The sequence below is a fragment of the Salvia splendens genome, chromosome 13 (assembly GCF_004379255.2).
Source record: "Salvia splendens isolate huo1 chromosome 13, SspV2, whole genome shotgun sequence".
NCBI classification, from domain to species: Eukaryota; Viridiplantae; Streptophyta; class Magnoliopsida; order Lamiales; family Lamiaceae; genus Salvia; species Salvia splendens.
Genome location: NC_056044.1, coordinates 11611857 through 11683945, shown reverse-complemented (window position 1 = coordinate 11683945; position 72089 = coordinate 11611857). Strand labels below are relative to the sequence as shown.

The 72089-nt window shown below is 39.3% G+C and overlaps 1 protein-coding gene and 2 pseudogenes across 1 annotated transcript; 1 reads left to right on the top strand and 2 right to left on the bottom strand.

Annotated features, from left to right (window-relative positions):
• Positions 1–13109: 13109 nt before the first annotated feature.
• LOC121761937 lies at positions 13110–26951 on the bottom strand (annotated as a pseudogene).
• Positions 26952–35216: 8265 nt separating this feature from the next.
• On the bottom strand, positions 35217–44819 carry LOC121760487 (alpha-soluble NSF attachment protein 2-like). Its single transcript, XM_042156146.1, has 5 exons — positions 44675–44819; positions 36957–37006; positions 36687–36806; positions 36379–36532; positions 35217–35302 (listed from the first exon to the last, which is right to left on the bottom strand). The coding sequence occupies exons 1-5, from the start codon at positions 44817–44819 to the stop codon at positions 35217–35219; spliced, it is 555 nt and encodes a 184-aa protein (XP_042012080.1).
• Positions 44820–56576: 11757 nt separating this feature from the next.
• LOC121761927 lies at positions 56577–62378 on the top strand (annotated as a pseudogene).
• The last annotated feature ends 9711 nt before the right edge of the window (positions 62379–72089 follow it).

The following is a 72089-nucleotide window of genomic DNA, read 5'->3' as shown; positions in this document are numbered from 1 at the left end:
GGACGAGGAGTACGTCCGAGCAGAGGCCAGAAATGGCTAGGATACAATTTGAAAATATGCAAGCCAAGGCGAGGCAAGAAATGGCTCGGACGAATGATCACATTCGACGACCCCCTAGTTAACGAAGGAATGTGAAGCCAAGGCGAGGCAAGAAAGTAAGGTCTGGAAGACGATTGAACCAATAGGCCTTTGAAGAGCTAGACGTAGTAGAAGAATTCACGAAGTATATCACGGGGATAGGATTCGACTAGCTTTTAGTTCCGAGCTCACCAAAGATGCCAATGAAGTTGGCCCAGGAATTCTTCACGTCATTTCATTTCACGTACTCGATTGATGTAGGGGTCGAGGCTATCAGCTTCAGGCTATTTACGAGAGAAATGAGGATGAGCATGAGGGAGTGGTCGGTAAGACTTGGCCTGTACACTGCGGACCAAGAGGTTGAATGGTTTGGAAGAGACATTGGTCCTCCAAAGGATATTCCAGAATTCAACGAGCAAGCTGAAGGGGTTTGCTGCAGAAGCATGCGTTCTAACGGATCACATAAAAACTGATCTATTTAGCATATTATTTGGATAAACTCTATTCGCGTAATTCTCACATGTATCATGCTCACAACTTGAATTTAAACATGCTTTAACACAAAAAAAATCCCTAAAACATGCTTGCTACGGAGTTAGCCAATTTACCTCGTTGATTCACTTAAGAATCGAAGATGGCTTGCGTCTTCTCCACGTGAAGATCTTGAGTACTCGACCTCAGATCTTCTGACTGTTATCCCGGACTGTAATCTGATATTTGTGTGGGCAAATCTCACCAGAATACTAGGACTTAAATAAAGAAGACAGAATCCTGCTTACGGACGGAGAGCAAAAATCGTTCCTCTCCTTGGAATAGGGGGGACGAAAATTGTAAAATAAAACAAGTGTGTTTTCTGTCTCCTTTATTCTCTTATTTATATTAAGTACATATTGGGCCCAGTCAGGGATCTAAGGAATAATTTGGATATGGCCTCCCCCAATTAGATTTTTACTAATTAAATTGAACCCACAATTTAATATGAGCTTATATTGGAATATTACAATCAGCCACTAAAGACGTAATATTGCACTGCCCATTCAAATCCGAAATTACAAGTATTCCGGGTTTCCATTTGATTGTCATTTATTTCCCGCGCTTAAGATAGAAACATCCATTAATTAATCAATGTTTACTATGGACTTAATTAATTAACATATTATAAACTCCAAGAGAGGACTTAGCAAGAAACGCTTATTTATTTTTCATAGAGTATTCAAACTCCAACTAGCTAGGTTCAGAATAATAAAACCTTGTTTCGAGCTCCTCTTGTGGATGTTATCAAACGAGACTCACTGCGCGCACGATTCAATATAAAAGCAATCCTTGCACCACTAGATATTAATCGCCACTACCCAAGATACCAGGATCGTTGGATTACGAAAAACCTGCACCTATTCGTAAAGTAGTAGATAATCAATATCGTATGCTCAATGCTAACGTACATTGATTAAGAAATTAATTATCAAGACCTCGTCTTTCAGTAGATAGCATAAAGACTCGTCTTGCCGTTTAGATCCAATTCAGTGCTATACCACACCAACGTCATCTTATTTCAATAAGGCTTAGAAATAATCAGACTGACATTGCAACCTTTCACGATAGGTAGTCTATGCCTATCCAGGTTGTGAAATTCTTAATTTTCTTTGTTCAGAACTGACCGTGTTACCTTAAAGTGGACGACGCCCACAATCGGTCTACGAAAACAAAGACTTAGACTTTGTTACGTTCGCTTATACATTTAAATATGCAATAAACATCCATTAAATGTAAAACATAACAACATTATGACAAAATTAATCTGTTGCATTCATTGGAAAAGAATATATGTTTTATAGTATTCAATCACTCGAAAGTTGATTTCTAGTATACAAAACTCTAACACAAGCCGCCTGGGAAGAAATGGTTCCAAGGGGCACTAAGGCATATCAACCAACAATATCCACAGCTGATTGTATCAGGAATCCCATCCTCCACCAAGCCCAAGTCTTTATAGGTGCAAATCTGCTAGGCCAAGCCAACACCATCGTCTCCCTCACAGAAGCTGAACTTTACTTTATGTGGTGTATGATGAAGAAGAAGAAGAAGAAGAAGGTGCACTTAGGATATTGGCTTGCCCGTACCTGTCAATCGATCTCTAGCCGAGCCGCCCGGAACCTGAATGGTTGTCATATTCTAGGAGCCATCTTCAAGAACTGTGTAGAGTTGACCATCGTAGAAAGGATACACAGGATGACCTACTGCCCAAAACCAGAGTTTTTTGGTATACAGTTCCTCACAAATGTAAGCGTCCTGGTGCAGAAGGGTGTACTTCAATTCTACGAAGTGACTAAGCCAGGTTCACAACCGGTGGGGGCTATCAAGAAGAAAAGTAAGAAGAAGCAAGTGGAGGTGGTTGTGACTGAGGCGGAGAGAGAGATAAGAGCAAGGATCGAAGCAGCCACGTCCACTCTGCAAACACAAGATGAAGCTGTTGTGCCTTCTACATCCGCCGCACCTGAGGTGTCCCCTGGGCATGCCAGCCTTGTGGAGTTGGTGGGGAACCTAGATGACTAGAGAGCCAAAATGGAGGGGTTGGTTGAGAGGATAGCCCTGAGTGCTGAGAGAATAGCCTTGAACTCCGAGGCCCAAACGTAGCTGCTAACATCCCAGGCGGAAATACAGATGAAACATAATGAGGATGTTAGGAAATCAGTCTTTGCGGTGCGAGAGATGGTGTCTCTGATGGCCAGAGAGTTAATCTCGCAGAGGCAGAAGGCTCCCCAACACACAACCCAAGGTGCAGGCAGCAGGCAACCGATTGGACGAGAAGATTCCCACCCAGATCAGCTGACTCCAGAAGGGACCAGCCAAGGAGATGAACCCCCCCATCGACCAAGTAATTTTAGTTTTTTGTTTTTAATTCTTGTATATGTGTGTTTGTCGTATCTTCCTCACACTTAGCCTGGTGCCTAGTCTAAGTGTGAGAAGTTTGTGTCTTGTTTGTATGTTTTCTGCGTTTGATGTGTTGTTTTCTCCCACTTAGCCCGATGCTCGGTCTAAGTGTAAGAATTTTTTATATGATAATAGGGTTTTTGGTTTTTAGAGTGTTTGTCGTTGCAGCACTTACTACTCTTTTCCACTTTATCAGGCTAGCTTGAAGGCAAGCTGAGATAAAGTGAGAGGGGGGAGTAGTGTGGAGTATTTGGACATAAAACATGACTTGACTTATCTATGTTTACCTTTTCTACCTGTTAAATCATCAGAGTCAACTAAACGAAGCATGTCGAATCATGACTTGATCAGTTGATAGGTCAGTTGGTAAGATAGTGAGTCATTTGAGTGAAATATGTCGCATCAGTTCTTATGTGCTTGTCCAAGTTGTCCTAGGAAACCTTGAATGATCTGGCAAAAACAGAAGGCATAAAACCCTTAGTGAGAGTGAATGAAGAAGAAAAGTGCATGTTGAATTGTGAGACCCCTCTTTCTTAAAAATAAGTCGAAGTTATCCTGGACGAAGTAAGAACGATGGAAAAGCCCAGATTTTTAGCCAACTGTGAAGGCATCTAAAAGTGAGTTATAAGCCAAAGTAGAACACTTTCTACTAAATAAAAAAATAGAGCGGCTACCACTTGATGCTGAGAGGGAAATGACATAGGCTAGTGAGGACTAAAGGCAATAGGAAATAACCAGTTGAGCCTTTTTTTCCTTTCGAACCAGAAGAACCCGCCTCATAGTGTGGGCACCCCTTAGTTACCTAAATTGAGCCTGCATTATGAATTCACCTTCTGTTGAAACCACGAGCCTACATGCCATGTGAGTAAGGGGATAGAATGGAGCAACTAACCAATTTGGGGTAGAAGGGACATGAAAGAAAGAGTTATAGTCAAGATAGAAGGAAAGAAAAAAGGGCACGAGAAAATGTAACCTGACCCTGAAAAAAAAATAAAAAAAATAGAGGAATAAGGCCAAAATGGCCAAGGGATATTATGAAATTTTGGGAAGTTTGAAGATGTAATAGGGAGGCTACTCCACTTTTGTTCCTGAGCTCACATGTCCTTAATCGTTTTCAAGATTTTTATGAACTTAGGACCCATAGGACCCTACCTATCTACATCATAACCCCTAGCTCCATTACAACCATAATAAAAGACCTTAAGGAAATAGTTTGTGCCTATGGAACTCAAACATCAGTGGTATGGAAAAATGAATGAGAGAATGGTTCTAACATCTCTGGTGAGAAATGAGTGACCAAGTGAATCCAACAATTGGCTAGAGTAGGGGCTATCTTGAGGAACTGATAGGCTGATCAGACTGAACCAAAGGGGAGGGAGGAATTTGAGGCTGCAAAATATTTGGAATGTCCTTAAGCTTGTGGGGAATATTGCTAGAAGTTGAGCCGGTTTCAAACATGGAGATGTAATTGTTTGTTTAAGTGTTGTTTTTGAGTCAGTATCTGTGAGTCTGTTTGTTTTTAGGAGTCGGTCAGGGATCCATGCATGTAACTTGCCCCTTTCTTGTTGTTCTTTCATACTTGAGGACAAGCATGGTTTAAGTGTGAGCAGTTTGATAGGGTTCATTACAAGCATGGTTTTGTAAGGTTTATTACACTAACATGGCTGATAATGTGCAAAAAGAGTGGTGAATTTGAGTGTGCAGGGGCTATAAAACGTAGAAACGACAAGTGCATGAATAACTTGATCAACTCTGGAAAGGAGTGAAAATGGCCAGAAATGAAACTAAGTTGATCAGTTGCGTACAAAGAGTGAAACCTGCCCAGCCGACAAGTTGATCAAGTGAAGTTTACCACATGAAGTGATGAGTCACAGGAGAGAGAAGAAAAGATGCCATGTCAAGGGAATAAATGTCAAAATAGGATGCACTTGCCCTAGGGATTTGGGCCCAATATTGTCCTATAAATATGGAGAGAGTGCACACAAGAGGAAGTTCGACACCATCATCACCTTCAGTCACCTCATTTTCACCTTAGTTTTAAAGTATGGAGTAGGAAGCTAGTAGCAGGAGTCGCCATTCTCACCTCTGTTTTCATCTCGTCTTACTCGCCAAGGAAGGAGGGACATGGATCTACGTAGAAGCTTTCGTAGTTTGTGTTTTTGTTGCACCCCGAGGGGTTAAAACAATTTATATTCTGTTTTTAGTTCATCGTTTCCATAGCTTAGTTGGTTTTAATGTTTATCTTCTAGTTGCTACTCTAGTTTCCTTTCAGTTGTTAATCGATCTATACATCTTGTTTTGGAATTCTGTTTTCGTTGCTTTTTAACGAAGATCGTTTATGAAATGGAGTTTTTAGTTCAAGTTGTTTTGGATCTGATGTTCTCTGTTTTGGTTGCGTTCATTCGCTTTAGTTCAGTTTTGTTTATGCTTTCTCGTAGGTAGATTTACATTATCAGTTCGTCAACATGCATGACAATAGGTTAGAAGCTTTAGATCTGCTTTCTTTACGTGGATTTCATATGGTTCTATGTCTGATTTCTGTTTTTATGTGTGTTGCTGTGTTTAGATCTGCTTTCTTTGTTTCCATGTAGGTGCTTAGCGAAGAAGAAAGTGGTAGTTTGTTAGGATCGCAGTCTCTGTCACCTTTTCGGTGTTTACAGCTTTTTAGTAGTGCGCTTGTTTTGTGTCAGTGGTCCCAAGTTATTTTTTACCTTTCCGTTCCTAGCTTAGTTGATCAAGTTACCTTTCTCTACTTATGATGTCTCTAGTCTAGCTTGGTCAGTTTAGTTTAGTTAGTTGATCAGTTTCTTTCCCTTAGTTTAAAACTTAACCCACTTAAAAGCGTGGCCTCAACCAAACCTCCCAAATGTCTCAATCCCAACTCCACTCGCCTCCATCTCTAAGGTCTTGAAAGCCCTGAGTCTCTCCGTTCATACACCCAACAACCAGTAGTTGTCAGCCAGCTTGAACCGTCCGTTGTCTGTCTTGATCAAGTTGTACATGTTCTAAATGTTTTAATTTGTATTTTAACCCTAAGCACTTCAGTTTAAAGAGGAAATCACCAGCTTTCAATCTACATCATAAAAAAATATTAGATCAAACATCTACAATTGGGTTTTCCTTGGGAAATGGATCTCACACTACTTGGATCCTTATCATCTAGTTTCTATAATCCTTCCCTAGTCACAGTAAGTCAAACTTGTTATCCTTAGTAAAGCCGATCGTGAGTAGGTTTTAATTAATTTGGTCAGATGACCAAAATTTAAATAGAATAAACGCTTTGGTTCATTAACTCATTACTATTTGAAAGTTAATACATTTAATTAATATGTTATTAAATTTAATTGGTTTCACATAAATAAAATACATGTAATTAAGATTTAGTTATAATGATTAAGTGATGAGAATATTTTAATTGGAGATAGTAAATATAACTAAATATTACATAATTATTTATTTTAGGATTAAATTGTGAGATTCAATCTTATAAATAGGATTAAATTGTGAAATTCAATCTGATTCATAATTCATATTTTATCATAAAATAGTATACTTTTTGTAAACTGCAGATCTCCTTCTAATCATAGACTGTAGACGCCAGTTAAAGTCTAAACAAGTTATATTTATATTCATGATCTCCTCCTAATCATAGGCTGTAGACTCCGCTCTTCTAAACAAGTTATATCTATATTCATTTATTTAATTAATGCTACTATTGTTTGTTTAACCGTGGTTAGATAAAACACCTGCTCATAAGAGTATCCCCAACGGTGCTCATTGGCAAGAGAAGCTGTCGTGCCGTCGGCGCGGCGAGTACCGTGCTCGCCGCTGTGCTTTTGCCGACGGTACGGATGTGCTCGTTGGCATGAGCACTGCCCTGCCGAAGAGCACACTGATGTGGCGCATCCCCATTGGCCAACGGCAATGCCGTTGGCAATTTCTATATATTTTATTTAAAATAAAAAATAATCCAAAAATTTAACATATAAAAAAAATCGGATTCCCAAAAATATAGCCGTTTTATATTGTGTTTTTCAAAAAATTTTGATTTTTTTTTAAAATTTTTCTATCCCAAAATCATCTATAAATACACACATTCATCATCCATTTTTTACATCAAATTATATCTCACTCATACTTTTCTCATATGTTTTCATACAACTCACCTACATTTTCGTCTCTCACTCAAACACTCTCTAAATTCAAAAATGGATCCGAACGAGATCATTGCGGAAGTGGGGCAGGAAGAACATGAATACTATCAATAATATTGTGCCGCCTATGAAACCTATGTCGTCGCTGCCCCCGCCCCTCCTCCTTGATGAACGAGATCAAATCGCCGCTACATCCCTCGTGACCGGGAGGGATCCCACGAAAGGCTCATGAGCAACTATTTTTCCGACGAGCCACGGTTCCGGCAGATTACTTCCAGCGCCGTTTCCGCATTTCAAAACGCTTGTTTTTGCCTATTGTCAAAACATTGTCCGCCCGTGATGAATACTTCCAATCACGTACAGGCGCAACCGGTCGGCAAAGTCTCTCGTCGTTGCAGAAGTGTACCTGTGCCATCCGATAACTTGCAACTGGAAAATCGGTTGATATATTCAACGAGTATTTGCATGTGGGGGAGTTAGCTGGAATCTTATACCTCAAAATTTTTTGTGTCGCCGTTCGTTCTGCTTTTGGTGAGGAATTACTTCGGGCACCCACCATCGAAGATTGTCAACGGTTGCTTCATCTTCATGAAGCAGTCCACGGATTTCTCGGTATGCTTGGCAGCATTGACTGTATGCATTGGAAGTGGAAGAATTGTCTGAATTCTTGGATGGGGCAACACTTAAGCGGCCACAAAGGCGGTGGCCCAACGCTCATCCTTGAAGCAGTCACCGACTACCGCCTATGGATTTGGCATGCATATCCGGATCCAACAACAACTTGAACGTGCTCTATTCTTCCCCCCTCTTCAAAGATCTTTTAGATGGTGTAGCACCGGTGATCGACTTCACCGTCAACGGCCATCCATACCACATGGAGTACTATCCCGCCGATGGTAACTACCCAAGGTGGCCGACTTTCGTGAAGATGCTCAACATGCCGCAGACCCGAAATGGGTTCTTTATGCGAAACGTCAAGTGGTTGCTCGGAAAGACGTCGAAAGAGATTTTGGGGTCCTTCAAGCCCGATTCAACGCAAAGAATATTGCCGACATCATGTACACGTGTATTATCTTGCACAACATGATTACAGACGACGAAGGACCGAGAGCGGCTAACTTTTTCGACGAGGATGAAGCCGGAAGCTCTGCCGCAAGGTCTCCCCCACACCGAGGTGTGCATACTACGGTGCGCGAGAGAAACGAAAGAAGATTGACAATATGCGATACCAAAGCCCACGTCGAACTACAAGAAGACCTAATCAAACACATTTGGGCGAAATTCGGCCATGAGTAGTGGTTTTTTTAAAATTTATGAATTTAATTATGTAAATTTTAATTTTTAGGATTTTAATTTTGAAATTTTTATTTTTTTTAGTAATTTGTAATAGTTGTTCAGTTATTTGTAATGCATTTTAATATCGTGGAAATGTTTTTAGTAATTGAAGTATTTAAATTGAATAATAGAATGGTAGGACCCTTGAATAGTGTAAGAGCATGCTCTTGCGGAAGAGCATGAATGTGAGTGTTGTACTCTTGCTGAAGAGCAGATAATTAAAAATGAATAAATGTGGGTCCGGGCGCACATCCATACACTTTGGGATGGGGATGCTCACACTCTTTGATCGCATTTTCTCTCCATTCCCTATCATTTTCAATGATAACATCATCAACAAATATTGGTATGGGTAAGGCAATATATATAGCCTACTTTCTAAGTCGTATAATCCTGTACTCCGCCTAATTGAGACGTTTTCCTTTTTTGGAACGTCTCAATCTAAGTGAGACGTTTCCGTTTTTTTTTTTGCAACAATCAACTCACTTATCTCTCCTACTTTTTCCTCTTATTTCTCCTACTTTTTCCTCACTCTTATTTTATTCTCTCTTTCGCTTTCTTACTTTTTCATCACTCTTACTTTTTTTCTTTTTTTCTCTTTCATACTTTATTCTCTCTTACTCTACTATTAATAATTTAGTTCACTAAACGCCACTACCTAAATTCCTGTGTCAAAATAGAAACGTCTCACTTAGGTCGGGACGGAGGGAATATATAATTGTGTTACTTCTATAGCTTATAAGTAATTATTAAGGTGAAGAGAATATTTGATTACATATTTTGAAGTTTAAATAAAGCCTTAGGTGTTTTGTTTGAGTGACTATAGAAAGCTAAGCTGGGACTTGAATATCCTATTTCCTCAAGTTTTCCATAATGATCTAATAAAAGTGAGAGATGGGAAAGAAGAGAAAGAGTGCGAAGGAGATAGCAAAATCTGCATCAATAGAGCCTCAGCCACAGACTCCAAGAAAAAGAGGAAGACCAAGAAAAATATTCACAGAGGAAAAAGATAACTCCAACAAGGAAAGAATTATAGGTATAGATGAACAGGAGGGAAAAGTAGAAGAAACAAGTGGTGATATTGAAGCAAGAGGAGGAAGAAATGAGAGAAGAAATAGTGAACCAAGCATGAAGAGTGTCCAAGGAGAAGCAGGAGAAAAAACAAGCCTCCTAAAAAGAGCAGCTAATTTTTTTTTTTAATGTTCTGGTGCTGCAACTCCATTTTTATCCGTGCTATGCTTCTAATTTTGGTTCTATATTCTTTGCTGTTGGTCTCACTCGTATTTCATTATTAAATTATTTGTTTATATATAAATACAGCTTGTAAAAAGAACTACAACTAACGATTATAATAAAAAAACTAAATGATTTTATATATTATTCCTATGTCCCTAAAACACATGAATATTTGGTTTAGAGCATCCACAGTGGTGCGGCCGCGGACATCCCAAAAACACCTCCTGCCACGTCATAAGGATTTCCCACTGTACTGCCACGTCATAAGGACTTCTCACTGCACAGTGGAGGACATCCCCAAGGACATCCCGACGGACTTCCCACAATAATAAAAATTCACAAATTCACCAAATTAAACAATTTACGGAATTAAAATTTCGCCACGATTACGGAATAAAAATTTTATTAAATAAAAAAAAAGAAAGGTACATTTCAACAAAAAAAAAACTAAAAAAATACACTTCAATAAATACAAATTCCAACAACGACAACCCCTCCGCTGTCATACTTCTTCAATTATATCATTTTGGAGTCGAATATGAGCCTTGTTTTTGGCGCATGTCGGCAAATGCACTGACTCGATCGACCTCATCATGGGGTATCCCCATACATTACATTGTCGGTGGCCACGCCGTGGCTTGGACCCGCAGGATCAGCATCATCATTGGCCCAATCCGTCAGTGCCGGACCTTCATCTTCGACAATCATGTTATGCATGATAATACATGCGTACATCATATCGGCGATGTTGTCAGCATACCACAGCTGTGATGGACCCTTCACTGCCGCATCTGGAGCACACCAAATGCCCACTCCACATCCTTGTACGCTGCCTCCTGACGACCCGCAAAATATACCTTATTTTCTTCTGTTGGGCATCTGATCGTCTTCACAAAGACGGGCCACATATGGTATATCCCATCAGCCAAATAATAGCTCATGTTGTGCTGGTTTCCGTTGGCAACGAAATTGACAGTCGGACCGACGCTCATGCACTGGTCGTTGAAAAGGGGCGACGACTAGAGGACATTGATGTCGTTGTTCGACCCGGCTACTCCATAATAGGCATGCCAAATCCACAGCCGGTAGTCAGCTACCGCTTAAAGGATCATCGTGGGATTCTTGCCCTTGAAACCCGTAGTGTACACCCCTTTCCAGGCAGCGGGGCAGTTCTTCCACTCCCAATGCATATAATCTATGATGCCAAGCATCCCCGGAAACCCGTGCTGAGTCCCGTGCATATCCAGCAAAGCCTGACAATCTTCGGGGGTGGGCTTCCGAAGATACCTATCCCCGAATATCTCCCTAACGCCCTAACAAAAATACTTTAGGCAATCGCGGGCAGTCGTCTCGCCGATGTGAAGGTACTCATCGAACATGTCAGTCGCGCCTCTGTATGCCAGCTGCCTGATTGCGGCAGTGCACGTCTGAATCGGAGTGTGGCCGGGTTTACCAGCCGCATCCTCCCGCACCCTGAAATACCCGTATCGACGCTCTAAAGCGCCCACGATACGCAGAAAGAGCGGACGATGCATCCTAAAACGTCGTCGGAACAGTTCTCCCCAAAGCGTGGCTCCGGAGCGAAGTAATCCTCGTACAACCGACGGTGTGCAGCGAGGTGGTTCCGGGGTACTATAGATCGACGATGGATGGGTCGAGTTACCGTCGGCGCCAAGGCCGCCTGTATCTCCCTCTCCGCTGCCTCCCGCACACGTGCATGAATTAGCCTCATTATGTCATCATACCCCCACTACTACCACCGCACCGCTATCGCCCGCATCAATGCCACTACCACTACCACTACCAGTCATTCTGGATATATATAAAAGAAACGTAGAGAGAGATACTAGTTAATACAAGTGATGCGAATGAAATGAAGTTCAACGAGCCGTATTTATAGAACTTTCGAAAAAAAATATATAAAATAATCGGGACGTCCGTATCCACGTCACCGCTGCGCAATGGCGGACGTCCGTATCCGCGTCACCGTTGCGCAATGGCGGACGTCCCGCGCGGAACTCCGGCTCGCCGGCCGGACGTCCACCGGGACGGACGCCATTGTGGATGCTCTTAATATGAATTTTAATGTATAATTGATAAAGTAAGATAGATATAAATCGTGGTGTGAGTACTATTAGTGAAGGGAGAGCTCCACATCATTATTAGTATAGTGTAATGGTATAAGTTGTAAATAAAATTATGTGTAATAATAATATATTATTTAACTATTCCAATTTAAGAAAGTTCATTCTTTTCAGAGATGGAATCATAGAAAATAGTTCATATTATTCATAGACGGAATAAGTATTACCTAGTACTCCCTCCATCCGCAAATAGGAGTTCCGGTTCATTTTTACCATAAATGGTATTATGGTCTCACTTTCCACTAACTCATTCCACTCACATTTCATTTAAAACTAATATATACAAGTGGGACCTTTACTCCACTAACTTTTTTCCACCTATTTTTCTTAACACTTCTTAAAACCCGTGTCGCTAAGAAATGAGACTCTTAATGACGGACGGATTAAGTAATGATTTATAGCTCTTGTGATCAATTATTAGGTAATTAATTAAATTTAAGTGTGAAAATATCTATATGTCCTAATCTAGAACCACAATCTAGGAGCATAGGCACAGCCGCATAGATAAAAATAGAGTTGTCCACCATTTAAAGAATATAGAACCAAAATTAGAAGATTTTTAACATTGGAAGCCCACCTTGAAACCTATGTAACCACTAAAAAAGTACATGTAGACATTTAAGATAATCTCCATTATTTTGAATGTACGAGTTTTGATTTTAAATAGTACTTCCTCTCTCAGATGTCATATTTCATTTTTGTACTTATGGGATGGAGAGAGTACTACACAGTACATGTCACTAGAATAGTTTTGATTTTGAATATTAGTGAATTACAGAATTAGCATGTAGACATTTAAGACTCCAATTCTCAATTGTTTAATATCAATAATAAAAAGAAATGCATAGGCAGCTGTCCATTTTTCTTTTCCCTTACTAAACTAGTTAGTGGGTTATTTTATATACCAAACTAGTTTAAAATGCTAAACACCAAACATATCATTATAAAACAATGCGGAGTTCATTACAACTTTATTTATAGTTCATTATAGAGAATTCAAAGATTTAAAAACAATGAGCTCCAGGTTGTCTTATAATTTAAAAATCTAGAGTTCATTATAAGTTTGTCATTAGTTCATTATAATGAACTCTAAGTTGTCTTATAATGATGTTGTTCGGCGTTTAAGGTTTAAGACTAATTTGGTATTGATCATAGTCCAGTAGTTCCTTTTACATATACAAGCAAAATCAACCTAAAAAGATTTATTCAAAATATTCACTCTTTATGACATTATCTGTGTTCACTTTGCATAGTCACAAACAATCCATCTAATTCCACAAAATATTACCACAGTAATGAGCACTTACATGAACTGCAAATAATCAGGTAATAACAACAAAGAATAAACCAAACTGCCTGCATTCATGAATGAAACAGATACACAAATCCTGCTGTACAAAATTCATCTCACCTCTCAGTAAAGTGGTCATCGCTCCGGGCTTGGTATCCAATCTCGGAAGAGGGATTCTCCGTCCGCTTAAAATCTGAACAAGAAATACAATGACGAGGAAAGACACAAAGTTCCGCCTGGCTCAAAATTGCTGGGCTCGGTGAAGCTCAAATGCTCTTCAACAAGAAAGGAACCAGTGAGGGACTCTATGATGTACAATGTGCATGATATCAGGGCCGCCACGTGGTCTTCTGGGCAGTCAGGATGCCCTCCCGGTCTTGTGCAAAAGTCATCCGGATCTCCCAGTGCAGGCCTCTTAGAATTTCTTCGAGAGGGTTGAGAATTTCTACTTTGTCACAGATGATTGCCCAACCTCCGGGCCTTAGAAGCCGGTCCATCTCAACAACAATCACCACGGCCTGCTTGCATCTGAAGATAAATAAATAGAGTGAGGCTAAAGAAGTATAGCTCTAGTTATAACCTATTAAAGGAAACTAGGAATGATGATGGTAGACCTAAACTCACATGTTTAATAGTGAAGAGAAAACTCAAAGTTGGATTATGTATGGGGCGCTTACTTTGGCAGATATATTACACCGATATACATAAGATTTGAGTGTGTGAACTTCGAAGGATTACATGATGAAACGAGCTACAAATTCCATGATCCATCAAGTATGTGGTGGATGACTTGACATTATACTTAGTATCTATCAATCTAAGCTGGTAAAGTGAAAAGACAACTAAAAGAAATTGCAACAACCAAGTCCTCCTATACCAAGACAGAAGTTGCTTGTATAATTTATTCTAGAGATAAAACGTCGAAAGATCTAGTAGTATTATTTCATGCACTATCCCTTAAGTTCACCTTTTCTAATGAAATACCCTTACATTAAATTACTAATACACTACAAATACCTATTTGAGGTTGAGGTACACTTCGGCACATCCAGATGCATGGTGCATCGGTCCTACATAAATCGTAATCGTGATTAATAAATTACAATTGGGTATTAATAAGCCCTAGGTAGCGACTGATGAACCCGGATGCACACAAGTTTTTTGCTTTTGAGGTTTGTACTTGTTGAATATTGCACCTATCATCTGATGATATCAGCCCAGAGAAGATGGAGAAAATCGGGTTTCTAGGCCAATTGGCCTTTAAAATTACGCAAATGTACCCACTCTGTTATCTATTCCAGTTATAGGAAACACGCCAACCTCATTGGCGTTTTGTTTTAGTGAAAACGCCAACTAAGATGGCGTTTTATAATGTCTCGTATTTTGCCCGTATTGTCTCCCATTACAGTTACGTTAAAACACGCCAATTGTGTTGGCGTTTACTACCTAAAAACGCAAATTGCGAAGGCGTGTTTATGAAATAAAAAACACCGACGGAAATTGCGTATTTTCTAAAAGACGCCTTCGTAGTTGGCGTCTTTAAGTACAGAAACGCCAACTACATTGGCGGGTTTACATAAAAAACGCCAACCCCAATGGCGGGTTTCTACAGACTGTTATAGCAGCCCCTCATCCTCCAAATCGCGAAAAACACACACCACACACCATTCGCGATTTTCCATAGTAGCAGCGCCTCTCGTCGGGAATTCCTCCTACTCTCCGTGATTTCGCCCTCCATTTATCAATCGGTGCTAGTTTTCCCCAAAATCTTCCAATTTATTTGGTTAGTATACTTATCTTTTACATTATTAGAGTAATTGTTGGATACTTAGCTAGGGTTTGTAATGGGTTGCAATTTGAGTTGAAATATTGTGCATATGGATTATTTGTATGACGTTAGTGTTGATTATTATGTTGGGTTGTTTGGATTTAAGTGAATTTGTGTATAAATTTGATTATAAACCAAAATCGTAGGGTTTTAAAACTTGAAAATTGGGCAAATTGATTTGGTTTATGTGGGTGTTGGTTAGTGTCTTTGTTTGTAGTTTGAATTGTTAATATTGTGTATATTGTTAGGTTGAAATTGAAATTGAAATTGTTAGGTTGGTCAAACTAAAATTGGGTAAGTTGAATTTGTGGAGAATTGATGTATATTGTGCATTTGAACGGTTACTTTTGTGTAGGTGAATTGTGTTATGATGTTGAAGTTGTGTATTGTGAATTATTTGATATAGGTGTTCCATTTTGTGATATTGTATAAAATTGTTTGTAATTATTGAATTTGTTTAGGTTTGTTTATTGTTTAATTTGGAATATGAATGTGTGTAGGTAATTTATGGCATCTTCTTCAACTTCTCGTCGTCGGCTCTTATGTGGTCCTGAGGACCCCTCCGTATTATATCTGCAGAGACAACACGTCTCTAATAACATATGGGCAGGAGTGCCATCGGAAGACGTACGGTGTAGAAGATACGAAGGAATCATATGGGATGTTCCCATAAATCCTCGTGTTTTGGCGGTTATAGATGAGATGGGGTTCGGCGGGATGTTGAGGTGTGGTCAACCGAAAGACATTGACCACCATCTTATCACCGCTTTGATCGAACGTTGGAGGCCAGAGACTCATACGTTTCATTTTCCAGTCGGTGAAGCGACTGTGAGCTTAGAAGACGTGGAGGTCTTATGGGGCCTCAAAACTGACGGTGAGCCTCTGACGGGTTACATCCCCACTAAGGATGTCGGATATTGGAAGGATGTTTGTTTGGATTTTCTTGGCTTTATTCCAGATGCAGTTGATCTAAAAGAAATGAACTGGAAGCAGACAAGCTTATCAAACCAACTGCGGATTGAGCTGAGTGATGACCACGAGCAATACATGTACAATCAACGTGCTCGTGTGTATTGTCTACTGTTACTGGGTGGTCTACTGATCCCGAACGCCACCGGTAATAAAATTCCCTTCTTCTACCTTCAGTTTTTCATGGATATAGAACAATGTGGTAGCTATAGCTAGGGAGGTGCGACTCTTGCCTGCTTGTACCACAATCTATGTGAAGCTGCACTTGGTAAGAGGACCGATGTCGGGGGACCTCTTACATTGTTACAGCTGTGGGCTTGGGAGAGAATCCCAATTATTAGACCGCAGATGCTGAACCCCGCGCCCGTAGACTACTTACCATGTGCAGTAGCGTAAGTTGTCCACTAATTACTTTTTTAAGCATAATTGTTATTGATTTTTGTGTTGTTCGCTCATAATTTAATTTTTGTAGGTGGACTGGTCGGGCCTCTTATGTAAAAGCACCCGGACATTGCATTGAAACTTTCAGAGATCAGTTCTCAACAATGCATGCCAATCAGGTAATTTACATAACCTAAATTATTGCTAGATTGCTGTTTTTGATTGAACTTGTTTTGACTAAATAAGTTTCATATTTAGTTTATTTGGAGGCCGTACGTCAATCGAAATCTGGCGGAAATTTGTGTTGCCGGTCGTCCTATATGGACGTCGATGACAACACTAATCTGCTGGAATATGGTTGAGCCACACATGCCACAGCGAGTGCTGCGACAGTTTGGGATTGTCCAACCGTATATCCCGCTTATCGACCGGTTCCACGGACCTGATTTTACGAAACAGGATCGCCGTGGCAAAGCAGGTCGGAACTGGGTTGAGTGGCACGCCAAGCATATACAAGATTGGCATAATAGGCACGACACGGTGTATGTTGATTTGGAGTACTCATTCGAGCCTGTTGCTACTGATGAGTACATGGATTGGTTTCGCCGGATAACCGTGGTGTACCTAACAAAACCCGGCGTGCATGCTCCTGAGGGCTTCCATGAAACGGCGGCCTCTCATCACTACGCGGTAAATTTCAACAACTATTCTTTATTTATATTCATATGATGAAATGTAATTAACACTGAAAATTGTAGGTGGATACCCTTCACAAAATACGCCACTTTCTTAGGGAGCAAGACATGTCAGGACGGCCAGATTTATTCACCATTTCGAGGATGGTTGAACATGGCCTCCAGATATGTGGAGAAGCTGAGACGATGGACTACCGTCCTTCCCAGCGCTCTGAGATGGACATCGAGGTGCCCGTGCGGCAAAAAGCGAAGCGGCGTGGAAAGAAGAAAGTTGGTGGACAGTCGTCATCATCAAGGATGGATACTCAATTGGTTGATGATTCTGATGACGATTTTGAGGCTCCTCCTCCACCAAGATCTGCCGTGCGGGGTCGTCACTCTGTCAGCCACACGGGTGGTACAGGAGAAGATATCGGTCTCAGCGATCAACAATCTCCACCTCGGTCTTCTGTGAGAGACGACTTTTTTGATGTTGATTTAGAGAATGCTGTCGTTGAAGATACTCCTCCGTCCAGAATCCCTAAGACCAGTATCGGGAAGGGAATCCGTAGTCTGTTTATGCGGAAAAGGCGAGACGAGTGATTTTTATTGGTGTTGGTTGAAATTTGATACATTCTATATAAATTGGTGTTTTTTTATTGATTTGACCGCTTCATATTAGTAATTTGATATATTCTATTGATATTGGTGGTTTTCATTGATTTCCCGTATTTATATTGTAAGTTGATAAATGCGCGGTTTTTATATTAGATAATTGGGCTATTTGCAAACACGCCATTCAAGATGGCGTTTTTAAGTTGGTAAATAAATTGTGCAAATTTTACACACGCCGTGGCTGAGCTACTGAACAAACACGCCAACCTGATAGGCGTTTTTTTGATAACACGCCACTTATGATGGCGTTTTTAAATAACGCCACTCACAATGGCGTTTTTATAACTAAAACACGCCAACTCCATATGCGTTTTTTAATCACGCCACTCACAATGGCGTTTTTAAGATGGGCAAATTTTTTATGGCGTTTTTCCAACGCGGAGGTTGAGCTACTGAACAAACACGCCAATACCAGTTGGCGTTTTTAAAACACGCCAACGTGATAGGCGTTTTAACATAAATACGCCACTTAGGTTGGCGTTTTATAACTAAACACGCCAATACCAGTTGGCGTTCTGAACAAACACGCCAACCGCATAGGCGTTTTTTACTAAAACACGCCAATCGCATAGGCGTTTTTACCAAACCACGCCAACTTTAATGGCGTGTTTTAGTTAAAAAAACAGCACAAGCCAAAATATAAGTATAACATTTCGTATGTTTCGATTCAAGCCAAAATGTAAGTATAACATTACAATGTTCAATTCAATAAATATCTACGATTATAAACAGAACAATGTTCAATTCAACTAAATAGTTGTTACACGTTCAATTGTCTCGCCTTCTCCGGGTAAAGAAGCTACGGATACCCTTTCCGATTCTGGCGGTGGAGAGTCTAGACGGAGGAGTATCTTGCACAACGACATTCTCTAGATCAACCCCGAAAAAATCGTCTCGCACAAAAGACCTAGGTGGAGAATGTGGGATATCACCGAGCCCGATGTCTTCGCCTGTATAACCAGTGTGGCTGACAGAATGACGACCTCGAACTGCAGATGTTGGTGGAGGTGGAGGCATAAAATCGTGAGAGGCATCATCAGTGTGGCTGATAGAATGACGACCTCGAACTGCAGATCTTGATGGAGGTGGAGGCATAAAATCGTGAGCGGCATCATCTACCAACTGAGTATCCATCCTCGAACGAGCATTCGGGCAGTTGCGTCTGTCGTGCCCTGGTTGACGGCAATGTTTACATCGGCGTTGGGTTCGTGGCTGGTCAGTTTCACGGACATCCATCTGATTACGAATCCTAGTAGTACGGTATCGACCGTGACTTTTAGGCATTAACTGAGCTCGTGAACATTGCAAAGTCCATTCAGGCACGGCCCAATAATCTTGGTGTCTGATTGGATTGAACACCGTAGAATATTGGTGTACCCAAACACTTGTGCGGTATACGTTATCAACAAGCGACAGCATGGGCTCGTTTCTAAACCGCGCAACTGCCGCTGCATGTGAACATGGAAGTCTCCACATCTGCCACTTTTGACATTTGCAGTTCGACTCCAAGTACTTTACCTTCCACTTATTACCACCCTTTCCACCAATTCGACTCTTTGTTCGAACCACATAAAGCCCTGCAATTGTGTTTGGGACTCTCACATTATGTAATTGACCTTTTACATCAGATTTACACACCTTTGCATGGGCCCACGGGGTAAGTGGTGTGGCACACTGTGTTGCTGCAAGTGACCGCTCATTAAACCATTCTATTGTCCTCCAAAATATCAGATCAATGCAAGCTTTAATTGGGAGTTGTCTTGCGCCTCTCAACACATTGTTGTAAGATTCCACCATATTAGTGGTCATCTCACCCCATCGTTTGTGTTTGTCATACGCCAAACTCCATTTTTCTAACTCCACGACATCAAGGTACTGCACGGCCTCGTCGTTGATGGTTCGAAGTAAACGACGTCTGTTCTTAAACTTGCGTTTCTTGGTAGCAATACCAATTTTCCAAACAAGTCTTTTTACCATGATGCCTTTATGATTCTGCAAAACATTCTTTCTAACATGTACCAAGCAAAATCGGTGATGCCCCACATTGGGTTCTTCTTTCCATATGGGAGAATTCATTGCATCTATGATTCCCACATGCCTATCTGATATTACACATATTTCATGCTTTGCCACGTGAAGTCTAATACGTTCCATAAACCAATTCCAACTTTGTATGGTTTCCTCATCAACAATGGCATATGCAATAGGCAAACATTTCTTATTAGCATCAAATTCAACGGCAATAAGAATTTTACCTCGAAATCGTCCACGTAGATGAGTTCCATCAACGGTTAAAACTGGTTTGCATAGTTGAAAAGCCTCCACAGCTGGACCAAAAGCCCAAAATACGTACTTGAAAACCTTGTTCATACCGTTGCTTGATCTGTCATCATGCAACCATTCGACAATTGTGCCAGAATTTTGTCTTTGCAACTCATTCAAATAAGTTGGTAAAACTTTGAAATTCCACTCCCACGAACCATACACAAGCTCAATAGCTGTCCTCCGAGCATACCATGCTTTCTTGTAACTAACTTTCACATGAAATCTATTTTCAATATCCGCCACAATTGCTTTTACCTTGTAGCAAGGATCGTTTTCTATTTGATGGCGAACACTCAACGCTATCATACCCGACGTAAGATTAGCGTGCCCATTATAATTACGATCCCCCATGCAAGTATGAGCAGTGCTAAACACTCTAATTTGCCAGTGTTCATCATGCTTCCTCAGTGTTGCTCGGCACTCCCACAAACATTTAGGTAAGGACTTATCTTTCGGATTTCCTTGTGGCCACTTACAAACTGCATGCCATCTCTTTCCTTTACTTTCAACGACTGTATATTGGCGGATTTTTTTCAAATGCCAATGAGTGACAGCTGACTTCAATTCCAATTTGGTTTTAAATTTAGTATGCAACCCGACATTGCTCGGATCTTTTTCACTCCAATAATGCACATTGAGATCATCAGACTCAAAGTTTTTTGGATCAAAACTATCATACGGACCTGGTAAGGTGCGAAAATAGTTCATACCAGGCTGTGGGAACTGTGGAACTACTCTTTCTCGTACTGCTCTTCCTCCAGTTGATGTTTCTCCAACCACTGTTTCTCCAACCGGAATGGAGTGCTTGGAGCAACAAATTGGTCCTCATCCGACGAAGCACCATCTGAATCTGTACTATCCGGGTCGACATCTTCAGAATCATAAGGTGATTGTGGATCAAGAAAGTCGGCTTTATCAGGACCAATTATGGCCTCAATCACATCACAGTTGTCACTGTCCCCTAAATGCACGCCTCCAACATCAAAATCTTGTGTTGTATCGAAGCATGGTTCTTGGCCTCTCGTAGACGTACCAACATCAAAATCTTGTGTTGCAGCGAAATATGGTTCTCGGCCTCTCGTAGACGTACCAACATCATTACTCATGAGAAGATGACTATGTTGTTGAGTAATTGACGAATACTCAACATACAATTCAATTTGACCTCCTGTAGTCATACTCTCACTAAACATTATTGGCATGTATACTTCTTCTAGTAAAATACCTATATACGTGATTGAAGATCCATGCCATATATGACGTTTCCATACTATTTGAAGTTTGTTTTCAAATATGTTTATCCCCATCCTTTCACAAATTGTTTCCACAAGCTTATCGTAGGAAATACTTTCATCCAACATAATCAATCCTTTTGCAAAAGGAGGATCATATGAAATAACTGTTCCGGGAATTATCTTTCCACCCCAATATAAATAGACACACCACGTCATACTATCTGCATTAATGTCAAACACAAATATTGGTCAAAAATATTTCTTTACAGTACACTACAATATATACTATCATAACAACCTATCAAATATGGGTAAAAAATTAGATATACTACAACATATAATACCATAACAATTGGTCAAAATATTTCTATTAATTACAATACAATTTATAATACTATAACAAACCAGCAAATAATTATATAAATTACACTACAATATATACTATCATAATAATCCAACAAATATTAGTACACTAATGTTTGGAAGAATAATGAGTACAAAATTCGATATACTAACCGATTACGAGGACTAATATTTGGAAGAATGAGCCACAATAGAAATCTACACCCTTCAATCCGACCAAGGCAAGATTTTTCGCGTTTTTCAGTTTTGGGAGGTTTTTCGCCGTTTTGGAGAGGGAATGTGACGAGGGTTTTGCGATTTTGGGGCAGATCTGGGAGATAAGGTTCAACAGAAAAACGCCTACGCAATTGGCGTTTTTTTCTAAACACGCCAACGAAATTGGCGTTTTTTAGTTAAACACGCCATCGAAATTGGCGTTTTATAACATAAAAACGCCATCATCATAGGCGTGTTCAATTAAACACGGTAACAAAGTTGGCGTGTTTAAATTTAAGTATATTGGTTGAAAATACACCCAAAATACGGTCAACATATAACACGCCAACACAGTTGGCGTTTTTGCGTAATGACGCGCCAATGTCACTGGCGTTTTTATTTATAAACACGCCACTCTTATTGGCGTTTTTCCTATAACTGGAATAGATAACAAAGTGGGTACATTTGCGTAATTTTAAAGGCCAATTGGCCTAGAAACCCGATTTTCTCGAGAAGATGAGGAAACCTTAATAACGATATATGTCATACATTCAGGAACAGACATTTCCTATAGTAGCATATTACCAACAAAGATGCCAAAGCGACTCAGAATTAGGAAGACATGGGAAAAGGATTGGCAGCGGACCTGTTTTTAAGCCTTGAGAAGAGATGATCAGCATGCAGGAGGTCATAAGATCGAGGATACGAACCAAAAGATTCACACCAGTCGTGGTACACACCAAGAAGCCCCCGCTCAAAAATGATGGGAAGTGTATCCGGTGCATGTACAGGAACCACAATCATAACCCACACATTCTGGTCCGAAAGTGCAGCTGCAAATCTGTAAAGAAGTATAGTAATAAACCACAAGTGTGTGAATCTGAGCGACTAATTATTGAGTAGCTGACCTCTAAGACAGATAGAGTTTCAGAACTATGTAATTACTCTAGCAGCTTACCCTCCACTTATGGCTTTCATGTCCAATATGTTTCTGATAGTTGACCAATCGATATCCATTCCAACCAGATACGACTTGTTCACAATAGATTTCCAGTGCTCGCTGTCAGCAGTTAACTTCTCTCTGTTGTTCATCCATTCAGGAAATGTATGAAGCCTCTTTGGCTATTCCGCGGGCCACTCAGCCCCATGTTGTTCAATGGCTTCAGGAACGGTGTTGAGGCAAGTTTTTAATGGAGCATACCTGTATTAATATCGAAAGCACACAGATTAACATCGTCTGCATTAATGTATGATGATGGAACACAGGATCTTTCAACTCAAAGCAACACTTCACGTACAGGTAACAGGTTTAAAGAATGCAATCCTTCAAACAAAAAGTACAGCATGTCAGCCATAGTTTCATCTACAAATATGGCATTTTCAGGGACTAAAAACCAATGACATGGTAAAGGAGCGAAGTTTATTTCTTATCTGCTTAGTCATACTAAACAAGCTTAGGCCAGGTTCCCATATAAACTCACACTTCCATCTAAAAAATTAGACATGGTACTTCCTAAGATGTGAGATCACTGGTCCTATTAGATTCTTTAGTACTCCCCCGTCCCAAGTTAGTTGGGGCATTTCTTTTGAGCATGAGATTTAAGAAATTGATGTGTTAAAGGTTAAAGTGGAGAGAGTAGAGTATGAGAGATGATAAAGTTTTTGCCAAAGAAGGAAACGACTCAAATACCTTAGAACAACTCAAAAAAGGAATACGACTCAACTACCTTGGGATGGAGGGAGTACTTGTTATAGAATAAGTATTCTACATCGGTTATGTGTCCCAGTTAGGCTTAACATCTTGTACTATACAACTGTGTTTTGTATAAGTAATGAAAGACATCTAATATCTACTACTTTTCTCTACTATGTCTCTATACTTTTTCCACATATCTCTATATTTTATTGTTCTACAGTACCAATATGTGTATAGAGTTATTTATATCGTTGTACGATTAGTTTTATTCATCTCTTTCCTCATTGCTTTACTATAGTCACAAGACTCATAACCAATGCCACGCCTCCCAGAGGCAGATAGAATGTCAGAAAAATGCTTTGCACGCGGCTTCATCAGTACAGAATCTTTAAAGCCCTAAAGTTGTCATCAGCAGCAATGAACAGAACTAGAACAATGTTTAGGTGGAAGTTTTATATCATGGAAAGTGAAACCATCCAACTCTGAAGCAGCAGATATAGAATTGAACACAACTTCTAGAAGCTGATATAGGATTAGCTAGCATATTTCCACTCAGTGAAGATCACAGAACAGGGAATAAACTAGATTAGACCAAGGCAATGGCCCTCTTAGTTGCGTTAGTGCCATAAAAAGTATGCGTGCCAGAATGTACATTATTTATCTTGCACATGTGCAAGGAACAAAGATAGAGGTGTAAAATCATTGCATATGTTCCTAGATTTGATATCAGTTGACTAGGGAAGATAGATAAGACAACACATGATAAGAACACACATTTTAGGTAATTATATGTTAGATAACTCAAAGATAGAGGAGTTATCTACCCTACCAAACTGCCCCTTATTTTCTTGCAGTTGCACAGTTCTTTCTTCAGTTCTTGTTCTCTTTTAATCCTCAAGTGACTTATTATCCACTAGTCTTTCTGGTTTTGTGTTTTAAATCATAAATGCTGATCTTAACACTTAACTCTTATCACATAGAAAGCGACATATGAGTTGCTCAATCAACCACTGGACAATAATGATTTCTGCTGAAACATGAATGATGCATAATCTGGGTTCTCGTTTTCCTTGCATAGAGGTGGAACTTTCTTTCGTCTCAATTCATAAATATTATTTTCTTCTGGCTTTTGATATATTTTCATGCCTATGTCACTGAGTTCATCAGTTTTATCAGCCAGGATGTTCCAACAAATTGATGACGTCAATGTGGACAAAGCTGGAAAAAGGGATGAAATTAGAAAACACCACATGCTTCGGTCAGAGAGAAGCATAGACAACTTGCAGGGATCAATAAACTAATATAAAATCATGTTAAATTGAAAAATGGAACTAATTACTCCATATACACAGGATATTCCCCAGTTATATGCATTACAAATAAAAATGAACGAATTCCCACATAAAATTGAAGGGGAGTTACAACAGTAATATTATAGAAAGTTAACGAGCATATTTAGCTAATGCAATCACAATATAAAAAAAGTCAGTTAAAATCAGAGGGCATTTCACAAATTTGACATGAAGTGATGGAGCTTGTGAGAAATGGGAACTAAGAGCAAACTTTCTTCAGCTTCGATACTGCCATGCTTAGTTGACAAAATGAAATGCCCTCCAGGCCTTAATATCCTATTCATCTCCAAGATAATCTTGGTCGCGCCTGAAATTAGATCATATGAATGTCTACCTGATTCTAGAAAACGAAAAATTTAAGATGAATTGGGAGCTGAGATTGGCAGCACAGACCATTTGAATGCCAAGAGATACTGCATTCGCCACAATGAATTGCATCAAAGACTCCACTAGGAAATGGAAGTCTTCGATTTTCAAGAGGGCTAACAACAGCGGGGAAACCACGCTCGAGAGCAACTTGTGCTAGGTCCACTAAGTCATCTTTCAAGCCAAGTGTAAGAGCCAAAACACCCTTCTTAAGTAGAGAAGCCGTAAAGCTCGAATCTTTACATCCCATATCTAGCACAATGCGAATGTTTTTCCCCAATTCAATGTCTGGCACCATCTAAATCCACCAAATTCCGGAAACCAAAGATGCAAGTATCCATGTTTATAGGACAAAGATATAGGCAGAGCCCAACTCTCATATCAAAGATACATGTAAACGTGCAGGAACTTGATTAAGACTATCCTTACACATGTATGAGAATTTATATTAGTTAAAAGTTCTTTTGCATCAATTTTCACCACTCACTGGAATAACCAAGATGAACTGTAAAACTTTTACCCTAGACACATACTATCCCGGAAAAATATAAAGCTATACAACATTTTCAGACGAAAAAAAGGTTTATCATATTACATGAAACAGTAAGAACACCTCACCTCTTCTATCGAATCTAGATAATGCTGAACTCCACCCTTGAATACAGACTGGTTCTGCGGGAAAGTGAGATAATCTCCAGATTCTACCAACCAATCCTGTGTCTTAATATATGCAGCTAATTTTGGATGTTCCACGTTTTTATACAATATCTGAGAGAAACATACAGTTAGCAAGCGTACGCTTTCTACACAAAGCAATCAGAGATTAAAAACTCTACAAGTATATACCTTCCCTTTGCTCTCCGGCCACCTCACGGGAGTCCTATCGCCATAACGAGGGAGGGGGACGAGACACATTACAGCTGATCTCGGACAACTCCTCTCACGATGCCTATAACTCTGCAACCTCCCCGTGGCACTTTCAATGTCGATACAAGGAATGTAGTTATGCTTGCTCCTCGTGTTGCATAACTTCCAAGTGTACCGTTTCTTAGGATCAAACACAGGACCTGATGCCTTCCTATTCGCCCTCCGTGAACCTCCATTTTCCTCCTCAGGGGCTTCCTGATCCAAGTCCTCTGCATTGATGAAATTAGCATCTTCCTCCACAGAATCATTGGTATTGGCATTGGCATTGGCATCACCCTCCCCATCACTATCTTCATTACCACCCTTCTCCCCAATCACCTCCTCCTCCTCCTCCTCCACCTCAGATCCTTCACCTTCTCGGGTCTTGTTTTCACCATTTTCCGGCTTTTTCCCCGGGTTCAAAGGGACGGACCCATTATTGATTTTCTTGTCTTTATCACCCAATCCAAACTTAAATCTCACCTCCCCACTTTCATTTTCCCTTTTGGGTACTATTTTATCAGAGTGAACTTGGGAATTACTTGCAGAAACCGGCTCAGCAATAGCATCAAAAGTCTCCCTTTGAGAAGTCACGGAATAATTGGAAAACAAAGACCATACAATTACAAAGCAGAGACCCAATACCACAGTTGCAGACAGCTTCACAAAGAAACCATATTACTGATAAGAGCGCTTCACTTGGGGCCCAAATCTTCCTATTGCCATTTCACTCCCTCTCTCTCCAAACCCACAAAAATTCCGGCTAAATTCCAAGAAGGGACGCCATGGCGAAATGTATCCGCCATGGTAAAGACGCGAGAAGCTCTCGCGTGTTTTAACTAAACACGCGTGAAGCTCTTGCGTGTTTTAAAAGTGTAGACGCATCAGCCTAATGCGTGTTTAAAGTAAACCACGCATATTCCTCTCGCGTGTATTAAAGAAGAGACGCGTCTTCCTCTCGCGTGTTTAAAGTAAACACGACAAGCTCTCGCGTGTCTCCCTTGCTTCACAAAATCCGTCCAGAAGGCAGAACATACCACAAAACGCGAAGAAGCAGCAGCGAAAATCGGCGAAAATTCTTCCCAACCAGCGAAATTTGAAGCCTAATCCGATATTTAGCTCTCTCATTCCAATTTGAAGTGTTGTTAGGTAACTTTCAACCCTTATTTTCGATTTTTATTGGTTGGGTTTAATAGTTAGGGTTCATGGGGTAGGAAGTATTTTGTTGAATTTGGTTGAATTTGGTGTTGAATGATTCAATTTGGTTGATTTTATCTTGAAATTGGTTGTATTTGATGTTGAATTATTCAATTTGGTTGATGTTTTGTTGAAGTGTTGAATACGGTTGAATAAGGTGTTACTTCGTTGAATTTGGTGTTATTTTGTTGCATTTGGTGTTAATTTGGTGAATGTGATTGATATTTTGTTGAATTATTGAATTTGGTTGAATTATTGTTGAATTATTGAATATGGTTGAATATGGTGTTAATTTGTTGAATTTGGTGTTGATTTGTTGAATGTGGTTGATATTATTGTTTTGAATTATTGAATTTGGTGTTAATTTGTTGATTTATAAAATTTGGTTTATAATTAAATATGTTAAATTTTGATTATATTAGGATGTCGCGATATGGACCAGAAGATCCTTCTGTTTTGCATTATCAGCACAGTTATATATCACGCAATGCGTGGGCAGGCCAGGAAACAACCTCTTTCAATATTCGGCGCTTTGAGGGACATTTCTGGGAAATCGATAATCATCACAGACGCGTGATTGATTATGTTTGTAGATTTGGTTTAGGTGGAGTTCTTTTCTGTGGTAAGGCTCTGGATGTAGATCATGCGCTGATCACACAGCTTTGGTTGAGCGTTGGAGGCCAGAGACACATACATTCCATCTTCCCGTAGGGGAAACTACCATTACATTACAAGACGTTCAAGTATTATGGGCTTTACGTGTAGATGGAGTACCCTTCACAGGAAATGGGTTTTGTGAAACTGGGTGGAGGGGTTTATGTGAAGTGCTCTTGGGCTTCTATCCCCTTCAAAGTGAGATGAAGGAAAACGGTATCTTGGCATCCGCGCTAATACATAGGATGACGATTGAACCGTTAGGAGATGGTCTCGAAGACGAAGCCTACATTCAACGGGCACGTATGATTGTGCTTGTGCTATTGGGAGGGTTGATCTTACCCGACGGCTCAGGGTGTAAGATACCTCTCATGTGGTTGACCCAACTTCGAGATGTAGAGGCTGCCTCTATGATTAGTTGGGCGAGTGCTGCACTTGCTACATTATACCATAATCTTTGTGAAGCGTCTATGGGCAAAAGGACAGACATTGGAGGTCCGACAGTGCTCCTACAGCTTTGGGTGTGGGAGAGAATGCCCACATTGAGACCGAATTTTGTAGTCGCACGTATACATACAAACAACACTCCATGTGCATTAATGTAAGTTTGTTGTTTCCTCTCTTTTGTGTATTTAATGACACCATATTAAATTGACAACTTTTGTTATTGTAGGTGGACTGGCTCCTATATGATAAACAGAGCCCACAAACATTCTGTTCGACATTACCGTGAACAGTTGTCATTACTCCAAAATAGCCAGGTAAAATGAATAATGTTTGATATATATTTGGGTAATTTTAATGTAAACTTGTTATTGTAGTTTATTTGGATGCCCTACGTGGACCGTCAATTGCCAGACTCCTGCCTCGAGATGAACAACAGTTGGAGATCTGTGACGTACATGGTTTGTTGGGCTATTGTCGAAGCACATGAGCCTGAGCGCGTGGTTAGACAATTTGGAGGCACGCCGTTCATCCCGGAATTGCGTGATTGGGGTTTCAATGAAACTCACTTCAAAACCAATCGCCGTGGAAAGGCTAAGACGAACTGGGCTGTGCAGAACAAGGCATACATCCAACATTGGGAGAGAAGGTCGGAGTTCGTTACTGATCATTACATGGAGCCTCTTGCAGACCACGTGCAGGTGATGAGAACTCGATGAGAACTCGACAATACATGGAGTGGTATTTTAAAATTACCATTACATATATCACGCAGCCGGGTAGGCTTCCAGAAGTTGGGATGAACACTGTTGCATCATCATCTACACTCCAAGTAAGTATTGTATTTTTATAGATGTAGCTTCATTTTAAAAGTATGTATGTTATTAAATATAATAAATGATTTTACACGAGGGGGATCATAAGCAACACCCAAACTTGGGAGCTGAATAATTTTCCCATCCCAATATAAACTAACAAACACCATTAAACCTGCAAAATAAGTACGACATAACATCATATACTATAAATTCAACATACTTAAATAAATATTGAACAAAATTAAAACCGAAAATCAATACCAAGTTCAATGCCATAAACCCTAAATCTATACCTAACTAACATATAGCAATGATAATTGAAATTAATAGTCAAAATTACCTAACACCACTTCAAATAGGAATTAGAGCATCAAAATATCGGATTCACTTCGATTTTTTCCGGCTAGAGACGTGAGAGTGAGAGGATGAGCGAGCTGGAACTGAAGTCGCGAGTGGAAAGTGAGGTCTCTGCCGTCTGGGATCGAATTTGTGTACAACGAAACACGCGAGAGCGTGTTGCGTGTTTATCTAAACACACGATTTCCTGATGCGTGTTACGTATACACGCGATAGCCTGATGCGTGTTTAATTAAACACGCGAGAGCTACTCGCGTCTTTACCATGGCTGGAAACTTTTTTTTTCAGGGTCTAAATGGCGGATACATTTTGCCATAACGTCCCTTCTTGGAATTTTGCCCAAAAATTCCTTCCAAGATTGATGAAGTTACTTTAAAGTTTTGGCTAATGATGGGAGAGAGGTGGAATTCTTACAATATGACTAGAGTTTTTTAAGTTTTAACTCTAAAATGAGTAGAAGTGAAGGAAGATCCAGAAACCCAAATTTTGAACAAAGTTTTAACGCTCAAAATTATGATCTTTACTGAGCATGATATGAAATTTCTTCGATTTTAAGATACTGTCCTAAAGAATCTAGTCATATGTTTTTTTTTCTTTTTTTCTTTTTTGGGAAGAGATTTTTTATTAATAAGATTATGAAAATAAGTGTTTGTAAGGTTGAGATGTAAAGTAAAGTAAAATAAATAAAATAAAATAAAATAAAATAAATCTTAAATTAGGGGCAGTGTCCGTCGGTGCCCCATCACCAGTCACCACCAGATGAATTTGAAGGTGTAGTAAATTAAGAGAGACGAACGAGAAAAAATAGTGAAAATAGTACGCCCTCCGTTCTATAGTAACGGTGGCGGTTTTTTTTCAACACACGATTTAAGAAAAATCATATTAAATGAATTAAGTTAAGGAAAAACAAAGTAAGAAATGAAACATGCAGAGATAAAAAGAGAAATAAAGTAAGAGAGAGTAAAGTAAGTGATAAGAAATGTATTGAATTTTATTAAAAATGGGATGAAGCTCCAATGGTTCATAAACATATACAATGCGTTGAATAATAACAAACCGTTTGGAGGAAAAATTGTTATTTTTTGTGGTGACTTTAGACAAATCTAAAAATTTGTCACTTGTTTTCATTCTCTATACCTAAAAATTTGTCACAATTCACTTTTACCATTTTTGGTAGTGGACCCCACATTTCACTAATTTATTCTCACTCATATTTTATTTAAAACTAATATATCTCACTAAAACTCTCTCAAAATTCGAAAATTGATCTGTATGATATGGACCGGATCATTGCGGAAGTGGAGCGCGAAGAACAAGAATACTATCAACAATACTATGCTGCCGTCACCGGCCCTCCTCCTTCGCGACTAAGATCAAATCGCCGCTACATCCCTTGTGAACGGGAGGGAGCGAAGGACTAATTTTTTGATGAGCAACAGTTCTCGATAGATTACTTCCGGCGCGTTTCCGCATATCAAAACGTTTGTTTTTGCGTATTGTCAACACATTATTCGCCCGTGATGAATACTTCCAATCACGGCCAGATGCAACCGGTCGGCAAAGTCTCTCGCCGTTGCAGAAGTGTAGTTCTGCCACCTGACAACTTGCTACCGCGCAATCGGGGGATATTTTCGACGAGTAATTGCATGTGGGGTAGTCCGCTATCCTGTGCCTCAAAAATTTCTGCACCGGCGATCGTGCTGCTTACGACGAGGAATTCCTTCGGCACCAACCACCGAAGATTGTCAACAGATGCTTCATCTTCGCGAAGCAGTCCACGGATTTCCCGGCATGCTTGGCAGCATTGACTGGATGTGTTGGAAGTTAAAGAATTGCCCAACTGCTTGGAGGGGAAACACTTAAGCGGCCACAAAGGCGGCGGCCCAACGCTCATCCTTGAAGCGGTCGCCGACTACCGCCTATAGATTTGGCATGCATATTTCGGTGCGGCCGGATCCAACAACGACTTGAACGTGCTCTACTCTTCCTCCATCTTCAAAGATCTTTTAGATGGTGTAGCACCGGCGATCGACTTCACCGTCAACATGAAGGGGTTGGCAGCGGAAGCGTGCATCAAATAAATCAGATAATGAAAGCGATCTATTTAGCAGATTATTTAGACAAATTCTATTAGCGCAATTATCACATGTATCATGCTCATAACTCAAATTAAATCATGCTTTAAGCGTAATTGAAACCTAAAACATGTTTTTCTACGGACTAGCCATTTTACCTTGATCATTCTCCAAAGAATCAAAGATAGCTTGCGTCTTCTCCACGTAAAGATCTTGAGTACTAAACCATGGATCTTCTGACTGATTCCCGGATTGTATGCTGATATCAGTGTGGGCTCTTGGACTTAAATAAAGAAGATTGAAATCTATCTCACGGAGGAGAGAAAAATCGTCCCCTATGAGGAATAGGAGGGGGACGAAAATTTTGAGGAAAATAAAAGTGTATTTTCTGTCTCATTTATTCTCCTATTTATATTAAGTCACATATTGGGTCCAGACAGAGATCTATGTAAGGTTTTGGATATCGCCTCCCCCAATTAGCTTTTTACTAATTAAATTGAACCCACAATTTAATATAAGCTTATATTGGAATATTACGATCAGTCACTACAGAAGTAATATTGCACTGCCCATCCAAATCCTAAATTATAAGTAATCTGGGTTTCCACTATTTGTCATTCATTTCCTGCGCTTAAGATAGAAACATCCATTAATTAATTAGTGTCTGCTATAGACTTAATTAATTAACATCTTATTAATTCCAAGAGTGGACTTAGCAAGAAACGCTTATTTATTATTCATAGAGTAATCAAACTCCAACTAGCTAGGTTCCGAATAATAAAGCCTTGTTTCGAGCTCCTCTCGAGGATGTTATCAAACGAGACTCACCTCGCGCACGATTCAACATAATAGCAATCCTAGCACCGTTAGATATTAATCACCATTACCCAATATACTAGGATTATTGGGTTGCGAAAAACCCGCACCATTTGGTAAGTCAAAGTAGTGCATAATCAATACCGTATGCTCAATGCTAACGTAAATTGATTAAGAAATAAATAATTATCAAGACCTCGTCTTTGAGTAGATAACATAAAGACTTGTCTCGCTGTTAGATCCAATTCAGTGCTCTACCACACCAATGTCATCTTATTTCAGTAAGGCTTAGAAATATACAGACTGACATTGCAACCTTTCACGATAGGTAGCCTAAGCTTATCTGGGTTGTGGAATTTTTATTTTTCTTTGTTCACCACTGACCGTGTTACCTTAAAGTGGACGACGCCCACAACCGATCTACTAAAACAAAGACTTAGACTTTGTTAAGTTACTTATACATTTAAACATGCAATAAACATCCATTAAATATAAAACATAATAACATTATGACAAAAATAATCTGTTTTATTCTTTGGAAAATAAAATAAGAGTTTTTACAGTATTCAATCGCGGGTGGCGGTTGTTGGGCTGTTGAAAGATGCTCTTCGTCTCTTGTTTCTATTTTTTTTCATCTGTCGTTGTGGACTACTCAAGTTAGATTGTCAAACTAATCTAGCTGACCAAATGTATGTCTTCTACCCGCGAATGCCGGAGAGTGGATCTAGTGGAAATTCAAACTGATCAACTTGACTTAATCTGACTTGAGTGCGCAAATGGAGGAACTAAGAGCATTTCAAAACCTTAACCCACAATACTATTAACTAGTATAGGGAAGTAAGGATTGATCTCATAGAGACGATGTGTTCTACATTTGTTGCGGACAGAATGGGATGGCTGCTGCCATACTTTACAGGGTGGGTTGAGTAAACTACGAACTGGAAGACTAAACTAACTAAACTGATCTACTTGTTAAACGGAATGAAAATCAACTTGATCAACTCGTACTAAAATTTCCTGAAATGGCCAAGCAGAATAAAAGTGAACTAGTGTCAGAGTTCTGCAAATTGTACGATAAAGCAAAACTTTACTAACAAACTCATCTTCCTCACTCATCTAAATCAAAGAACAAAGTAAAACAGATCTGTAGAGAATTCCATCATAACAAGCCTCGCAGGAATAAACAAACTTACAAAACTAACGCACAATTCCGAATTAAAGCAGAAAGAGACGACTGTAAACACGTAGACAAACTGATCGAGTCATGCTCATGCAGAAATCAAAACTTAACCATCTGATCTACGACTATCGAAACTAAATCAGACACGATCTCACCATTAATCAACGTAGACTTAATCAGATCTACTTTATCATCCTGTAAACACCCAGATCTAAAGCTCAGATCCAACAGATTAAATAGTAGCAAAAACACTCAGCTAAGGCATGTATCCTAAATCGGAAATCAAAAGTAAATCAGAGAATTCATGCATGGTAAACAAAACATTTCTTCGTGAACCAAAATCATAACACCAAATCTATTGCATTAGGAACATCTAGAGTTTGCTACAGCATAAACGTAAACCCGAATGAGACAAAGTAAAACTCAAAACAGAGATTGTTTCATCGCCCCTTCTCGGAACGGAATTACAGAAGCAAATTGCTAAAAGTGCAAGAACCAACACCCAACCACTGCTAAACTAAAACTAAACTAAGACCAAGTGTGTGACGGAAATCAGGAGTTTGGAGTGTTGGGAGCTCCCATTTTAACCCTAGGAGAGAGCTGAAGTCTAATGAGTGTTGCATCCTTCCTCCTTCTCTGTTTTCATTTATAGGAAGGCGTGAGGTCTTGATCCCTAGGGCAACTACCCTTCGAAAAGTCTCTCTCGCCCTTTGCCTTTGGGGATCTTTCTTTGTGTTGCGCTCCATACCCTAATCGGTGCTCCTGCCGCATGCCATATAGTCTGACTTGAACCGTTTGCGCATCAAATTAACTCCCTCTTCTTGATCCGTTCGTCCGCCCAACTGATCCATTCATTCTCTAAATATGGCGGACTTTCACACACACCTGGCTCACAATTAGACGTTAGATTACGAAATTAAGTGTAGTTTTATCACTTAACACATGCATGAAACGAGCCTCATTAGCTGTGTTCGGATCTGGCCATTTGAAATTTAGGTGATCCCTCCATGGGGCATTCTTGTTCTTCCAAGGGTTCCAGTTACTGTTCTGATTTCAGTTCCCAACCGCATTCACCTGTGCTTGAAACTCCTGCTCTCCTGGAGGTCCATAACCGGAATAACTCTCTTCCTGACTTGATGCATTCTTCACTTTCTCCGGATGAATTGTTTTTCTCCATGGCAGTCAATATCGCCTTTTCCAGCCTATCCATTCTGTCTTTAGTTGTTTCTGTAGTTGTATTTGCTGCTACTCATCTCATTATCAAGGCTCTAGGAGTGTCATAAGCCTTCTTGGCATTGACCAGCCTATCAAGGACCCTTTTCGCTTCACTCACCTTCAACTAGGAAAAATCACTGCCACTTGAGGAGTTCATCAAGTCCTTGCTCTCGGGCGTCATTCCCTCATAAAAATTGTTGTAAATTTTTGTCTCCACCATGTGGTTGTTTGGACAGGCATCCAGCATCCCCTTAAACCTACTCCAGTACTGACTCAAAGTTTCATCGCCATCCTGATGGGCTCCTTGTATTTCCTTCTTCAGGGCATTAGTCTTTGTGGAGGCGAAAAAATAGTCCAAAAACTGGAATATGAAGTCGGCCCACGTCCTGATAGAGTTGGGAGGCAGCCTTATGAACCAAGTGTTAGGGTTTTGTGTACTAGAAATCACCTTTCGAGTGATTGGATACTGTAAAACTCTAATTGTTATTTTCCAAAATGCAACAAAATATTTTTTGTCATAATGTTGTTATGTTTTACATTTAATGGTTGTTTATTACATACTTAAATGTATAAGCAAACATAACAAAGTCTAACACTACTAGAAAATTCACATATTATTGTATAAATGCAATTAGAAAACTATTATCTTGACACTTTAGGTGTAATGGCACTTATTGCATGTGTGAGGAAAAAAAGTGTGATAACAAGCAAAGTGTGAAGATAAATCCTTCTTTATTACACTCCAAAGGTGCCATGAAACATAATGTGTAATGTCACTAGAAAATGCCACAATATAATTTCTTAACCTACACTAACTTTTGGACGAAAATTTACAAAATACCCCCATAAATTTTTATTATTACAATTTACCCTACATTTTATTTTATTTATTTTTTCACCTACATATTTGTAGAATTTATATTATTGTCCTTCAAATATTCATAAATTATGTTTTAATCCTTCAATTACATTTTAGTTTCATTGTACAAAATTCATTATATTATTATTAATCATTCAACAAAATTTAATAAATAATTAATTCAAATAAAATGGCAATTTTCAATAATACCCAAAGTATCAAATGATGTTATCTAATGTGTTTAAACACAAGGATTAAACATAAGCGTTGGTCATCTTTACTTAAACTACAAACAAAATTAGTACTAAAAAAGTAAAAATTATAAAGTCTTAATCTATTCCAAAAGTGCTTGCAGGGACATTGCCTGTTTCTTTAAAATGTGAGCCTCTTATGCCTGTCAAAAGAGCAAAGTACCACTCCAACGCCATGCGACCTAAAATAATTAAGTACAAAATTCCAAGTTAATACAATAAATAATAATAATATACATGTACTTAGAGAAAATAACAAAGGTTGGAGATACTCATATATATCACACTCTTGCAGCATAATGAAATGGTTTAACTAATGATAATGGAATAAAATCATCCAACAGCCCGTTTTGTAATAACAAGAGAAAACACAGACTTACTGTTCTAACTGAGCAGCATATTGAGCTACCTTCTGCTTGCACTGATTTGCTGATGTTGATACTTCTTCACTTTGGAAGAGATCAACAGCTTTCTCAAAATACACGATAGCTAGTTCCAAGTTCTGTTCATGCTCATACAACTCAACTATTTCCTGCAAAATTAAGATCTCTCAAATAGTCAAATTGCCATCTTTCAATTAAGTTCTGGTCATGCTCATACAACTCAGCTATTTCAATGCAATAAAATTCTAAAAGAATCAAGTTTTGACCTAAACTATGAGCTATAACATAACAATGTCGAACTACTTTTGCTACGAAGGCTGACAAATTCAGCAGATGAAAGATAACCACACCTTGTGTATTGCACTTTTTGTAGCAATGAGCTGCATCAGCATACGCATTAGCAGCTTCATGCTTGCTATCTAACTGCAAAAGGGGGAACGGAAGATATACTTAAATCAAATTCATATTATTGTTTATAACAATATAAAAAAATGTGATGGAATTAGAAAGTAATACGATAATGTGCTAAGAAATAATCATTTCAATTTCTAGCACAAATCGCAATCGAATTACCTTCAAATGACAGTTAGCCAACTTTACATAAACTGCTCCCGCTCGATCCCCTGACAATGAATCAAAATAATCGATTAGACTCGTGTCATCGCCCAAATTGAATCCCTAGCTATAAAAAAAATTAAATTTTGATTCATAATTTTCAATTTCGACTTAATCCCACTGATGAATCGGCGAATTTTTGATGTAGTGAATGCTGGAAAACACAGATCACGACACGGTGAATTTACGTGGTTCGATTTACTGAGGTAAATCTACGTCCACGGGAAGAAAAGAGGGCAGAGTTGTATTGCTTGATCTGTTTTCTACAGCTTACAATACAGACTTGCTATTTTGTATTTTATCTCTAGAGATCGAGAGAATGTAACCCTATCTATCTGATCTAGGTTCTATTTATACAAAGGACCAAGATCGTGGCATGCAGCTATTTGCTAGGTAGTGGATGTCGTGGAGATCGTGGCGATCTTGCATGGGTCCACTATCCTGCATGAGTTAATGACTGCTTGACACCACTAAATAGATCGTGGGTGTAGTGGAGGTCGTGGAGGTTCTGCATGAGTCCACTATCTCCCAGTTCGGTCGAATACTGAGACCGAACTGCTGAATTATTGCCGAGCAGCTTTTGCCGATCTGAGAGTAGAGCTCGATGCCGACCTGAGAGCAGAGTTTGATTGGTTGGCTTTTACCGAGCTGTAGACTGGGGCCGAACTCTTTGGTTGTGCCGAACTGAACTCTTTAGTCATGCCGAACTGATACTCTTTCTTGGGCTTTACTGCTGTTGGGCTTGTTTAGTACGTACTCCATCACTACCCCCCCCGGAAAGCGAAGTGAATTAGTTCGGCATTCTGAATAAAGGTACGGGGTAAGTTGATGTTTGTCCTCGGTCTTATGAAGTGAACTCTTCTTTGACCGGACTCGTCTTTGGTCTGATGAAATAAACATCTTTGACCGGACTAAGCTTGTGTCCTAATTTGGCGAGTTTTATCGCTCGGATCGGACTTTCCGTTGTCCTAATTTGGGGATCGGACTTTCCCTTGTCCTAATTCGGCGAGTTTTATCGCGTGGATTGGACTTTCCCTTGTCCTAATTCAGGCAAGTTTTATCGCGAGAATCGGACTTTCGTTGCAGTTCGTTTCAGACGAAGTGCTTGATTTTTAAGCCGAATTGTGGTCTTGTATCCTCTTTAGAAGCTTTGACTTCACAATCGTTGGCTTATTGCAGTTCGTTTCAGACGAAGTGCTTGTTTAAGCTGAATTGTGGTCTTGTATCCTCTTTAGAAGCTTTGACTTCACAATCGTTGGCTTATTGCAGTTCGTTTCAGACGAAGTGCTTGTTTAAGCTGAATTGTGGTCTTGTATCTTCTGTAGAAGCTTTGACTCACAATTGTTTAGCTTGTATATGTTCTAAGAAGGGGATCAGCCTTCGAAGAACAAGATACCTCAGTAACATTTGTAAGAGACGACACGCACAGAGACAGACAAAACGCATATAGACAAAACGCACAGAGACAAATAAAGACCAAGTAAACCAAATAAAGCACATTGACTGAACAAGACTCAAGACTGACTGACCGGACTGTCTCTTACAAATGGAACTTTTTGAGGTTGGAAATGTGCCATGTTCGGGGTACCTGTTCTCCTGACATGTGAGCCAATTTGTAAGACCCTTTGCCGAGGACTTCTGACACCCGATACGGACCTTCCCATGTGGGTTCGAGCTTGCCTAGCTTTTCTGCTCGGCTTACTTCGTTGTTTCTCAAGACGAGATCTCCCACTTGAAATTGTAGCTTCTTCACCCTTTGGTTGTAATACCGGGTTACTTGCTCCTTGTACTTGGCTGCTTTTATGCATGCCAATTCTCTTCTTTCTTCGGCAAGATCTAGCTCGGCTCTCAGTCCGTCGTCATTCATTTCTGAGGAGAAATTTAGAGTTCGGGGACTGGGTACGCCGATCTCCACCGGAATCACGGCTTCAGTGCCGTACACAAGACTGTACGGAGTTTCACCGTTGGAGGTTGTGGGTGTAGTTCGGTAGGACCATAGGACTTGAGGGAGATTTTCTACCCATTGTCCTTTGGCTTGTTCTAACCGAGCTTTTAACCCTTTCACCAGGATACGATTTGTTACCTCCGTTTGTCCGTTTGCTTGTGGATGAGAGACCGAAGTGAACCGCTGTTGAATATTCAGCTCTTGGCACCAATTCTTGAACGTCTTGTCGGTGAACTGAGTCCCGTTATCCGAGATGAGGATGTGGGGTATGCCAAATCGGCACACTATGTTCTTCCAGACGAAATCCAATGCCTTCGAGCTCGTTATCGTAGCTAATGGTTCAGCTTCCACCCACTTCGTAAAGTAGTCCACGGCAACGATTAGGAATTTCATTTGCCGAGGAGCTTGAGGAAGTGGTCCCACTATGTCTATGCCCCATTGCATGAAAGGCCAAGGGCTTTGCATAGTGAATAGATCGGTCTGCGGCATCCTTGGGATATTTGCATGGATTTGGCACTTCGGGCATGTCTTGACGAGCTGCACTGCTTCTTGTACCAAGGTTGGCCAATAATATCCCCATCTTAGAACTTTTTTAGCTAAAGCTCTAGCTCCGATGTGGCTGCCGCACGATCCTTCATGAACTTCTCTGAGGATGTAGTCCGTCTCTTCTGGTCCTACGCACCGCAATAACGGCTGGAGGTAAGACTTTCTAAAGAGGACTCCTTCATGAAGTTCGTACCGAAGTGCTCGGCATGTGATCTTCCGAGCTTCTCTCTTATCCTCGGGCAATTGTCCTTGATCCAGATACTGCAAGATCGGCGTCATCCAGTTCGGCGAGCTGGATACTGAATGTACCTCGGCTTCATCAATGCTTCGATGCATTAATTCTTCCGCCTTTGAGCTCGGATCTGAGGCCAACTTACTTAAGGTATCTGCTCGGCTATTTTCCGCTCTGGGAACACGGATTATCCGAAAATAGGAGAAACTTCGGCTGAGGTTTTGCGCTTTGTCCAAATACTTCTTCATTCTCTCGTCACGGGCTTCACTTGTACCCAACATGTGATTTACTATGACTTGTGAATCACAATGGACTTTGAGAGATTTGACGAGCAGACTTTGCGCTAACTGGAGTCCGGCCAGGAGGGCTTCGTACTCGGCTTCATTATTAGTAGTGGGGAATAGGAACCGAAGTGAGTAGGTTACCTCGTGTCCGTCGGGAGCGACGAGTAAAATACCAGCTCCACTTCCCATCTTGTTTGAAGCTCCATCTACGAATCCGCTCCAGCAGTCTGGCGGCTCTACTTCGGATTCCAAGGGCTGTGCTAGTTCGGCATTGGCAGAATTTTTCTGTTCGGCAATGACAGGGATTGCTTGATCGAACTTGGCCTCTGCAAGAAAATCTGCCAAGGCTTGTCCCTTGATGGCTTTTCGAGGTAGGTACTCGATTGAGTGTTCTCCCAGCTCTATGGCCCATTTGGCGATTCTGCCTGATGCTTCTGGCTTGGTCAAAACTTGCCGAAGAGGCAGATCGGTTAAGACGCATACCTTGTGAGCATAGAAGTATGGCCGCAGTCTCCTTGCTGCATTTACTAATGCCAGAGCAATTTTTTCCAGAGGTTGATACCTTGTTTCTGGACCTCTTAATGCTCGGCTTGTAAAGTAGATGGGAAACTGCTTTAGGCCTTCTTCTCGTACAAGCACCGCGCTAATGGTTTGATCGGATGCCGCTAAGTATAAGAATATTACTTCGGCTTCGGTTGGAGCAGAGAGAATAGGAAGCTCGGCTAGATAACTTTTGAGCTCGTCAAAGGCCTTTTTCTGCTCGGCTCCCCACTCGAACTTTGGTGCCTTTTTCAACACCTTGAAGAACGGCAGTTGCTTTTCGGCTGCTTGGGAAAGGAATCGATTCAGTGCGGCTAGACATCCGGTTAGCCTTTGCACGTCATGTATGGACTTCGGCATTGCCATGTTCTGAACGACTTGAACTTTTGAGGGGTTTGCCTTGAGTCCGTCCTTTGAAACCCAACAACCCAGAAACTTTCCCGAATCTACCAAAAAGGTACACTTTTGGGGATTAAGTTTGAGGTTGGCTTTCTTGAGCACGTTGAGAGTGGACTTAAGGTTGTGCTCGTACTCCGAAGTGCTTTTGCTTTTGACGACTATATCGTCAACATACACTTCGACCTCCTTTCCAATCAGGTGCCGAAAAAGCTTGTCTACCATCCTTTGATAAGTGGCTCCGGCATTCTTTAAACCGAATGGCATCTTTTTATAAGCGAAAATGCCGAAATCGGTAATGAAAGCTGTTTTCGGAGCGTCACTCTCATCCATCAACACTTGGTGATATCCTTTGTATAAATCAAGAAAACAGAAAATTTCGAAGCCGATCAAAGCTTCTACTTTTTTATCTATATTCGGAAGGGGATAGCAATCTTTGGGACAATGCTTATTTAGATCGGTGAAATCTATGCACATCCGCCATCCTCCTTCCTTTTTCTTGATCATGACAGGATTGGCCACCCACGAAGGATACTTCACTTCGAATAACACATCCGCCTTCAATAATTGACGGACTTCGTCATGGATGACTTGACTTCGTTCTGCCGCAAAGAGTCTTTGCTTCTGTTTTATCGGCCGGACCGAAGGATCAATATTTAACCGATGAGTGATTACCTCGGGGGGCACTCCGGTCATGTCCAACGGAGACCATGCAAAGACGTCTTTATACTCCTTGAGGAGCTGGATGGTTTTTTCCCGAAGTAGAGGCGTTCCCGCGAAGCCGATCTTAACCGTTCTGGATGGATCGTCTTCGTACAGCTGAACTGTCATCGAGTTCGGCTCCGGTATGACTTCGGTCATCGCCTCTGACTCCGGCTGCTGTGATTGCTATGCTTGATGGTGCCGATCTGACTGCTCGGCACTTCTAAGCGCAATTTGTAGACATTCCTTTGCTCTCTTTTGGTCACCTCGGATGACCGCTATCCCTCCTTTAGTAGGGATCTTGATGGTGAGGTGATAAGTAGAGCAAACGGCCCGAACTGTGTTGAGCCAGTCTCTCCCCAGGATGATGTTGTACGGGGACCGAGCTTTCACCACAAAGAACTCGATCATCGTATTGGAGCTTGTAGGCGCTTTTCCCACCGTGATCGGAAGGCTGATAATGCCTTCAGGGCGGGTGTCCTCCTGGGCGAAACTTTTCAGAGGAAGTGGAGCCGGACTAAGCCGAGCTGGATCCACTTCCATTTTATCGAAACATTCTTTAAAAAGAATGCTGACTGATGCTCCTGTATCCACAAATACTCTGTGGATCAGTTTGTTTGCCACTCCGGCTTGAATGACAATAGCGTCTTGGTGAGGAGAGATGGCTGGGACGGGATCGGCATCTGAAAATGTAATCACTTCGTCTTTCTTCAGCCTTTTATGTGTTGGCTCCTCTTGATTGGAAACTCTGCGTTCTGCTTTTAGGGACGACTTAGTCTTCCCGGCAGGGAGAGCATCAATAGTCTGGATTACTCCATCATATTGCGGCTCGTCGTCGTCTTCGGGATCCTCATGCCTTTTCGGATCCTGAGGATTGCAGTTCGCACCTCTCTGCCTTTTGTTCTTTTTCGGCTGCTTGCTTTGGTATTTTTTTAACGTTCCTGTTTTCACAAGAACATCAATACCTGCAGCCAAATCTCGGCACTCCTCGGTATCGTGTCCGTGGGCTTGATGGAAGGAGCAATATTGATCCTGAGGTCGCCGCACGGCTGATTTCGTCATCCGCTTTGGTCTTTCGAACATATCGGAATGTAGTTCGAAAATTTCCGCTCTTGACTTGTTCAGCGGTACGAACTGAGCAGGCGGCTTCTCGGGGTTGAGACGGGGTCCCAATCTGTCTCGCACCGGAGCCCTTTGAATTCTTTCAAATGGAGTCCGGCGAGGATGCCCCTGATCGCTATGATCGGGCTTCCTTCTGTCTCCTCGGGACGATGAGCTGTCTAACGACCGTTTGCGACGGTCTGCCTCATCGGCCCGGGAGTACTGGTCCACAATGTCCCACATTTCCTGAGCTGTCTGCGGACCGCACTCAACGAGCTTCCTGTAGAGAGCTCCAGGCAGGATTCCATTTTGGAATGCCGAGATGACAAGCAGATCGTTGAGATCGTCTACTTGCAGGCATTCCTTGTGGAATCTTGTCATAAAGTCGCTGATTTTTTCGTCGCGACCTTGACGAATAGAAAGCAGCTGAGCCGAAGTGATCCGGGCTTCCGCTTTCTGAAAGAACCTCCTGTGGAAAGCATCCATTAGATCTCGGTAGGATCTAATGCTGCCTTGAGGAAGGCTGTCGAACCACCTTCTGGCGTTCCCGATGAGCAGCTCGGGGAACAGCTTGCACATGTGGACCTCATTGAGACCCTGGTTCGCCATGTTATATTGATAGCGTCCCAAGAAATCATGAGGATCCACGAGTCCGTCATAGGTTATCGACGGAGTTCGGTAGTTCCGCGGCAAAGGAGTTCGGGTGATATCGTCCGAGAACGGAGTCTTTAATGCTCCGTACATGGCGAACCCGACATCTCTTCGGTACGGAGGAGATGGAGTTCTCCTGTGGTTCCGGTACCGAGGAGGAACAGGAACATGTCGGGGTTGAGGATTCTTTCTCCTGGAAGACACGTCACTACTGCGGTAGTGACTTTCATGCCTAGATGAGGAGGGAGAATCCGTCGTTGTCTTCTCCGGCTGTTGGCTCTTCTGCAGGAAGGTTAAGAACTCCTCCTGCTTCTCGGCCAAGAACAGCTTGACAGCTTCATTTAAATCGGGCTGCTGGGAAGACTCGGTGCGATGACTCCTGGAGTGGCTTGTTCCTTCTTCGTGAGAACCGGAGGTAGATGTCTCCCGAGGCCGTTTTTCAGACCTGCGAGCTGGACTAGCTTCCTCACGGTTATCACGAACGGTATTATGGGTGTTATGTGATCTGGTATACATTTTTTTGGGGTGGAAAAAGGGTCAAAAATTCGCTTTATCACAAATTTGGTTCTCTGTTTCCCACAGACGGCGCCAGTGATGAATCGGCGAATTTACGTGGTTCGATTTACTGAGGTAAATCTACGTCCACGGGAAGAAAAGAGGGCAGAGTTGTATTGCTTGATCTGTTTTCTACAGCTTACAATACAGACTTGCTATTTTGTATTTTATCTCTAGAGATCGAGAGAATGTAACCCTATCTATCTGATCTAGGTTCTATTTATACAAAGGACCAAGATCGTGGCATGCAGCTATTTGCTAGGTAGTGGATGTCGTGGAGATCGTGGCGATCTTGCATGGGTCCACTATCCTGCATGAGTTAATGACTGCTTGACACCACTAAATAGATCGTGGGTGTAGTGGAGGTCGTGGAGGTTCTGCATGAGTCCACTATCTCCCAGTTCGGTCGAATACTGAGACCGAACTGCTGAATTATTGCCGAGCAGCTTTTGCCGATCTGAGAGTAGAGCTCGATGCCGACCTGAGAGCAGAGTTTGATTGGTTGGCTTTTACCGAGCTGTAGACTGGGGCCGAACTCTTTGGTTGTGCCGAACTGAACTCTTTAGTCATGCCGAACTGATACTCTTTCTTGGGCTTTACTGCTGTTGGGCTTGTTTAGTACGTACTCCATCACCCACATTGTTTACGGTTGAATTCACGGAAGGAAAATGCGAGAAGGACGATCACACCAAACGAAGATGAAGAAGAGGAATCGGCGGCTTACATGATTTGGAGAGCTTGAAAGAGTTGGCGGCTTTGTCGAATAAGTCGGCTGCGTCTTCGAATTTGGAGCCGAATAAGCCCCAGCCGCTGAGCTTCTTCACGGCTTTGCTCTCGAAGTCCTCCGCCCTCTCTAGATTATCGCCCATTCTTCTTCTTCACGCGAATTTTCCTGCGGTTGGTTTTTTGCAGGAATGAAAGCAGAAATTGATGGAATTTTATGGGGCAGAGAGAGATCAGAAACCACCAATGTAATGTCGAGTATTTATTGTATACTATCTATTATTTTGAATAAAACGATTGATTTTGTATTTGCAATTTTCTCTTGTTAATTCGTTGTTGCTTCTGCTTTGACACTTTCACGTAAAGGAAATGTCATTAAGTGAATCCTGTTTTGACATTTATTTAAAATGCAGCAATAATAGATATTATAAATGCCATGAAACATTGATGTGATTATTGGATATATATGTTGACATCTTTTATGAAGTGTCATATTGTAAGTGTAAGAACAGCTCATTTTTCTAGTAGTGTAAGTCTTTGTTTTAGTAGACCAGTTGTTGGCGTCGTCCAATTTAAGGTAACACGGTCAGTTCTAAACAAAGAAAAATAAGAACTTCACAACCTAGATAGGCCTAGACTACCTATCGTGAAAGGTTGCAATGTCAGTCCGATTATTTCTAAGCCTTATTGAAATAAGATGACGTTGGTGTGGTATAGCACTGAATGGATCTAACAGCAAGATGAGTCTTTATGCTATCTACTGAAAGACGAGGTCTTGATAATTAATTTCTTAATCAATGTACGTTAGCATTGAGCATACGATATTGAGTATCTACTACTTTGACTTACCAAAGGTGCGGGTTTTTCGTCACCCAACGGTCCAGGTATATTGGGTAGTGGCGATCATTATCTAGCGGTGCTAGGATTGCTATTACGTTGAATCGTGCGCGAGGGGACTCTCGTTTGATTACATCCACAAGAAGAGCTCGAAACAAGGTTTTATTATTCGGAACCTAGCTAGTTGGAGTTTAATTACTCCATGAATAATAAATAAGAGTTTCTTGCTAAGTCCACTCTTGGAGATTAAAATATGTTAATTAATTAAGACCATAGCAGACAATAATTAATTAATGGATGTTTCTATCTTAAGCGCGGTAAATAAATTAAATGCAATTAAAGGAAACCCAGAATACTTGTAATTTCGGATTTGGAAGGCAGTGCAATATTACTTCTGTATTGGCTGCTTGTAATATTCCAATATAAGCTTATATTAAATTGTGGGTTCAATTTAATTGGTAAAAAGCTAATTGGGTAAGGTCTGTTCCAAATTCTTCCTTAGATCCCTGACTGGGCCCAATATGTGACTTAATATAAATAGGAGAATAAAGGAGACAGAAAACACACATTATTAATCTATCAAATTTTCGTCCCCCTCTAAGAAAGAGAGAGCTCGAAATTTTGCCTCCTCCGTGAGCTGAGTTTTGTCTTCGTTATTCAAGTCCTAGTACGTTGGTGAGATTTGCCCACACAAATATCAGCGTATAGTCCGGGACACCAGTCAGAAGATCCAAGGTCGAGTATTGAAGATCTTCGCGTGGAGACGGAGCAAGCCATCGTCGATTCTTGATTGAATCAACGAGGTAAATTGGCTAATTCCGTAGTAAGCATGTTTTAGGGATTTTATATGCTAAAGCATGTTTTAATTCAAGTTATGAGCATGATACATGTGATAATTACGCGAATATAATTTGTCTAAATAATCTGCTAAATAGATCAAATTTATGTGATCATTAAATGTTGCACGCTTCCGCTGCCAACCCCTTCACCAAGTATCGGCTTCTCTTTTTAATGCAAAAGGAATGGCCCTTAGTCGGTAATCGTCCTCAGTTGACCCAGCCGGACGTTTCTGAATTCTGCAAATTTTTGCAGAACTCATGTAGGAAGTCATATGGGCTCTCGATTTTCCTTCCATAGTAGTGAGGCATAATGACCAACATGTTATTCTTCACCTCTATATTAGCTTGCCCCGGAGTCACTACGATGGCCTGGGCCGGCTCACCATGCAAGTGAGCATTGAGAGAACCAATCTTCGGGTCGTCCTCCAATAATGCAGCCATTCTGACTGGTCTTTCCTCTACTACAGATTCCTCCTTTGGTTCCGCAAACGGGGGTCGATCCTCCTCTCCTTCAGATCTTGTATTCGATGGACCCCCTGAGTTCAACCCAGATCGGGTGGTGACTGGGCTGGCTACTTCTCTGATCCTCCAATTGGACTCTGTATCTCTCAAGTTGGCTGCGTTATTCTAACGTCCAAAGTTCAGGTCTCGATACATAAACTGAAAAAGAAAATAAAAGAATTAAAAATATGTACACCAAGTATCTCAAACACATGCACATATAACGCCATCCATCCCCGGCAACGGCGCCATTTGAAAATCTCTAATTAAAGACTCTAGGTCGCATGCAGATTAAAAACACATAGGGTTCACGCACTTGATCAAGATAAACAGCCAATGGATCAAGCAAGCTACTAACTGGTCGTTGGTTATGCAAACGAAGAGACTTAGGGTTTTCAAGACCTTAACCCACAATACTATAAACTAGTAAAGGGAAGTAAGGGTCGAATCCCTCAGGGACAGAGGCGTGTCGAGTTGTGTTTGGGACATTGGGAGGTTTTGGTTGCTGCCACGCTTTCCAGCGGGTTAAGTTTGAGACTAAATAACTAAACGGATCAATTTGCTAAACTAACGGATCAATTGATCTAGACAAACTCAAAACTAAGGAACATACTGAACTGATCTACTAGACTATGAATGAGAAGGTACTTCTGTAAAAGGTAACTCGGGACCACTTACACAACTAAACGCACTACTATAAAGCTGTAAACAATGAAAAGGTGATAGGGATTGCTGTTCTAACTGACTACGACCTTCTTCTTCGCTAAGCAAACTGACTAGAATAACAATTAAAGCAGATCTAAACAGAGTATTTAACATAAAACAGGAAACAAACAAATTAAACATAGATCCATGCAAATAGAACGTATGAAAATAGATCTATAACTTCTACCCTAATTTCATGCAAGCTGATGAACTTAAAACTAAGATCTACGTACGTCTAACTACAAGAAATCAAGAATAGAACAACGAACAATCTTTAAAACATATTCTAACTCAGAAATAACCAATTCCAAACCCACATGCGCGACAAACTCCATCTCAGACTTAGATCTAGACTTAAGCAAATTAATTATGCAGATCTAACTTCAAACTCATAACAGAACTAAATCTAAACAAGAAAACCAAAATCAGAGAACGTCATATCCAAAACATATTGCGCTAAAAACTCCATTTCATTAACGATCTTCAATAATCACAACCAAAAACACAATTCCAAACTGAGATTCAAAGATCGATCAACGAACGGAAGGTAACTAGCGGCAACTAAAACAAAAACATCAAGAACAACTAAGATTCAGACAAAAAAACAAACTAAAAACAGAATAACAAAGTTTCGCCCCCTCGGGGTTTAAGAAAAATACAAACGGTGAAGATTTCTTGGCAGATCTAGCTCCCTCCTTTCTTGATGAGGAAGAAGAGAGAGATAAAATGGTAGAACGTGGACTCCAGTAGCTGCTAGCTTCCTTGCTCCATCTTGTGAACTCAAGTGTAAAGTGTTAAATGATGATCACGAACTCTCCAAAAAAACTCTCTTGTTGTGTGCCTTCTCTTCACTATTTATAGGATGACCTTGGGTGCAAATCCCTAGGGTAAGCTCATCCTGATTTGACATTAATGCCCTTGAGATAACATCTTCCTTTATCTCTCCTGTGACTCATCATCTCATGTTTTCATGTGGCGAACTCCTCTTGATCCACTTGTTTAGCCTGCCAGGCTCTATTGCTCCGCTTGTCCCCAACTGATCAGTTTGTCTTCAGCTCTGGCCATTTTTGCTCCTTCACCGAGTTGATCAAGTTGTTCCTACACTCTGCTGCTTCAACACTTTTTAGCTCCTACACACTTAAATTCACCACTTTTTTCGCACATTAGCAACCTGATTAGTGTAATAAACCTCTATAAAACCATGCTTGTAACGAGCCCTATCAGTTTTCCCCACGCAAAGATGTGCATACTACCTTGCGCGAGAGGAGCCATAGAAGGTTGACAATGCGCGACACCAAAGCTCACATCGAACTACAAGAAGACCTAGTCAAACACATATGGGCGAAATTCGGCCACGAGTGGTTTGTTTTCAATTTTAGGAATTTAATTATCAATTTTTATATTTAGGATTTTAATTATGTACTTTTTTATTTTTTAGTAATTTGTAATAGTATTTTAAGTATTTTTAATGCATTTTAATATTGTGGAAATGTTTTTAGTAACTGAAGTATTTAAATTGAATAATAGAATGATGGGACCCATGAATAGTATAAGTGCATGTCTTGCGAAAGAGCACGTATGTGAGTGTTGTGCTCTTGCAGAAGAGCAGAGAATTAAAAATTAATAAAGGTGGGTGTGGACCCACATCCATGCTCTTGGAGAAGAGGACGGATGTGGATGCTCTTACTTCTTCATTTTATTTCTTATTTTAAAATATTTTTTAAAATAAGTTCAACATAAAATTAATTAAAAATATGTATTAAAATTGACTCACATCCATGCTCTTAGCGAAGAGGACGGATGTGGATGCTCTTACTTCTTCCTTTTATTTCTTATTTTAAAATATTTTTTTAAATAAATTCAACATAAAATTAATTAAAAATATGTATTAAAATTAAAAAAACTTATATACAAATTAAATTCATTATATCCTCAAATTCAATTTAAGTCGTATTAATATTAATTTAGTTACAATTTTAATATCATATATTCCCTCCCTCTCATATGTAGTGGGTCACTATTTCTTTTGAAGTCATCCTATTAAAGTTGAGTTATTTCATTTTTTGGCAACATACAACATACTTCGTCTCACTTCCTTTATTCTATCTATTACTTAACGATCTCCTATTTTATTATTTCTCATACTTTCTTCTCTATGTACTCTCCTACTTTATTCTCACTCCACTTTACAACACATTAAATATTTATTCCTTAATCTTCGTATCAAAAAGACATGTTCCAATACTAATAAGACGGGAGGGAGTACTAGTTAAAACATGATAATTCGTTCGCTATTTAAAGAGTCATTTTGACATTTAGGATTGTTCATGAATTAAAGAACCATTTACTGTTTTCCACTTTTGACATGTGGACATCATATTCTTCTAACTTTTTATCCTCACAATCCGTTATAAAACTAATAGTAATAAAAATGAGTCTCACATTGCATCAACTTTCTCCATTTACTTTTTTACTAAAAGGAACTCCTTTTTTGCATTCTATAATAAGGGAAAACCAATGTCATTTGTGTGTTTAAAACTAATACTCCCTCCGTCCCACTATAAGTGAGTCACATCCTTTTTGGGATGTCCTCCATAAGTGGGTCATTTCCCTTTTAAGTGAATTTTTTTATCTCTTACTATTTTTCCACTTACTTTATTCTTTTTTGATAGGATCATGAGAGCCGTGCATCAAACGTTTCAGCCCGACGCACTATTTTTTAGCACTACAACTACTTGCAAATATACAAGGTAGAGATAGTATACCTAAAGGTCAGTACCGGATATCGAACACAAGGAAAATAGACACAAATTGTCTACCTTCTACTAAACTTCTTCTACTATTCGGAAAGACGATAAGGTTGGGATTTTTAAAGTAAAAACAATAGTAAAAAACTAATGCAGATAAAACACAAAGATAAAATATATGAGATAAGGGAATTCCAAGGATGTGCTTTCACAGTTATGGTTATACAAATTCCAACTACAATGCCCTAGCACAGTTCATACTTCGATAGAACAAGTCACATAAGTTTTGCTCATGCGGCACAAGCGTAAATTACACACACTAGGGGCATCAATCCTAGATTTGTAACTCCCTAAAGCTCCTAAGACCTTCAAGATGTCCTCACTCTCAATTAATAGTGTCGTTTTAAAGGAAGCTAATTGTAGTGTCAACTAAGTTCTTCTAGCTCGCTCACCTCCTCTCACGATTATGTAGCAAGCCAATAGATCATCACAGAATGTGTAACTCAAACGTGAAGCAATTATCCAACACTTAGAATAGAAACGAAGTAATGAACAAACCTGATATTAAATAAAGGGTTTTTGGCTTTAAAAACCAAAAACTTTCACCAAATTCTGGTTTTTCCCACGAACTATGAGATTGGTTTTTAAAACCACGAACTTTCACATCGTATACCATTTCCCCCGACGGGTCAACGGCTAAACTCGGTTTGTCTATGTGTCAATTTAATCCTACTTGGATCCTATTTGGCAAAATACTAACTTAAACAAATAAATATTACAGAAGATAATTTAATTCAATTAAGTAAATAAATTAAACAAAAAAGACTTAAACAAAAAAGTTTTCATAGTCGTAAAGTTAGGGCTTTTGTTTCACTCATTCTTCTTCTTTATCTCTCGCATATTTGGGGATTTCCAGTCCGCCAAAACTTCGATTCTTCGATTCGCGAGGAAGGTGTGCGCACAGGTAGTGGATTTCCGCGCTAAACGTGGATTATCGAAGAAGGTGGAAGTTGGTCGGGTTCTTTTACTGGTGTGGTCCGGATTGTCGGCAATGTCTCAGAGGTGCGGTCCTTTTCGTCAATGACCCCACTTTTCGTCAATGGTCAGTCAGTAACTTTACTTTGAAACTATTATGTTTACTTTGAAACTATTTTTCTCATAAGGGAAAACCAGGCCGCCCTCGCAAGTCTGCACCGCAAGTCGGCTCACAGCCAGGTCCAGCAGCACGCCCAGCAGCACCAGCAGGTCGCCCAACAGCAGCACGCCCAGCAGCAGCACGCCCAGCACCTGCAGCACGCCCAGCACCTGCAGCACGCCCAGCACCTGCAGCACGCCCAGGTCCAGCAGTAGCAGCACGCCCGAAGCCAGCACAAGCAGCAGGTCACCCAAAACGAGGAAGGCCAAAAGCAAGCGCACACTCAAGTGAAGCACAATCTGGCTTATCAACACAAGAAAGCAAGATTTAAGTAGTTGATCGGTTTACCTGACCCTTTTTGCCATCAAACTATATTTGTCATGATGGTTTTTTGCTATAACTCAATATTGGATGTGTTTTGGCAACACTTTATTAGCATATTGTCCAACACTTTATCTGTCACTTTGTTTTGCTATAACGAACTTGTGTTGATGAGGAGGAAACTAGTGTCTTTGATTAGTACTCTTTGATATTACTCGTGTGTCTTTGAGGCATCAAAAGGCATCAAATTTAGCATCAAAAGGCATCAAAAGTGTTCAAATTTAACATCCAAATTACTACAACAGCTACACATTACAACAAAAATGTTACTACATAATGAAGAAAATTACGACACACAAAAGGAAGATCAACAGCTTCAACTTTAGCGTGGTGCTTCCTAAATCTTCAACCATCGATTTCAGCATTTCACACTCTTCAATCTTAGCATTACACTCTTCGAGCTTGTCATTGAACTCTGCAATCTTCGCATTTAGTTCCTCTTCCAGAGAAACCGCCTTCAAGTGTGCACATCTCCATCTTTCTGCGAACTCGGCCTTTTCTTTACTCGTCCTATTAAGGAGAATTTCCCGGCTCAGGGGAGAAGTCGGTTCAATCCACCGAAAGAATTTACAGTCATCACTCTACAAAATGATACAAAAATCATTTTTCACTCCATGCTGCTTATAAACGGTTAAATGGACGAGTACAAAATACCTTCCAAGACGGACAACGATAAAATCGTCTTCCCGGATTATTATCAGTCCTCGACGTCCCAATCTCAGCCCGAACTCCATGGTTACAGATTACAAAGTCACCTTCAGGCCAAAAGTGGTTGAAGTTTGAGGTTTGTGAAGAACTCGACATTTCAAATTCAACCTGCACGCAAGAGAATCAATGAAGTTTGAAATTTGAGAACGATTTGTGCGGACGATTATGAAGATGGAACCCTAACACCCAAAATTGATTCGCCTACCTGAGGAACTAAAGAATTCGAAATGAAGATGACCAAAATCGGACTGAATTCGCACGAAGACGTAATGAAGATGAACAAAATCTGACGACTTCGTTTAGGGTTTAGGAGATTTTGATGAATTTTGATCGATTTTCATAATTTAAGTGTTTTAATTCCTGATTGAGGGTAAAACGACGTCGTTTAAAGGGTCATATTTCCGGCATCCATGTCATTTCTACTGCTGTCCACGTTGGACAACTTCTGCACCGGAAATGTGTTATTCGGGTCGGGTTGGGAAATGGCATACGATGTGAAAGTTCGTGGTTTTAAAAACCAATCTCATAGTTCGTGGGAAAAACCGGAATTTGGTGAAAGTTTTTGGTTTTTAAAGCCAAAAACCCTTAAATAAATAGGAATTGTATAACCAAAGTCGCTACTAATACATCCCTAGAATTCTATGAATTTAGTTACACATGATAGAATAATCTAAAAACATAGTTTGTAGGGAATAATAGAAAACATAAGAACTAAAGCAAATAAAACCCAAAGATTGAATTCTTCTTCAAAACCCTTGAACAATGAAGAACTCTAAAAAATATCTCTCTGGACTTATGTAGCAAAAAGAAGATCCTTAATGATGAAGCTTGAGGGGGTATTTATAGCCTCCAATTCTTGTACCATAATTATGGCAAACATTCAGCAAAGTATGGTAAATCTTGGGGAGAAATTAGGTCAAATCTGTGCGCCCCGTTTTCCCAGCGGGCCGCTGGACCTTGGCCAGCGGTCGCTGTGCAATGATCCGTAGCCTCTGTCTCTTGATCAACGGTTGTTGCACTTTGTTTCAGTGGTCGTTGGCAATTAACCCGTAGCTATTGGATCTCCTCGAGCGGTCGCTGGGTGTGTTCCTCTTTTCAGCACAACTTTCCCGAAGCTGACCGCCACACGTTCAACAGTCGTTGGATGGGTTGCAGCGGACCGCTGGACCTCTTGAAAGCTCTAGATTTCCAACTTGGACTTTTAGTTATCTTTTTAGGCTTTATTTTGCACATTTCTCACAAAACACGTCAAAATACCAAAATAGATAAAATATGCAAATTATGGACATGTAATGCAACTTTGACACTCAAAACAGACCAAATAATGGCTTTAAAACGGTGTAAAATCCGAGCATATCACAGCCGCAGCGGGATTTCAAGAGTAATCAACCTATTGAAATTACGTCCAAACGGTCTTCAAAGGCCACCAATGTCTTCGTCTTCGAAACAGGTTCCCATGAGTATATTGCACGCCTAAATCAGAGTCTGATGGAGAGAGTTATGGCTAATTTGTGAAAGCCGTGCGCTGAAGAACGGATGACTCTAGAAAGAAAGAGCGGTCGGGCGTTTTGAGATGTAGAAAATGCCCGGTCGGGCGTTTTTGTCCAGTTTTAGGAATTGAGGAAGAAAGTTCGCCCGGTGGAGCGATTTCGGCGCTGCTTTGGCCAATTTTATCCATTTCTAGGTTTTTTCTGGGTTTTCGACCCCACCTATATACTTATTTGTGAGACTTTAAACCTAAGTTGATTGATGAATGTTAAATGTTAAAAGACTCCTATGGAGCATCTCTTTTTGTGAGATTTTATCCAATTCCTACTTGTAGGTTGCTAGATTTTATCTTATAGATTATGTCACGTAAATATATGCATTTATGATGGTGTATCCATAATTATGGAGCCAATGAAGTACTTGTATTGGTGGAAGTAGCCTAGGATTGCCCTCATTATTTTGTGGGAGGTCTTAGGTCCCAAGAAGGATTTATCTGTCTATACACTTCTTTCATTTTCTTCCCTATCCATCCAAATCCCTTAAGTCTAGTTTTTTAGGCTAGGCTCACCTATCTTTCATATTATTTTTATTAAAAATTGAGGGTCAAACACTATTTGTGGCATATCTTGGGGATATGGAGGGTTCAATCATAAGAATCCCTATCATTTTTACTCCTCTACTTTTTATTCTCTCATACCTTACTCTCTCCCACTTTAACTCTTTAAATATTAATTTCTTCAATCTCGTGCAAAAAAGAAGTGGCTCGCTTATGACGATACACATAGAGTATATAAAAATGGAACTCATATTCCACTAGTTTTATTTTTCTTTATACTCCCTCCATCCGGCATTAGGAGTCTCATTTCTTGGTTGCACGAGTTTTAAAAAATGTGGGTGGAAAAATGTTAGTGGTATAGGGATCCCACTTGTATATAACAGTTTTAAATGAAATGTGAGTGAAATGAGTTAGTGGAAGGTGGGAACCGGGACTTCTATTCGCGGACAGACTAAAATGGAAAAACGAGACTTCTATTCACGGACGGAGGGAGTATTTCTTAAAATTTGTGCGGAACTCAATATATATGGAACTGCGGAAGTAGTATAAAATAATTACATAGTATATACATAGCACCACGCTATCATAATGTACGAATTAATAGTAATTAGTATATTGATCTATAATGCTTTATTATAATATATTTCAAAAATTAATTAAAAATATTGTTAAAACAGATTCAATGAGTATAATATTAGATTAACCAAATTTTCAGTTTTTCAATCGAACCTAATATTTTTCAGATTAAAGCATAATTAATCTATCTGAACATATATATATTAAATCTAATTCTTAAGAGTCAATTGGAGTTTCGTTTGATGATTAATTAAGGCAAAACTGAAGTACAATCTTATTGACAATAGTATATTATTGCAACTTAATTATATAAATTATTAGTGAGTTTATATAATTAGTGTAAATAAAATAAATATTAACAATAATATTAGTAACAATTAGTAGAGTTTACAAAATAGTAATTAACTCTTAATATATGTAGCATATGGCTAGCAATAAAATGCAAACTATATACATACAAACTCCAACCTTTTCAAAATACAGTGTCAACACAAAGTGTAAAATTTCAAGATTTTGATGTCAATACAATGTCAACACAATGTTAATACAGTGTCAAAAGTTGACACTATGTTGATATTTTCTATAGATGTTATTTTATCATCACATTTTCTAATGGTCCAGATCATAGTTTGGAGTTTATACAGTATATAGAATTTGCATTTGATTACATTCCCGTAGCACATATTGGAATCTATATTAACAATAATAATATTAATTGCTATTATTATAGATTATATCATTGGAAAATATATTATTAATAAAATATTATGTAGTAATGTTATATTTCGATAATATCAATTATTTTCCTGAAGTACATTAAATATGCATTCTATATTGTTCAGATATCATTTTAGTTCACAAAAATATAATATATATTAAAAAATTAAAAATTAATCATAAATTAAAATAGGTAAAAATAAATTACTGAAAATACAAAAAATTATAAAATGAACAAATAAAGAAAAGAAATACTCTCTCCGTCTCCTATTAATTTTCCACTTTTATCATCTTCGTTCGTTTCCCATTAATTATCTGCTTTGATTTTTTTTACTATAAATAAAAAGTAGATCTCATATTCTACTAACTCGTTACACTTACATTTTATTAGTATAAAATTATTATATAAAAGTAGGACCTATATTCCACTTTTTCAATCCACTGTTCTTTATATTTCTTAAGACTTGAACGACAATTAATAGGGGATGAATGAAGTATAAAAATCAGATTACCGAAATGAAATTAAGACAAAAATTACAATTAAATAGAAAAAGTAATAATATCAAGTTACTGCTGCATTAATGAGATATTCAACATCTAAATTTACTAAAATCACATTTTATGACTAGCCTTAACGTGTATATATATATTTACTCTATAAATATAAATTCATAGATTTCAACACTCCTTCTCTCTCTTCCAATAAAAGAAAACACAGATTTCCGGCATGGCAGTGTTGCTGCTTTTCTTCCTCCTCATCTTCACCTTCACCCCACTCTCACGTAAGTTAAATTACGCTATATTTTCCAATTCACCTTCACCCTCATCTTCACCTTCACTTCACCTTCACCTCCTCATTTTCCAATTCCACCTGCAGAATCGCAGTCTTTCCTCGGAGTATACGACGGCCAATTCGCCGACAACCTCCCTCCGCCGGAATCCACCGCAAATCTCCTCAAATCCTCCGCCTTCCAAAAGGTCCACCTCTTCGGCTCTGACCCGGCCGCGATCAAGGCCTTAGCCAACACCAACATCGCCATCACGATCGGAGCATCCAACTCTGACATTCCGCACCTCACATCCGACCCGAGTTTTGCCGAAAAATGGATCGACACGAACGTCGCCCCCTTCCACCCGGCCTCCAACATTGTCGCCATCAACGTCGTACAACGACCGGAATCTGAGCGGCGCAGCTGCTGCCGGCGATGCGGAATCTGCAGACCGCCCTCGAGTCGGCCTGTAACGCCCTACTTTCGGAACCCTAATTTGCGAAGCATAAAATTTTTACACTTAATGCTTTTAATGCCGTGAAGTATGTGAATTAATTGCATATTTTCTTTGTGACCTAATTGCGTTTTAGAATTTAGATTTGATTTGATTTGATTAGTCAAATCCGTTGAGCATATGACGTGGTTGTTGAATAGTCAAAGATGTGGAACATATGACGTGACCATTGAAAGGTCAAAGTGTTGAGAATATGTGGTGGAAGTGAAAATGGTTGAAATTGTGACGTGGTTGTGTGAATAATCTATGCAGGGTGAAATATATCATGACGAATTATTTCTTAGGGGATGAGTGAGATTAAATAGGAGCATCAGTATTCATTTGGCATTTTCGACCCCTGTTATTATTGGAGAAGAAATCCTATTTTTCCTTGGATTTAATTAATTGCTTGGAATATTTATCCAAATTAAATCCAAAACCCGATTATTCCTTATTTTTCTCCATGAGAATTCGACCCCTATGCTTGTTCCAAGGGAGATTTCAAAAATCTCCTATTTATGGGAGAAGGAAATTATTTTATTATTTGATCCCTTATTTATTCCTTTCCATGAATAAATACAAATATCCTAGCAATCTTACCATATCTAAGGAGATCTTGTCATATCCTATTTAAATTAGGATTTGAATTTAATTCCTTGTGGGAGAGGAATAAAAATCGCTTACTTCCCTATTTTAATGGTGAAAATTATTATTTTATTCTGCTCCGTATTATTTTATTCTACTCCGTGAAATACCAAATTAAATCATAGGATAATTAAATAGCCTTGATTTTGAATTCCTCCTTATTCTTCTCCCATAATTCACGCCATTCTCCCTCTCTTTCTCTAACTCCACATTATTCGTTTAATTAATTATGGAGAAACAAGTCTTGGAAATTATCTCTATAAATAAGTGAGGAAAACCCTAACCCTAGCCACTAACTACACGCCACTCTCCATTGTCCCACTCTCTCTCAATTTTTCTTCTATCATTCTCCAAGAATTCTTCACCTTTTTCAGAAGAATTTAAGTTGAAGCCTCAAGAATTGTTTAAGAATCAAGATTTTACTTTGTTTCTACCGATCGTTTCGATCAAGAAAGGTATAATTGAATTTCTTTTCCTCATACTCTCCTTTGAAACCTTGATTTTGATCCCTTCATGCATATAATGAGTGTAGAGATCGTAGATCTAAGATTTAATCGGGTGGGATTGATGGTTGCATGAGAAAAAGATATGTATATGCGTTTATGGTTGTTTATGAATGAACATATGGATGATTTGTGGTGAATGCTATGTGAATATATGAGAACATGATGGTGAGATCTTTTTGAAGCATGATTATGTGTTGGAAGCATGAATATATGTGTTTGGATGAATATTTGATAAACCCTAATTCGAAATTTGGAAGCATGACAACTGTGGTGTTCGGACAGTAGATTCGGACGTATGTTTGACTAACCAAACGATCTTATTTTGGTGCGAAATTTTAACTAAGTAAAATTCAAGGTGTCTTCTGTGTTGTGTGTAAATTTCAGCCTTTTTGTACGAAAGATGAATATTTAATGAATTTTTAAAGTCGACTGCGCAGTTCTGCCAGAATCTGTATTCTCGTCCAGTGAGTTTCTTTTTTAATTTGACCGATCTAAAGATGTGATTTTGATGTAAACTTTTAACTGGATGATCTTTGATGTGTCTACTGTATTGTGATAAAATTTCAGCCCCAGCGGAGGTCAGATAAAGTTTTAATGATTTTTACAAAATGACTGCGCTATTCTGCCAGATTTCTATCATACAAAAATAATCTATGTTGTTAAGTTTTGAATGATATACATGATGCATATGTGTTAAGGAACTCATCCTATGATGAAGTGATGTGTTGTTCGTTGATGTAAGCTATGGTGTGATTCCTTGTGTTGATGAACGTTTGGGATGGGTAAATTAAAGAGACGATGGAAGGAACGTTAGGGCATGCATGATAATTTTTTTGTGATGAAAGGCTGATTGTATTGTGGTGTTGACAAGGGTTGTCGTGCGTACGTGAGCACAAGGAACGAGGGTTGCTTTGAGTTGTGTATTGTGTTATCTAAACAAGCGAGGTGGGCTTTGTTTTAAATAAGGACGATGTCCTAAATGTTTTATCGATGAGAATGAGACTGTGTTTATCATGTCTTGTTTGATTTTAACGTGCCTATCTGATATGGCTTTATGCCATTATTATTTAAATCAAATTCGGGTCCTCGTAGGGCCGCAAACCCTACTTGGACTAGTGTACACCTATGGTAGATCATGTGCTAGCGTACGGGCTGGCCGGTCTAGTGACTTGGTTTGTGGCCATATTCCAAGTCATGTATTGGCAGATATGGTTAACGGCTATGGGAAAATGACTGATCAGTCGACTTTTACAATGGGAAATGATTTTGGTACCTCGGGCCTTTCTAAAAATAAAAACCCCGATGGATACTTGAAAAAGGCATGATAAATAATATTTTGATAAACTGTTTTCGGCATGAATCCACTGAGTATTTTATAGTACTCAGCCTTGCATATGTTTTCCCTATGTGCAGGTTGAGCGGCGACGAGAGTATGGTGGTGTTGAGCAAGTTAATTGAAGAATGAATTGTTTATCTTTGATCTGTGAGTGTCGTTGTGTCTTCATACATAACTTCACTCTTCTCTTGGATGCTTCCGCTGAAACCTGTTTTACTTATTATTTGATCTTGACACTATTTTTGAGTTCCGTTTAGAATCTAAAGACATGTTATGTTTTGGAGTACGCTGAACCCTTGTTATCTTGAATATCAATGATGATAATTGTTTTCTCTTTGGTCTGTCTGTCAAAGCGTCACCCTGACCTTCTCTCTTTGATTTTTGTTCATTAATTACCTTGGTCAAACCCCTTTTATAAAACCCTAGTCTTTTTCCTTGTTGCATTTTAGTCTTGTTAGGTCACGATCGCCGCATTTATTATACCCTAGAAGGGCGGTCGTGACACGGCCGGTCTGGGAGGGAAGATCAAGGTTTCGACCGTCCACTCGATGGCGGTGCTCGGGCGGTCCGACCTGCCCTCGTAGGGCAGCTTCGATCCCGCCATCGAGGATCTGCTCAGGGGAGTGTTGAGCTTCAATAATGCGACCGGGTCGGCCTTCGCGATCAACCAATACCCGTATTTCGCGTACCGGAGTGACCCGAGGCCGGAGACTCTGGCGTTCTGCTTGTTCCGGCCGAATTCGGGCCAGGTTGATTCCGTATCCAAGATCAATTACACTAACATGTTTGATGCTCAGGTTAGTTTTACATTTATGATAAAAATGGTACTACTAGTAATAGTTTTAAGTTGATGAATTTAATTTGTTCAATTTTTAGAATTGGGGGAGTCAATGAAAAAAAAAGACCTTTGATGATATTTTTCATTTTCTAGTGAAAGATTAAAACTTCATTTTCCAATTATCAAAATTAAAGTTCACACTTATAAATGTAAATATTGTAATTTTATTCCATATCTCTGATGAATTTTTCAAATATAATTTGTTTTCAGTTGTTACAGCCAAAACACACACTAGTGCTACTCAAATATTATTTATTTTATTATATAAAAATTATATTAAAAATTGAATTCTAGGTTTTCATTTTTGAGTTATGGATCCGAAATTGATATGGGAACAGGTGGATGGTGTGAGATGGACATTGGACAGAATAGGACTCAAGGGAGTGGAGATGGTTGTTGCGGAGACAGGGTGGCCGTACAGGGGAGGCGAGGAATAGGTCGGTGCGAGCGTGGAAAATGCCAAGGCCTACAATGAGAATTTGATCGCGCACCTCAGGTCCACCGTGGGGAAGATCCATCGATACTTATCTCTTCTCTCTTTACGACGAAAATCACAAGCCCGACCCCACTTCTGAGAGATCCTTCGGCCTCTTTAAGCCCGACTTAACCATGGCTTATGATGTTGGACTTATCCAGGTTAGACAACACTGTGGAAGTGTGTCCATGCAAACTACTGATTTGATCGAGTGGTGGAGCCGAGCTGCAGCTCAAAGAAGAGATCAAGAAATGAAGCTCGGCTTTGAGCTAGCTCGGCTAGAAAGGAGTTCGGCTAGAAAGGAGTTCGGCTAGAAAGAGTTCGGTGAAAGGAGTTCGGTAAGCTCGGCTTACCGAGCTGGAACTAGCCGAGAAGAAGAAGGCAGAAGAAGGAAGCTCGGCTTTGAGCTGGAACTAGCCGAGAAGGAAGAGTTCGGTTTTGAGCCGAGTAGCGGTTATAACTAACTTTGGGAAATAGAGTTAGTTGGATTTTATTTCTTGATTGCATCTTGTATAAATAGCTCGATAGAGCTCAGTAGTGAAGTAGCAGAATTACACCATATACACACACACCCAGAGAGATTAATTCTCAAGATAGCGAGCGGTTGTGAGCGGTAGAGTGTGAGTGTGAGTTCATTGTAATTGTAAAGAGTTCATCAATAAGATTCCGGTCATCTTCTCCGTGGACGTAGGTGGTTTATCACCGAACCACGTTATATCGTTTGCGTGCTTTATTTTCTCGATTACGTGTGTGAGATCAGCGGCAACGCAACCCAACAGGTGGCGCCGTCTGTGGGAATTTCCCAAAGGAGTTCTTGATTGCTTTCTGGGATAGTTAGGGTCCAAGAATTCCGGTACTTGAGCTGATCTTGGCGATTGCCCACCGTCTGTTTGAGAAATGTCTACAGCTAAGTTTGAGGTGGAGAAGTTCACCGGGAAAAATGACTTTGGGCTGTGGAGGTTGAAGATAAAGGCCATCTTGATGCAGCAGGGCCTATGGAATATCTTGAAGAATGAAGTCGATGCCGAGAAAGAAGCGGAGGTCGATGAAAAAGAGAAAGGAAAGCTTCAGGATATGCAGTATAGAGCCTACAGCACCCTAATCTTGAATTTGTCAGATAGGGTTCTGAGGGAAGTCTCCAAAGAGGAGACAGCTGCGGGAGTATGGACAAAACTTGAGTCATTGTACATGACCAAGTCCATTACAAATCGTTTACACCTGAAGCAGAAGCTCCTTGCATTCAGATTCTCAGATGCGAGAGGAATTACAGAGCAACTTGAAGAATTTGGTAAGTGTGTAGATGATTTGGAAAATATCGATGAAATGATCAAGGATGAAGATAAAGCCTTGATGCTGCTGAATTCGCTTCCTAAGAGTTTGAACACTTCAAGGATGCGGTGTTACTTGGAAGAGAGTCCAAGGTTACATATGAAGAAATTCATTCTGCTCTGAAAATGAAGGAATCGCATAAGAATGATTATTCCACTTCTACTAGACAAAATGATCCAGTGGCTGAGAGTCTTTTCTTGAAGAAGGGTCAGAACAAGAAAGTTTTCAACAAGAAGAAACAAAACAAAGATAAGGCTGAGGGAGAGAGGGAGACTAGAAGCTGCTACTATTGCAGAAAGCCGGGTCACTTGAAGAAGGCATGTTTTGCTTGGAAAAGGAAGCAAGAACAAGCGATCAATGCAGGTTCAAATACTGCAGATCTTGCTCAGGAAGTGGAGGCCAATGAGGCCTTGAATATACTCTCAGGGGCAAGAATTGAAGAATGTTGGATCATGGACTCGGGTTGCTCCTTTCATATATGCTCCCACAGATCCTGGTTTCAAAAGTTGACAGCACACACAGGATCAGTAATGTTGGGGAATGATCAGACATGTGATGTTAGAGGGATTGGAGAAATCAAGCTGAAGGTGAGTGATGGTAGTGTAAAAACTCTCACAGAAGTGAGGTTCATACCTCAGATCAAGAGAAACTTGATTTCTTTAGGGCTGCTGGAGTCCAAGGGCTACAGGTTTGAGTCCAGTAACGGAGTGCTCAGGGTGACAAAGGGTCCCAGAATAGTCATGGAGGCCAAAAGAAAGAATAGCCTGTATTACTTGGTGGGTGAAACCGTGATCAATGCAGCAAATGTTACTCAGTCAGAGAGCCTGGATCTGTGGCATGCTAGACTTGGACATGTGGGGGAAAAAGGCATCAAGGAGCTTGCTAAGCTGGGTGTAATGAGGCTGGGGACATCAGAGAGGCTCAACAAATGTGAGTCTTGTATTCTTGGAAAGGCAAAAAGGCTACCATTCTCTGGTGGAAAGCACACTACAACAGCTCCCTTTGTATATGCTCACAGTGACTTATGGGGGCCTTCTCCAGCAGAATCCATAGGTGGAGGTAAGTATTTCATATCTATTATAGATGACTATTCAAGAAAGGTATGAGTTTACATCCTCAAAGAGAAGTCTCAAGCATTTGAGAGGTTTAGAGAATGGCATACTAGATATGAAAATGAGAGAGGGTCAGTGCTGAAGTACTTAAGAACTGATAATGGGATGGAGTTCTTATCTACTGAGTTTGATAGCTTCTGTAAAATGAAAGGGATAAGAAGGCATAGGACCGTGCCAAGGAACCCTCAACAGAACGGGCTGGCAGAGAGGATGAACAGGACGTTGCTAGAAAGAGTGAGATGCATGTTGTTCTACTCTGGAATGCCAAAGAAATTTTGGGCAGAGGCTGTTTCTACTGCAGCTGATCTGATTAACAAATGCCCCTCTTCATCAATTTCTAATGAGACTCCTGATCAGAGATGGTATGGAACTTTGGGAGACTACTCAGGCTTGAAGATTTTTGGGTGTGCGGCTTATGCACATATCAAGCAGAATAAGTTGGAACCAAGAGCAAGAAAATGTGTGATGTTGGGATACCAAGATGGAGTGAAGGGGTATAGGTTATGGAATATGGATGAAGGGGGTCAGAATATCATTGTGAGTAGAGATGTAGTGTTCGATGAAGGAGAAATGCCATTCAAGAAAAGTAGAGCACCCCCTGGTGGTGACAGTAGCTCTAGCATACAAGAGTTTGAGTTTGATGAGAAATCTGCTTGGTCTGATGCTGATGAGGATGTTGAAATCTCTGAACACCAAGAAGAAGGTGGAGCTTCCAGTTCTCAGTCAGATGAAAACACAAGAGGTGGAGATCCATCAAATCAAGGAAACAGAAGAAATCCAAGAAGGAATGCAGGCTTGCCCAGCAGGTTTTCAGATTATGATATGAGCTTCTTTGCTCTTTGTGTAGCAGAGGTGCTCATGTTCTCAGAGCCTTCAACCTATGAAGAAGCCATAAAATGCAAAGAAAGTCAGAAGTGGATCAGAGCCATGGAAGAAGAAATAGAGTCCTTGTTGAGAAATGGGACTTGGATTTTGGTGAATGACCCAGGGACTCAGAAACTCATAAGTTGCAAGTGGCTATTTAAGAAGAAGGTTGAAGTTGGGGAAGTTGAAAGCATACGTTTCAAGGCAAGGTTGGTAGCTAGAGGATTCACACAAGTAGAAGGTATTGACTACACTGAGGTGTTCTCTCCAGTGGTAAAACACACCTCCATTCGGATCTTATTGGCCTTGACAGCTCATTTTGATTGGGAGCTGCATCAACTCGATGTAAAAACAGCTTTTTTACATGGGGATCTAGAGGAGACGATCTATATGATGCAGCCTAAGGGTTTTGAAAGGCCTGGAGAAGAAAAGAAGGTTTGCTTACTTAAGAAAAGCCTATACGGGCTCAAGCAGAGCAGTAGGCAGTGGAACAAAAAGTTCCATGAGCAAATGGAGCTGATGGAGTTTGAGAGATCCAGCTTTGATAGCTGTGTATATGTCAAGAGAAGTGGAGATTTGATAATAGCCTACCTGTTACTGTATGTAGATGATATTCTACTAGCTGGATCAAGCTTGAGTGAATTGCAGATTGTAAAAGATGAGCTTAAACAAAAGTTTGAGATGAAGGATCTTGGGGAGGCAAAACGAATCCTAGGCATGGACATTGTCAGAAATAGGAAGAAGAAGGAACTGAGGCTTGTGCAAGCTGAGTACATCAAGAAAGTGATAAGGAAATATCAGGTGACAAATGCAAAGGCAGTCTCTACTCCATTAGCAGGCCATTTTAAGTTGAGCAAAGAACAGGCGCCTAAAACCGATGAAATCAGAAGGGAAATGAGTGCGATACCATATGCGAATATAGTGGGAAGCATAATGTACTTGATGATATGTACAAGGCCGGATGTGGCTCATGCTATAAGCGTGGCTAGCAGGTACATGGCTGATCCGGGTAGAGAACACTGGATGGCTCTGAAATGGATCTTGAAATATTTGGGAGGATCTGTTATGATTGGTTTGAGATTTGGTGGAAAAGCATGGTCTGAGAAAGATGAGATTCTTGTAGGCTAATGTGATTCTGATTATGCGGCCAACTTGGATAATAGGAAGTCCCAAAGCGGCTACATATTCACTTTGTTTGGTACAGCCATTAGTTGGAAGTCGAATCTACAACCGGTGGTCGCATTGTCCACAACTGAGGCAGAATATATTGCACTAACAGAGGCCGCAAAGGAGGGAAAATGGCTACAAGGAATCTTACAAGATCTGGGGATAGAGCTGGGAGCAGTAATGATTAATTGTGACAGCAATTCAGCCATATGCTTAGCCAAGCACCAAATGTTCCATGAGAGATCTAAACATATCGATGTAAGGAGGCACTTCATCAGAGACGAAATTCAGAGTGGGAAGATCAATGTGGTGAAGGTTCCCACTGAAGAAAATGCCTCAGACATGTTAACCAAGTCACTACCAACTTTGAAGTTCAAGCATTGCTTGAAGTTGGTGGAAATTGTGGAATGTTGAAGTATGGAACAGGATTGAGAAGGGAATCTAGATATTGATGGAGTTTTGCAAGGACAAGGTGGAGATTTGTGGAAGTGTGTCCATGCAAACTACTGATTTGATCGAGTGGTGGAGCCGAGCTGCAGCTCAAAGAAGAGATCAAGAAATGAAGCTCGGCTTTGAGCTAGCTCGGCTAGAAAGGAGTTCGGCTAGAAAGGAGTTCGGTGAAAGGAGTTCGGTAAGCTCGGCTTACCGAGCTGGAACTAGCCTGGAACTAGCCGAGAAGAAGAAGGCAGAAGAAGGAAGCTCGGCTTTGAGCTGGAACTAGCCGAGAAGGAAGAGTTCGGTTTTGAGCCGAGTAGCGGTTATAACTAACTTTGGGAAATAGAGTTAGTTGGATTTTATTTCTTGATTGCATCTTGTATAAATAGCTCGATAGAGCTCAGTAGTGAAGTAGCAGAATTACACCATATACACACACACCCAGAGAGATTAATTCTCAAGATAGCGAGCGGTTGTGAGCGGTAGAGTGTGAGTGTGAGTTCATTGTAATTGTAAAGAGTTCATCAATAAGATTCCGGTCATCTTCTCCGTGGACGTAGGTGGTTTATCACCGAACCACGTTATATCGTTTGCGTGCTTTATTTTCTCGATTACGTGTGTGAGATCAGCGGCAACGCAACCCAACAAACACTACACTATTTTCCCTCTTTAAATTACATGCATCAACTTCATGATGGGTGACATATATAAGAGAAAAAATGATTATTACCTTGCTTGTGTTACAACCAGCGAAACCGAGCAAGGGAAGTTGGTGTGTGGGCAAAGCCGGTGTGGGAGATGTTAAAATGCAAGCGAATTTGGACTACAGCCAGGCCAGGAGGAGCATGTTTCGAGCCTGCTACCGTCATTGCTCATGCCAATTATGCCATAAATCTCTTCTTTCATAATTCCGACAAAGATCCTAGTACTACATGTGAAATGTAAGTTTTATATACTCCCTCCGTCCGTGAAATGTTGTCCAATTTTACTGATCCGTCCGTGAAAAGTTGTCCACTTTACTTTTTTTTTCTATTTTTGATAAATGGTCACCACCAATGTTTTTAAAAACCGGACCGGGAAGTGAACCGGCGAAACTACTGGTTCACGGTTCAACTGGTCCGACTGGTCCAATCACTGGTCGGGCCGTTTTATTGTAGCATATATAATAAATATATTTTATATAAATACATCAAATATATTATATATAATAAAATGTAATTTTCATCAAATTCATGTAATAAAATGTATATTATGATCAAATTTAGTGAATAATACAATCTTATTAAACTTAATTGAGGATAAGTATAATTAAATTTTTGTGAAATATAAATATAATTATATAAATATATACCTAATATACTAAAACTTATATTTAATTAAATATATATATGACAATATTCAAATTTAGTGTGTTAAATTACTATTAAAGTTTATAAGATAACAAATATAAATAATATATTTTATTTACAATTAATCATAATTAATTAACAGATTAAAAATAATAATTAATCATAATAATTATATCACAATAATTGAAGTGGTGGAGTGGTTATGGAGTTGGACCTGTGTACATGAGGTCTATGGTTCAAATCCCATTGAACTCAAGTTTTTGAAAAAACTGCTGAAACTTTAGAAAATCGGTTGGCGGTTCACGTCCAATTCAAAACGACTCAACCTCCCAGTACATTGGCGGACACAAGAAGAATGGATAAGGGGCTTAAGCCCCTCCCAAAAGATATTTTTAATCATTTTTTCTACTACAGATTGGTTGAAAATCATGTTTAGCCCTTGCCAAAATGTGTCATTAAAGATTAAATTATTGAAAAGTGATTAGTTGGAATGGGCTGGAATTTGAAATTAGAGAATGAGAAAGTATCAACTCTCAACAATGGCTGCCAATCGTTTGATGAAGAAGAAGCAAACCAAAGTTACTTAATTGGAGTATAAAATTATTATTTAAGTAAAATCTTAGGCCTTTTTCACGCTATTTCCCTCGCGTATTAGACACGTTTGATCTAGCATTCTAATTTCTTACACTAATAGTTTTATCAATTTAACTTGATGAAATATTTATTAAAAGATTTAAAACTTGTTTCCTCAATGGAGTGCATTTATATTTAAACGGCTTATTACTTATTAGATGTTTTAATCTCTTATATAACAAGTTATTTATTTTTAATATTAATAAGAGTGTCATCCTCAATTTGTTTCGATTAGAAATTTAGGAAGCACTTTCACAAAAATGGTCAAAACTAAAAGATATTTCGTTTTTCATTAGTCGATTGAATTATTGAATTAATATAAATTTTAATCTATTTGTTATATATTACTCCATATCTTTTAAACTAAAAGATTTTTCATTGCGTATATTTAACGAGTTTTTTCAATAATTCGTAACATACATATCTTGTAGCGTTTTTAATCAATAGAAAATGTAGTGTCCAGCGTGGAACTGTCATTTTTAGATAACGTGGGAGTAATTTTTAGTTCGTTATAAGTTCATTTTCAAAAATTTGAATTTTAAGAACATAGAGATCATTTTTTGATCAGTTTAAGTCATCCTTACTAAAATAGCTAAAAACTGAATAAAAATAACTTTCGCATTGTCTAAAATTATTCAATCTAGCCCTTACCAATAAATTTTTCTACGTCCGCCACTGTCCCGGTATGTGGTGAATCGGACCGGACTGAGGACCAGTTCGCGGCCAAACTGTCCGACCAGCCGAGTCACACTTGGATAATTTTCATGGACGGAGGGAGTATTCAATTTTGTTTCTTCATTGCCTTTAATAATTTTTTTTATTTTTTTTTTGTGCAGGTTATGATAAGTGCATCTATCCAAGTAGCTAAGAGTGAACGAATAATGTTAGATAACTATGAATTGGACCAAGGATTTTCAACTTTTGTGTCAAGGGACATTGCTTCATTTTTTCCAGTACAAATTTACAAACGTCTATATTATTGAATTTTTTTTTCATACCCGATCCCTTCGTTGAATATGAAAGCATAGCATTCATCACGAAACAAGTATACAATGTCTTACTTGTTAGGCTACTAAACTTTTCGCGATTTATGTAATTATATTTTGTTATTATTGTCGGTATAAATTTCACCAATTAATAATGAAACCAGAAATTGACAGTAATATTTACTAACGGAGTGGGGTGTATCATGTATATATGTGTACAAAATACTTGTATAATTAAAGTATTTGAAATCAGGGGCGGAGCTACGGTGGGGCATGGGGGGCCCTTGGGCCCCCCAGCCATTTGCGTTTTTAGTATAATATATATTCAGAAACCATTACTATAGAATTTGATAGCGCAGTTGGCAAGTGGTCTCCTTTGGATCATGCTTGCGGTGAGGTGCTGAGTTTGATCCTCACCCACGCCTTAAATTTTACTATTTGCCCAATGTAATTCATTTCTTGTCAAATCATCCTAGATGTGCTATACTTACCAAATGACTTTTAAAGATTATTTTAAAACTTTTACCCAATGCTATATTCTAATTTACTTTTTGTCAAATTATATTTTACAGATGTGCTATTTTTACCCAATAATTTTACTGTCAAATCATTTTTAAGAGGTGTATTATACTATTTAATCAATGATTTTTAATGATTATAGTTTGAAAGGATGTTATTTATTCAATGATTTGTAAACATTGTAATATATATTATATTTTAAACTGCTTTGTTATTGGTATTGTAATATAATTAATAGTTTCATCAAAATTTTCTAATATGTACAATTAAGCAATTTGCTTTACTTATGAAAAACTTAATTTTATTAGTAGGTAAAATTCTTTTAAAGGTAATCACAAAATGCTTATATCAATTATTCTTGATTAGATTAAATTTGCTTGATATGCATTTATTTCTTGAGTATTACATATCTGAAAACATACCTTTAATTTTAAGATCTTTTAATTCTAAATGATGAAAAAGGGAAAAACATATAAGGGTCTTACTACGACTAATTTCAATGACAAAACCACCGAGAGATACCTACAACTATTAACAATGGCAGAGCTAAATTTTTTCTTCTTGGCCCCCCACCGCAAAATTCCTGGCTCCGCCACTGTTTGAAATCCAAATCTCAATAATATTTTATCGATGTACTATAATATAGATGTTTATTTGATTCTAGATCATATAAATATGAATAATAGACTATTGCATTAAAAAGGAAAGCCTATACATTATTACTAATTTACTATCCCCATGAAGCATCTGCGTGCCTCGTCACACAAAACTTTAAGATGGTGGCATATATTGTCTGGCAAAGAATATCGGCAAGAGCTGTCATTAAACTCCAGATATTTGATAACACTTCTGTCAAAAGTAACCATTTTTATGGACTTTAGTGTGAATATAAAAAGGAGTATATTTTTATTTGAGCAGTGATAAATTAACAAAGATTGTATATATACAAAGTTGGGTATATTTGTCATTTTTCATTATTTGCAATAGTTAAGGGATTTACCTATTTTAATTATACTTTAATTTTACATTTTATCCCTTCATGTTAATTGAAGAATGGACTATAATATTTTCAACTAAATATCAAAAAGAAAATGTTTACATTTTTTTCTAATAAAAATATTTTACTCTCGTAAATTTAAATAAATATTTTACATCATGCCTTTTCTAGTTTTAACAAGAAATATAATATTAAGTTAGAGCACAAAATAAAAAAAGTAATGAAAATATTGATAATTAAATTAATATTAATTAAATAAAATTTAATTTAAAAAAGAATATACTAATATATTATATTATAAAATTATTTAACGATTAATTTTGCTAGTATATTTTATTCTCCACCTTCCTTCAATACTTAACGTTGTTTTATTGCAAATATTAATTCTTATAAACTTAATTTATACTAGTATATTTTTCAATTTTGATCTCGTACGTACATTGTATTTTATTTCATTTTCTTCAACTGTTTTATATTTTTGATTTGGAATATAATTTGAAGCACGTAATTTCAAATATCTTAAATATATTCTTCAACAATTTACGTTTCTTGTATTAATTAACGCACTACAAAAATAATTATGAAATTAAAATATTTTAGTGAAACATTGAAATTATAGTGATTTATCTTATAATTTCAACTTTTCTTTGCCTTATCAATTTGTGCAGCACGAGCTATACATTAGAAGATTGTATTGTATGTACTAAATCAAATAATCTTCCATAATCTAACCCTTATTATACTAGTAATAATATTTTATAGCAATGTCATACATTGAATGGCTCTCTCTATCTAAGACTCTAGTTCGCATGCAGATTTAAAAATATAGAGTTCACACACTTGATCAAGATAAACAGTCAATGGATCAAGCAAGCTACTAACTGGTCGTAGGGTAAGCAAACGGAGAGACTTAGGGCTTTCAAGACCTTAACCCACAATACAATAAACTAGTAAAGGGAAGTAATGGTCGAATCCCTAAGGGTTAGAGGCGTGTCGAGTTGTGTTCGGGACATTGGGGGGTTTTGGCTGCTGCCACGCTTTCCAGTGGGTTAAGTTTGAGACTAATAACTAAATTGATCAAATAACTAAACTAAACGGATCAACTAAACTAGGCAGACTCAAAACTAAGAAACATGCTGAACTGATCAACTAAACTATGAATGAGATGGTACATCTGTAAAAAGTGACTTGGGACCACTAACAAAATCAAACGCACTAATAAAAGCTGAAAACAAGTAAAAGGTGACATGGACTGCTACTCTAACAAACTCCGACCTCATTCTTCGCTAAGCAGCTAAATGAAAGTAACTACGGTATATCTAGGCAGAGCATCTAACATAAAAGCAGGAAACAAACAAATCAAACACAGATCCACGCAAATCGAACGTAAGGAAAACAAATCTATAACATCTATCCTCATTCATGCAAGTTGATGAACTAAAACTAAGATCTACGTACGTCTAACTACAAGAAATCGAATCAGCAAATAATCATCAAGCAGAAACCGACTAAGAAATCACCAACTCCAGACCAACATGCACAACAAACTCCATCTCAGACTCAGATCTGAACTTAAACAACTAAATCATGTAGATCTAACTTCAAACTCAGATTAGAACACTACCGATTAGAGATATTATAAATAAATCTTAACAATGAGACTAAAAACAAGGGACATCAGATCCAAAACAACTTGCATTTCATAAACGATCTTCAATTGTCACAACCTAAAACCAGAATTCCAAACTCAGAAACTCAGAATTAAAGATCGA

Bases quoted from the DNA above. Each gene is read 5' to 3' on its own strand.
- LOC121760487 (XM_042156146.1), bottom strand. From the start codon at position 44,819: ATGGGCGATAATCTAGAGAGGGCGGAGGACTTCGAGAGCAAAGCCGTG. The intron at 37,007-44,674 runs GTAAGCCGCCGA...ATTCATTGTCAG, and splicing joins TTTCAAGCTCTCCAAATCAT to GGGATCGAGCGGGAGCAGTT. The intron at 36,533-36,686 runs GTAGTTCGACAT...TTAATTTTGCAG, and splicing joins TGTCAGCCTTCGTAGCAAAA to GAAATAGTTGAGTTGTATGA.